This window comes from Rutidosis leptorrhynchoides, chromosome 10 (genome assembly GCF_046630445.1).
Source record: "Rutidosis leptorrhynchoides isolate AG116_Rl617_1_P2 chromosome 10, CSIRO_AGI_Rlap_v1, whole genome shotgun sequence".
NCBI classification, from domain to species: domain Eukaryota; kingdom Viridiplantae; phylum Streptophyta; class Magnoliopsida; order Asterales; family Asteraceae; genus Rutidosis; species Rutidosis leptorrhynchoides.
In genome coordinates, this window is record NC_092342.1 from 344,752,446 (window position 1) to 344,824,534 (window position 72,089).

The 72,089-nt window shown below is 34.3% G+C and overlaps 2 protein-coding genes across 3 annotated transcripts; one reads left to right on the top strand and one right to left on the bottom strand.

Moving 5' to 3' along the window:
• Positions 1-3,561: 3,561 nt before the first annotated feature.
• Positions 3,562-10,954, bottom strand: LOC139872557 (uncharacterized). 2 transcript variants are annotated; one of them, XM_071860455.1, is made up of 4 exons: positions 10,876-10,954; positions 4,406-6,801; positions 4,079-4,215; positions 3,562-3,961 (listed from the first exon to the last, which is right to left on the bottom strand). In XM_071860455.1, the coding sequence occupies exons 2-4, from the start codon at positions 6,798-6,800 to the stop codon at positions 3,746-3,748; spliced, it is 2,748 nt and encodes a 915-aa protein (XP_071716556.1). In that variant the 5' UTR covers position 6,801; positions 10,876-10,954; the 3' UTR covers positions 3,562-3,745. The 2 variants fall into 2 exon arrangements, with proteins under 2 accessions (XP_071716556.1, XP_071716555.1); XM_071860454.1 differs by having other exon boundaries at positions 3,562-3,970.
• A 16,688-nt stretch (positions 10,955-27,642) lies between these two features.
• Positions 27,643-28,981, top strand: LOC139873174 (GDP-fucose transporter 1-like). Its single transcript, XM_071861107.1, has one exon. It carries the CDS (start codon positions 27,762-27,764, stop codon positions 28,776-28,778), a length of 1,017 nt encoding a protein of 338 aa, XP_071717208.1. The 5' UTR covers positions 27,643-27,761; the 3' UTR covers positions 28,779-28,981.
• The last annotated feature ends 43,108 nt before the right edge of the window (positions 28,982-72,089 follow it).

Here is a 72,089-nt window from a genome sequence, read left to right on the forward strand (position 1 = left end):
TAGCCTCATTTCCTACCGACATTTTAATAGGATAACATATCGTGTCCATTGCTAAACAGTTAGCGTATAAAAGTGTTCCTAAAAATCCCAATTTTTTAAATTAACTAAATTTATTTATTTTGGTCATTATGGTATAAAATTAAATCATTAATCTAATAAATAAAAATTACATCAACTGTCCCTCTCAATTCTGGGTAAAATATAAAAAGTGTTAAAATTTAATAACTAGGTTCTAAATACATTTTTTTTTACGAGGAACCCCCTAACGACGAGCCATAATGGCTCCCCTCTAGTTGGTAAACCTCGGGTAAAACGGAAAGCCAGACCTCCACCGCTACCAGGCAAAGCATCCTCTAGTCAATCAGTCACTAAATGAAGCTCGCCCCAAGGTATTTGCCTTGAAGGGAATCGAACCCGTGACCTCTTGCTTCATTGAAAGTTCTGGTGGCCACCCAGGCTATGCCTTAGTAAGCTTAAAATTTATAGAACTCATTTTCGAATCACCGTTTATTTTAAAATCATATAAGTTTGAATTAAACTTCTCTAAATAATAATCGAAACGTCCAACGAGTATTTCTATCATTTAATATTTATTTTTAATATGCTTTATATATATATAGTTATGCTTTAAATAATAATTATTATAATATCTTATTTTTATTTTATTTTACATAATAAATTTTAAATACAACAACATATAATGTTTCAATTTATTTTTCCAATTTCCATTTATATATATATACATATACACACATAACTATTTAAAATTAATTGTTCGTGAATCGTCGAGAACGGTCGAAAGTCAAATGCATATATGAAATAGTTCAAAATTTCAGAGACTCATCATTACAGACTTTGCTTATCGTGTCGAAACCATATAAGATTAAAGTTTAAATTTGATCGAAAATTCCCGGGTCGTCACAGATTAACCTAATTAATTTAATTGATTCAATATAGTGTGCAATATAAGAATAACCAACACTTCAATTTTGAATTTTCAATTAACCCACTAATTTGGATATATTATACTATATACTTAACCAATCATAACCAACCCAAATTAACCGATACCGATTAGTATATTAGTTATCATAAATATATTTACACTTAAATTGTCTCAAAGGTAACATAATTGTTGAAAGACATGCAACATAATTTGGAATTTTAAAAGTTCAAAATTCACATGAATTACGCGATTTTTCTCTTATGTTGACCGTGGAACCATGTTGACCATGAGAGCGGTTGATGAGCGGCCACTAGACAACTTATAGTTTTACATTTTTTAATGTACACTTAAATACATATTAGCTTAAAGATGCAAAACTTAGTTATAGAAAAATATACAAAAGACATGGTTAAAAGTGATTAATTTTAAACTGAATATCACCCTGTTCCCGAGTTTTTTACGGAAATAACGGAAGTGAAGAGAAGAGAATCAAATCGTTCCGATTTGAAAGGAACTCCAACATAGAAAATGAGGCATACTTTTCCTTCCACTTCTTTCATTTTACCTCCTTGGAAAAACTCATGAACACTATTTTTTAAAAATTTCTTTTGAGGTCTTTCCTTTTCTTTTCGAATAAAAACTCAGAAGATACAACATTTCAATGCAACTTGTTCAATTCAAGGTGAAACAACTCTCAAATATAAATTATGTAAATTAAATAAGGGTTACGGGTCATTCACAAGTTATTCATTCTACACAAACCCTAGCCGTGTCTACACCTCTTAAAACGTCCAAACCCACATAAGTCAAATAAGCAACTCTAGGCATCGATCTAACTCAATTCAGTTTAACTCGGTTTAACTAAATCGTTATATTAAATAAGGGTTACGCGTCATTCACAAGTTAGTCATTCTACACAAACCCTAGCCGTGTCTACACCTCTTTTTTTTAAACAGCAATTGGGATCACCCGAGGGGGACTAAACCACCCGTTGCGATCATCTCCCGTTTCGACTATGCCGATGCAGCGATAATAATCCCGCCTCCATCGCTGTCCGGGAGGAAACCTTGAAACCGATCCAAGGGCACAGCCAAGTAACACCCCCTCCCCTTTTCCCCCAAACGATATGGAAAAGGTGTCATGGGTGGATACCTCATGGCAGGGATAAAATTGTGTTTTTAATATGTAGCCAAAGGGGATCGAACTCCTGACCTCCCCTAAAGGAGGCAGACCACCAACCGCTGGACCACATCACAACTTCCGTTTCTACACCTCTTAAAACGTCCAAACCCACATAAGTCAAATAAGCAACTCTAGGCATCGATCTAACTCTATCCAGTTTATCTCAGTTTAACTAAATCGATACTCGAAAGTTAACGTACTTGCTAGAAACACAATTGATTGGATTCTGCGGTATTGACTGTGATAACGTTTGTTTATCATCTTTGCAAATTACAAAGTTTCAATCTGAGAAATTCATTTCTCCAGCAAATTAGAACTTCTGCACATCCAAATTTCATTACTTGTCACTAATTGATGGAAAATTGATTATTGAAAATATTCCATCTTTGTCGCAATGTTTGGGTGGTTAATGTGAATTGAAGCGGGTAACCAGTCTAGACCTTCTGTTTTTGGTGGTGATGATCTTCTTACTGACTCTATTGCTGCGAAGGATACGGGTCCAAAGGCGGGTGGTAACGATAACTCTTCTGTTAAAGCTGGTTTGAATTATGTTAGGTCACCCTCGGTTTCATTCTCTTTAGATAAGGTTCAAGCTGCTCTTGATTCTCAAGGATTTCGTAAACGTAAACGGGCTCGGTGTTTAGGTTCAGGCGACGATGGTGTGGGTTCGGAGGGGGTCGATAAGGATAAAGGGGTGTGTTTGTCGGATCGATTGGCTGATTTGGGGGAGGCTAAGGGTGGTCATGTTGATCAGCATGTGGTTGATGTGTTGGATAATGGTGGGGTCGTTCGGGCCGAGTTGGGTCAAATAAGAGATGGGATGAAGACGGGTCGTGAGGTTGATGTGGGCTTCGGCAGGTTTGATGGGCCTGGGTCTAGACCTGCGTCGGATGTGGGCGTAGGTGAAGGTTGCTCATCGGGTATAGCTTCGAGTTTTTTTGATGAGGTGGTTAAGGATCTTGAAGGTTGTGTTAGGGTGGAGGGCAAATTGATTGGGTCGAGTACGCTTCCAAAACAAAAGGAGAGCAAGAGATCTAGGGCGAAGAAAGGGCACGGGGAGGTGGTTCGAAAGGCTCACGTTGATGGTTTGTGAAGTTTCTGCTTCGTTTCTTAGTTTATTCGGATTGTAAGATTGTTGTCTTTATTTTTGTTTAGTTCGTAAGTTAGTTTCCTTTGATTTGCATTGTTTTGGTAGTTTGTTTGTTGTTGGTTTGTAGATTGTTTAGTTGTTGTTTGGTGTTTTTAGGGCCCTCTGCCATTGGTGTATCCTTGTTTCGAGCCTTCATTTTTTTGATGGTCTCGTGTTTTTATAAAGTTTCAGTTTTTAGCCAAAAAAAAAAAAAAAAAAAAAACCAACAAAAAAGTGCTATGTGGCTTGATGACTTGTCAAAAACTAACATGTCAAACACATCTTTAGCAAATAACTCCACACTTCAGCTTATGGATGCACAAATAGATACATTAATCCATGGACCATTCACCACTAAAACAAAGAACATATTACGATGCGCCAAGATTCAGACTGAACAGTTCAAGCAGACAAATACAAACTTGTTATAACAAACCATTTCCAAACAAACACAATCAACAAATGTCTACACAAAAAGTTTTATCAATTTATTTCACACCAACAATAGACATGAGAAATTTGAGCTTCTCGTTGACTTCATCAAGACCTGAATCACCATTGAACGATACCGGCGGCTCGACCCCAGTGAACACATAAAGAGCCTTCAGTTCCTCAATGCACGTTGGTTGTTTAGGTACATTATATCCTACGATCGCTCTCATTGCTCCAATTTTCTCCCATATCTTCCCATCATCTAAAATGTCCTGTAAACTCTGGCATACGTCGAATCAGTATATAATATGTTGGGATCGAAATCTTATATCGCCTATCGGCTATATGAAAAATGCTTGAAATATAACCAGAGAAATAAGAGTACTGACCTCTTTGGTTGGCAATTTTGTATCGTTCTCAGCTTTGACTTCTCGATTATGTGTATCCGATACCATTCGTTTAAAAGCAGGAAGTGCCAAAACATCCACATCTTCATCAGCACCGTTTTCCTTCACTTCATCACCAGCTACAATTAAGTCAAACAAATCAGTCAATCGTTAATGTTCACGATTAGAACTCACTATAAACGATACAATACACCCATAAGGCTGGCCTGCCTATAATATATGTTCACACTTATAAACGTTAATGATAGATTTTGTCTGTAAAACTGCGATGATTAACTAATTTCTTTAGTAAATTATAGAGTAACAAACCTTCAAGGTCCTCAGAATTTATGATTGCGTTGTCATCGCCTACATCATCCCTCGCATCTGCATTTAAAGTAATCAAATTTTCTTCGTTTGTTCGCTCTGTTCCGTAATTAGACACGGTGTCAGAAATTGTTTTCTCCTGCGTTCCCATGCTCTCTCTCATTACCTTTTCATCAGACTCGAAGTTCCTTTCATCTTTTTTGCTATCTCCGGCGACTTTTTTTGCAACCAAATCTAACTCTTCGACTTCTCTCGAATTGAAATTGTTCCCCTCGTCTCCTTCGGTTAAGATCACAACATGCCGCATCTCACCTACACGCTCGTTATCATTGCTTCCATTCGGTATTAGTTTCTCGCATTCGATTTCTTTGACTATAACCGGCTCTATTGTCTCGACACCCGAAGCTACATTTGAAGCACTCTCTTCGAGTAGTCCGTTACTTTCTTCCACCACCTCTTCCTTTTCATCTTCTTGTGTATTATTTTCATTTTCGTCTTCTTGTTGATACTCTCCAATGTCTTCTGCACACCCTTGTTCGTTTATACCACCACCACCAAAGTTTGTGATCAACCCCACATCCAATCCAAGACGTGTATCGACTTCTTTCTTAATATCTTCCATTTGCTCAGTTTCGGCTTCTTTTGTATCATTTTCTGTTTGCAACACACGATCTTCCATTTCATTATCAACACTATTCTCATTGCTTTTTTCATCTTTAATCTCATCATCAGCCCGCAATTCTTCTTTATTGACATCGTCACATGAACCTTCTTCAACAATATTTTTATTTGAACTCTTAATCCATGAACCTTCTTCAACAATATTTTCATTTGAACTCTTAATCAGCCCTGCATAATCTTTTGTAACATGATCTTCCATTTCATTTTCAACATCATTCTCATTACTTTTTTCATCTTCAATCTCATCATCAGCCTGAAATTCTTCTTTATTGACATCGTCATACAAAACTTCTCCAACAATATTTTCATCTGTATTCTTAACCGATTCTACATCCAATCCAAGCCTCATCTCAACTCCTTCCTTTATATCTTCCATTTGCTCAGTTTCTTCCTCTTCTACAAAATTTTCTCTTCGCAAGAAGTCATCTTCAATTGCTTTTACATCATCAATATTGTAGCTTTTTTCATTCTCATACATGATTAAAGCCTCCAATTCTTGATCATGATCATCTGGTCGCACTTCCTCTTCTATATGTCCTTTTCCAACACCATTGTCATCTGAATTCGTGATCGACCCCACGTCCAATTCAAGCCTCATCTCTACTTCTTCTTTTGTGACAGTTTGACTTCGTTTGACATCATCTTCCATTTCTTTTTCATCGTCATTTTCATTAGTATCATAGCTTTGTTCATCAACAACCTCATCCACATTCACAACTAATGCATCCCTTTCTTGCTTATAATCATACGGATGTACCTCTTCTTCTTTATTATCATCATCTTCATACAAACCTTCCCCAACGATAATTTCATTCGAGTTCGTGATCGACGCCCCGTCCAATTCAAGCCTCATCTCTACTTCGTGATTCATATCTTTAATTAATTCGACTTCTTCCTCTTTTGTGAACTTTTCACTTTGTAAGACATCATTATCCATTTCTTTTTTAACATCATTTTCATTAGTATCGTAGCTTTTTTCATCAACAACTTCATCCGCATTCACGAGTAAAACGTCCTTTTCTTGCTTATAATCATAAGGCTGCACCTCTTCTTTATTATCATCATCATAGAAACCTTCATCTTCATCCGAGTTCGAGATCGAAGCCACGCCCACTTTAAGCCTCGTCTCGTCTTCTTGCTTCATATCTTCCATTTTCTCAACTTCGTCATCTTTTATAACATTTTCTCTAGGTAATACGACATCTTTAATTTCCATTTCATCGACATTTTCATCCACATTCATGATTAAACCTTCCCCTTCATCCTCATAACCAGCTATTTGCACTTTTTCTTCTTCATTTTCATTACAGAGACCATCCCCAATAATATTTTCATCCAAATCTGTGATCGAAGCACCAACATATTTTCCACAATCATAAATACCTTCCTCTTTCACATGTTCATCATCATCACTATAATATTCCAATAATAAAACTGGTGATGGTGGGGTCGGCAGCAACATTCTCATGAGCTTATTAGTACAAGCATACGTCGCAAAAACAAGCCCGGAAGGGACCGAAAACGCAACTCCCATTGCTGAAAAAACGAGAATTGGTGGAAGAACAAGTGGTGCAGCTGAGATTGCTATACCTGTAATCATCATCTTTTTTCCAATTCCATATCCTTTATTTAAAATCCATTTCATCATACTAGTTTCACCTTTATTTGAAGATGAATACTCTTGAATTTCCCATTCAGATTCTGGATATTCTTCCATACTAAAAAATCAAAATATAAGTGAGGGTTATTAGTAATACTGTTAAGACTTATAATCTAAAAGATTATACTTCTCACATAAACAAAACATTTAAAATAAAATTTATTCAAATAGTTCAAAATTAAAACCAACTGCAACGATTAACTTTTGAGAGCCATTTAACCATTTTGGGATAGTTAATTATGTGAATTTACAAAATCGTGCTTCTATCACTGTTGTTAGTGAAAGTTTCGCAGAAAATGAACATCAAATCATGCTAATCCTAGATGATTACTCGAATTGTGTTAGAGATAGGGTATGGTATAATAATATGGATCGATCTTGAATCGTAAAACACTTTCGCAATTAAGTATTTCCACCCTCGGGTTACAGGAAATTCTAATTGGGAAATTGAATCAATATTAGAGTGTTTTTGTAATTTTTCTGTACGTTCTTGAATGAAACTATAGATGGAAATAGTTAAAAACAGGTAATCATGAAAGGGTGTAATACTGTAATTAAAGGTTACAACCCTTCATTTTTCGCGGAAAACCTGTTAAATTAACAGACATGACTTTAGGACGGAATAACTGTTAAGAGACGACTTTTCAATATAACGTATAGTGCCTAAAATATTTTGGCGTGGCCCCGCCCATCGACCCCACAAGGGGCGGATTCCCCTCGACCCTGCTCCCTTGGGAACGGGACCCCAACCAGCCCATTGGACCTGCAAGGGGGCGCTGCCCCTGACCCCGCTATTTTTGCTACAGTGTCTAGTCAACTCGCACTCTCCAAACTCGTTGTTAAGTAAATTCTAATTACCTAAAATAAATAAATTTTTAAAGGATTTTACCCGGCGAATATTATTTAAAAAAATTATAAAAAAGTTCAAAAATGAGAACAATGACCACTAGCACGCCTCATTCACCAAGCTAGACCCCACACACCTAAAATGATTGTTAGTGACACTAAAATCACCAACAAATGGTCCCTGATTTCCGGAATCAGTTTCTACCATATTAAGCAATCACCAGTTTGCGAGTATCAAACATTGAGAATTGCCAAATTTTTAATAAGTATTAACAGTTTTTTTTTGAAAAGCAAAAGTATTATTATTATTAACCAGATTATAACAATACAATACATGTCCCTATACTCTTCTATACAATGATGTTAACAGTCGAAACAATCGGAAAAAGATTGGATTTAAAACATAAAAAGTTAATCGGAAGTGCCGTAGGCTAAATAACCTGATGAGGGATGAACTTGTGAAACACAAGCGGGGCAGGAAGAGACAGCCGTGCCGATCAAGCGGCGACAAAGATGACGAACAACCTGCCCATTTAATCTAACCCACATAGGCCAAATAAGACAAACGATCACTATCTGATTATTAAAATGCCGTATTAACCGACACCCGATCGATTTGGAGGAGGTGCCACGTAGAAAGATGGGTTGAGGAGCCATTGATGCCATGCGATTGATGTTTTTTTTCTCGAACGGTTTGAGATCCAACTAAAACTTTGAGTTTGGATCTCGGAAATTATCATTGCAGGATTCCAGATTTTTCCTGAAAAAACTTTTAAATTTCTATGTTTCCATAAGATGTAGCACGTAATCCATTTAGTAGCTTGCCATAAGGATTGCCCAGTGGAGTTATGCGAGAAGCCCTGGTCGGAGATGATGGCCTCATTGATATTAGAAATTGTATAGCTATTTTGATTCCACCAGCCGAGTAATTGCATCCAAATTGAAGCCACTTTTTGACAATTTATCAACGCATGGTCAACGGTTTCGATATGTTGGTCGCATAGTGGACATAAGATGGTGTGAAGGTCAGTCCCTTTCTTATCTAGTTCATACCTGACCGGGATTTTTAATTGGATGACCCTCCATGAGAATATGAAGACCTTTTGTGGGACGTATTTGTTGCGGGGTAATGAAAGATTTCTTGAATTGATGCCATATTTTAGTGTATTGATTAGGTTTGACATCGTTGATGTAGTGAAAATGCCGGATGCGTCAAGGGAAAATTTCCATGAATCAGGGCGATCTGAGGTGCTTACTGTAGATAATAGATTATTGAGTTCCGTAAGTTCGTTCGTTGCACGACCACTAGGAGCCCGAGACCAATCCCAATTTCCAATCGAATTGGAATGAACGTTTAGAATTCTATCGGCAACAGTTGCTTCTTTATGAGATTCTAACATGTAGAGTCTATGGAATACTGATTTTAAATTCTCTGATCCGATCCATATGTCATGCCAAAAGCTAATCGATGTACCATTGCCAATGCGTTTTGAGATTGAGGAAGTGAAAGATGTTCCTAAGTTGTCTGCGACTTTTCCTGCTTTAATAATCTCTTTCCAAATGGTACGACCTGAAATGTTCCTGCATAAAATGTTAGAATCTAACCCCCCCCCCCGGCCCATATATACTTTTGATTATTTTTACCCATAGTGCATTATCTTCATTTTTAAAGCGCCACCACCATTTACACAAAAGTGCTATGTTTTTAGCAAACAAAGAACCCACGTTTAAACCTCCACTTTCATATGGTAAAATTATTTGATCCCATTTAATCCAGTTAATTTTATTATCATTTGAAGAACCACCCCAAAAGAATTTCCGTCTTTTAGATTCGAGGACCTTAAGGGTAGCGGAAGGTGCATGAAATAGGGAGAAGTAATATAATGGGATACTACTTAGAATGGATTTGATGATCGTAAGGCGGCCCCCGAAAGAAATTGATTTGGCAGCCCAATCCGTTAGTCTTCTGTCAAATTTTTCGATGATTGGTTGCCAAGAGGAGGCGTGGGAAGTGGGGACCCCAATAGGTAGGCCAAGATAAGTAAATGGAGTAGAACCCGCTGAGCAGTTAATGTAACTAGCCATTTGCTCTGTTTCGGCCGTAGATGTGCCGATACCATAGAGCTTGCTTTTGCGGAAATTAACTTTGAGTCCCGATATATTTTCAAAACATTTTAGGATTTTGGAGATAAATTTGGCGCTTCTTTTATTCCATTCGCCGAAGAAGATTGTGTCGTCCGCATATTGGAGATGTGTAATGATGAGGTTATCATGCCCAATTTTTACTCCTTGTAGAAGATCATTAGCTAATGCTCTTTTTACAAGTATGTTAAGACCTTCAGCGACAATAATGAATAGAAACGGTGATATGGGGTCACCTTGTCGAATTCCCCTTCCGGGCGTGAATTCTTTAGTGGGCGAACCATTGATTAGTACGGAGATAGATGAAGAAGAAAGACATGCACGAATGAAGCTAATCCATTTTAAACCGAAGCCCATGGATTGCATGGTTTTAAATAGAAAGTCCCATTCAATGCAATCGAATGCCTTTTCAAAGTCTACTTTAAAGATTAGTCCCTTACGTTTTTTACGCTTTAATTCGTCGATTAATTCATTTGCAATTAAGACACTATCAAGAATATTTCTTCCTTTGAGGAATGCGGTTTGTTCAGTACCAATAACTTTTTGGATGACCTTGGCAAGGCGGTTGGAAAGTATTTTGGTGAGGATTTTATAGTAGCTACCTATTAGGCAGATTGGGCGATATTCGTTTAAACCGATTGGATTAGGTTTTTTCGGGATTAAAGTGAAGAAAGATGCATTGCAGCCATTGGAGATTTCTGAGTTGACCCAGAACCAATCAAGGGCATTCATGAGGTCTTGTTTTATCAATAAAGTTTTAACAGTATCAAACATTCAAAATTGCTTAAAAAGACAACAATTTATACAGCCATCTGTGCGATGTATTCTTGAAGAGACAACAATTTGTGCGATATTATCTTAAAGAAAAAAACATAAGTGCAATATTTTTAAAAAGAAAAACCCGGTTATGCTTATAATACAAGTTTCTAATTCAGAAAGAAATGCAAATTTAGACTGTTGAAAACTTAAAAAGTATTGTACGTACAACCACAGAGTAAGCATATACATAGAGATATTACTAATTATTACTGATACCAAATACCAAATGTTATTAACTTACAATTAACAAAATTAAAAGAAACTATAAGGTAACAAAAAAAAAAAAGGATGTTTCAAAGTAAGATTCCGAAATACATAGAGATACCTGAGTAATGTGGATTCGTAAGATTCGAGCTGGTTGTGATCGAGAGTAAACTGGAGGCGTTAAAACGGTTTTTAGGGTTTTGAGATAAGATTGAGCTACAGATGATCATGTTGTCACAAGGCACGAAGAAACGTGTTGAAAGGAGAAACAGGAGAGTGACAGGTGTCACCAATTCGGAGAGGTTAATGATGTCAACTAACATAGTTGCTACGTCGCAAATCTCATCTCACTTTCTTTTTTCTTTTCTCAAATCTCATCTCAAATGTAAAAGTCAAAATAATACTCGTATTAATATTAACGAGTGTTAAAATGTTTATGCGTTGATGTAAAAAATAATTTCGTTCAATAACTTAAATATCTAGCAGAGATCGTCTACACATTATGGTGAAAAACATTTGCAGCGGTATATGATTGCATTATATATATTGAAACTAGTTTTATGAGCTTATGAGCTCGTGCGTTACACGACAGTTATATAAAATAGTAATCGATATTGATATTTTATCAATTGTATTATACAATCACAATGAAAAAATCATTTATTACTAATAATTTTGTATCGAAAACTTAGTATTGAATATTAATGCGAGCTCGCGCATTGCACGACAATTGTATAAATTAATATTCGATAACGTTAGTATTAATGTATAATACAATTACAATGAAAAAACTGTTTATTACTAATAACATTTGTATAAAAAAATATTAGTATTTAATACTAACACATAGATTATGAGCCCGTTTATGTAGCATATTGTTTATTTTGAAATATAAATATTGTAGCATTTAATCATTAAATGTTAAATTTAATGAATAATTATCAAAAAGTAAAGTTGTATGGCATTAATATTAATGGTTAAGATATGAGTTCTTATTTTTTGTTCATGTAGAGGAGACCCTAAATTTTTTAGGGAAGAATCCTCCGATTGTTGTGTTTATGTTCCGTAGGTAATTTAACAAATCACTAAGTATCTTTTAGCATATATTTAATTATATTATCTTTTATTTTGTAATAGTTAGGGGACACGGGGCATTTTAGTTTTGATTAGTATGTTAATAAAACTTTATCTTTTATTTAAGGTAACAATCATGGAGTATCTATTAATTTAAGATTATTGTCATATTTTATTAATTATTAATTTAATATTTAATTTGATTTAATAATAGAGTGACACGTAGGATAATTGAAATTTGATTAATTGAGTAGATGACACGTAAGCATAATGGCACGTGTTTTATAATAATGTATAGATAGATAGATGTATAGATATTTTTTCAATAATTTATAATAATGATAAACATATCGAAAATTATAACACAATTTTAAAAATTTAATTATTACATTGTGCCTTTCTTTCTTTTTTTATCGATCGATTTACTACTTACTATTAAACAACATTTTATTTTACATTCACAAAATAAGGGTATAAAAAACTTTTCATTATTCGTTTGTGTAAAATATTCATTTGAATCTTTAATTTTGCTTGAGATCTTATAATCACATGTGATTGGATCTTACAATCACATGTGATTGTCCTGTAGTGACCCGAACTTTTCCATGTTTATATATATTAAATGAAATTGTTATTTACATGATTAAGTATTTCCAACATGTTAAGAAATCAAACTTGTTAAGACTTGATTAATAGAAATAGGTTTCATTTAGACATTTGACCACTCAAGTTGTCCGGCGATTCACGAACGTTAAAACTTGTAAAAAGTATATGATGACATATATATGGAGATATATATAGTTAACATGATATTATGATAAGTATGTACCTCATTAAGTATTTTAACAATGAGTTATATACATAAAAATGAGACTATTGAATTAAGATTGAAAACGATATATATAACGATTATCGTTATAACAACGTCTTACTAATTACATATGAATCATTTTAAGATATTGTTACACTATATATAAACATGTTAAATGATAAGTAAACATATCATTAAGTATATTAACAATGAACTACATATGTAAAAACAAGACTACTAACTTAAGGATTTCGAAACGAGACATATATGTAACGATTATCGTTGTAGCGATATTTAAATGTATATATATATATATATATATATATATATATATATATATATATATATATCATATTAAGATATATTAATTCATCATATTATTATGATAATATAATAATTTAACATATCATTTGATATAATAAATAATGGGTTAACAACATTTAACAAGATCGTTAACTTAAAGGTTTCAAAACAACATTTACATGTAACGACTAACGATGACTTAACGACTCAGTTAAAATGTATATACATGTAGTGTTTTAATATTTATTCATACACTTTTGAAAGACTTCAAGACACTTATCAAAGTACTTCTACTTAACAAAAATGCTTACAATTACATCCTCATTCATTTTCACCAACAATTCTACTCGTATGCACTCGTATTTGTACTCGTACAATACACAGCTTCTAAACATATTTACTATTGGTATATACACTCCAATGATCAGCTCTTAGCAGCCCATGTGAGTCACCTAACCATGTGGGAACTGTAGCGACCCGACCAAATCATGTTTGACGGCGCCGACTACTTCGGTCCCGTTGCGTGGTCATAAGTCTTTATTATGACTTTTGACCAAAATATGTCGCATTTATTTTATAAGAAAAAGGATGTTTCGAGTTAACAAATGTAGTTCGAAAGACTAGTTACATTACAATGTTTAACGTACGAATGAAACCTATGCGACACAATTTAAAGTAGTCAAAAGACGCTCCATCTATGCATGTATACTCGACATCCAAGCAAGTATCAAAAAGAGTGCGGAAGCATGTATCAAGTAGCTTTCAAGGACCTGAGAAAACATATAGAAAACTGTCAACGAAAACGTTGGTGAAAACATAGGTGTTTTAGTAAACGTTGCATTTGAACCACAAGATTTAATATAATATGATTATCTAAATCATTTGCATTCCAAAGTTGTTATTTGTTTCGCGGGCACCCAATTATCAAACTTAACTGTTTTGCACCCTTCGCGTAGTGTTAGAACATACACTAGACCCGAAAATATATTTCATCCGCTAACGGTAGCGAACCGTCCGAATGAGGCTCGTCAAGCCCATGTGATCACATAATATAAGTTCACGTTTACACCCTGCAAGTGTAACTAATGATAATTGAATTGAGGCTTTTTGTTCAAACCCGTACGTGGAATGTTCGTTTTCGTACTTGTGTTCAAAGTGTAAAAGTATGATACGCATATGTTTCTCATCCCATAGTTTAAAGCATAAAAGTTGTTTGAAGGATGGGACTATGATCTCACCTTGAGTGCACGTATGAAAAGTACTTCACAAAGTAACGTGTGCGAAGGATAGTGCTAGTCTTGACCTAAACCAATAGGTCGTATCAATAACGGTAAACACGATAGGTCAAAGATGTTTAATTAGTCCTATGGCTCGTTACGACTCGATTATGTAGCATGTGAATCAAATTGTCAAGTTTCATGCAAGATACAAGTACAGAAACAAGTTAGGAAGGTTGCATAATCATTTGGTTAAGTTTGACAAAAAGTCAAACTTTGGTCGGTCAAAGTCAACGAAAGTCAACACGTTCGGGTCGGGTCCCGAACTATTTTTCTGAGGTTTTTATTCATATATAAGTATGTTAGAACAAGTCTCATGTGAATCGGAGGTCCATAGTGTGCCAAACATTTTTCGTATTTTGACCAAAGAGGTCAGAAACTGGACACGGCTTAGGCCGCGCCGCGGCCCCAAATTGTCGCGCCGCGACAATACACGGGAACTGGTACCTGGTCAGTCTCAAATGTCCAAGTCTCAATTCCAAACACTTTCAAGCATAACTCGCAAACCGCTAATACTTAGAACTCGTATCTTATATCGTTAGAAAGGTAATTTGACAAAGAACACGTCTAAATACATTTCACCAACCAAAAATGTTATTTGTAACAATCGGCTTTCCAAAGTAAATGATCAATTAATGTACACATTTAATACACAAATTTGATAAGTGCACATTTATGATTCGGGCATTTAATGCATACATATAACATGCCGTTTTGTAGGTAATCGAGCATACAATACAACTAACTACTTACTAACTACAATTCATGTCATTCAATGCATCAAATATTCATTTCAAGCTTATCAAACCCTAACCCGAATTCACCAAAATCACTAATCAAGTTTATGGAGTTTTCTCAAGCAACCTACACATCAATTTGAAGCTAGTGATACTAGGAACACATTTAATACATGCATTTATAACATTTAACAACATTCAAACAACCAAATCACCAAATCAAACACACCAAAGTTCATACTCAAGCTAGTTACTTCAAATAACGAAATCGAGCATATAAATCATATATTCATGTTAGACTTGAGCCATAGACACTAATTAACAACTTTATAAGTTCAAAAATATCAAGAACACAAAATCTAGTGATTTTAGAAAGTTACCCAAACTTGATGAAGTCGGTATGGAATCGAAGAGGAAGTTGCAAGGATTTCAAATATGTAATTTGTTTTGCAAGACACCCGCTAGCTTGGATTTAGATGATGATTCCTTGTTTGAGAAATTGAGAGAAAATATGGAAGTAGAAGAAGAAAAGGGAAAATGAAAAAAGAAAAGATGGGGGTGGGGGTTGACTAGTCAAAGGCTAGTCACCTCTTTGGCATTTTGGCGAAACTAGTCCCTCTAGTTCGGTTGCGGGTGCGTGAATTACCTAGACGAGATATTTTTAAAACACGTATTAACGGGAGATGTTATAAACATATAACGGGATTTAAATAGTTAAACGGAAAAGTAAACGGAAAAAGGCGGGATGTTACATTACCTACTCTTTAAAAGAAATTTCGTCCCGAAATTTAAGTAAGCGTAGTAGTCGTTGTTTCTTCCTCGAAATCCTGCGTTTCCGGAATTGGGAATAAATGAGGGTATTTCTTTTGCATTTGATCTTGCCTTTCCCAAGTAAACTCGGGTCCTCTTTTGGCGTTCCAACGGACTTTAACAATCGGGATTCGGCTTTGTTTCAATGTCTTGACGGAGGTGTCCACAATTTCAACCGGTTCCTCCACAAAATGAAGCTTGTCATCAATAGTAAGTTCCTCGAGAGGGATGACGATATCGGGTTCGGCAAGACACTTTTTCAAGTTAGATACATGGAAGGTAGGATGAACGGAGTTCAATTGAGGCGGAAGATCTAAACGATAAGCAACGTTTCCAATACGCTCCAAGATTTCGAAAGGACCAATATACCGCGGATTTAGCTTCCCGCGTTTCCCAAAACGGATTACACCTTTCCAAGGTGCAACCTTTAACATTACTCGGTCACCGACTTGAAATTCGAGGTCGTTGCGTCTTTTGTCGGTGTAGCACTTTTGACGACTCCGGGCCGTCCGGAGCCTATCTCGGATTTGTACGATCTTCTCGGTGGTTTCGTGAATGAGTTCGGGTCCGGTGATTTGCACGTCGCCTACCTCGGCCCAACAAAGAGGTGAACGACATTTTCGGCCATATAGCGCTTCAAAAGGTGCGGCTTTAATACTCGCGTGATAACTATTGTTGTAAGAGAACTCGGCGAGAGGTAAGTGCTTGTCCCAAGCTTTTCCAAAATCAACCACGCAAGCTCGTAACATGTCCTCCAAGGTTTGAATTGTACGTTCGCTTTGTCCATCGGTTTGAGGATGATATGCGGTGCTCATGTCTAAACGCGTTCCCAACACTTCTTGCAAGGTACGCCAAAATCTAGAAACAAAACGGCCATCTCGATCGGAGATAATCGATAAAGGTACACCATATCGGGCTACGATTTCTTTAATGTAAAGTTGCGCAAGTTTCTCCATTTTGTCGGTCTCCTTCATGGCAAGAAAGTGTGCGGATTTGGTGAGACGGTCAACAATAACCCAAATGGTATCATAACCGCCCGTCGTTTTTGGTAGTTTGGTGATAAAATCCATCGTTATCCTTTCCCACTTCCATTGCGGGATCTCGGGTTGTTGAAGTAGTCTGGACGGTCTTTGGTGTTCGGCTTTGACTTTGGAACATGTCAAACACTTGGAAACATAAGTAGCTACGTCCCTTTTGATGTTCGGCCACCAATATTGTTGTTTAAGGTCGTGGTACATCTTATTGGCACCGGGGTGGATCGAGTATCGTGACTTATGGGCTTCATCTAAAATGAGACTTCGTAGGTTCCCATAACTAGGCACCCAAATCCTTCCGGCGAAATATCAGAGTCCGGTTTCCTTAGTTTCGAATCGAGAGACGAGAATGTTCAAGAGCTAGTGTGAAACGTTTTCATCCTTGAGAGCCTCATCTTGGGCTACCCGAATTTGGCTATTAAGGTTGGTGTGGATGGTGATGTTTAAGGCTCGGACACGAAGAGGCACCACTCTTTCTTTTCGACTTAAGGCATCGGCTACTACGTTTGCCTTCCCGGGATGGTAACGAAGTTCGCAATCGTAATCGTTTAAGGTTTCAATCCACCTTCATTGTCTCATGATTAGTTGCTTTTGATCGAAGATGTGTTGGAGACTTTTGTGATCGGTAAAGATAGTACTCTTGGTTCCATAAAGATAGTGTCTCCACATTTTAAGTGCAAAGACAACGGCTCCGAGTTCGAGATCATGTGTCGTGTAGTTTCGTTCATGAATTTTGAGTTGTCGAGAAGCATAAGAAATGACTTTCGTTCATTGCATCAACACACACCCAAAACCATGTTTCGAGGCGTCGCAATACACAACAAAATCATCGTTGCCTTTGGGAAGTGACAAGATAGGAGCGGTGGTAAGCTTTGTCTTCAAGATTTGGAACGCGGATTCTTGCTCGGTCGCCCAAATGAATTTCTTTCCCTTGTGAGTTAATGCGGTTAGAGGACGTGCAACCAAAGAGAAGTTTTCGATGAATCTACGATAGTACCCGGCGAGACCCAAAAATTGACGAATGTGAGTCGGAGTAGTAGGAGTTTCCCATTTACTAATGGCTTCGATTTTTGATGGATCGACTTTAATACCTTGGTCACTTACAACATGACCAAGAAATTGAACTTCCTTCAACCAAAATTCACACTTGGAGAATTTGGCATAGAGTCTTTCTTGTCTTAAAAGTTCAAGCACAAGTCGGAGGTGTTCCTCGTGTTCTTCTTCGCTTTTTGAATAGACCAAAATATCATCGATGAACACGATAACGAATTTGTCAAGATACGGTTTGCACACGCGGTTCATAAGATCCATGAACATCGCCGGTGCGTTAGTGAGACCAAATGGCATTACAAGAAATTCATAACTACCATAACGAGTTTGGAAAGCGGTTTTGGAGACATCTTCCCCCTTAACCCTTAATTGATGATAACCCGAGCGGAGATCGATTTTTGAATATACGCAAGACCCTTGTAATTGGTCAAAGAGGTCATCGATGCGAGGAAGAGGATATCGGTTCTTAACCGTCAATTTGTTTAGTTCACGATAATCAATGCACATTCGTAGGGATCCGTGTTTCTTTTTAACAAACAAAATCGGAGCGCCCCAAGGTGAATGGCTAGGTTGGATAAAACCACGATCAAGTAGTTCTTGGATTTGACTTTGCAATTCTTGCATTTCGGATGGAGCGAGTCTATATGGTGCACGTGCTACGGGTGCGGCTCCCGGAATAAGATCGATTTGGAATTCAACCGGTCGATGGGGTGGAAGACCCGGCAATTCGTCGGGAAATACATCAAAAAAGTCACTAACAATAGGCACATCATCGATATGCTTCTCATCGGACTCGACTTTCTTAACGTGGGCAAGGATCGCAAAACAACCCTTACGGAGTAGTTTTCTAACTTTAAGGCACGAAACGAGGTTGAGTCTGGTGCAACTCTTATCGCCATAAACAATCAAAGGTTCACCATTCTCGATAGGAATTCGGATGGCGTTAAGATCACAAAGGATGTGAGATTTCATTTTGACTAACCAATTCATACCGATTATTACATCAAAGCTTCCTAGTTCCATGGGTATCAAGTCAATTTCAAATTCCTTACCCAAAATGTTTAACGTACACCCCAGGTAATATGTGTCGGCACTTAATAGTTTCCCGTTAGCCACTTCAATGGTATAAGTGGTATCTAGTGGAAGTGGTGGAGTGCTAAAAGAATGAGTCAAAGTCTTGGATACAAAACTCTTATCGGCACCCGAATCGAATAAACAAGTAACATAAGTGTTGTTGAGGAGAAACGTACCCGTGACTAATTCATTGTCATCTCGGGCTTCCTCGGTGTTGATGTTGAAAGCTCGGCCGCGTGTGTTGGGGTTGGCTTTCTTCTTCGGACAGGCATTTCTAAAATGACCCGTTTGGCCACATTCATAACAAGTACCCGATTTTGGTGCATTGGGCACCTTTTGAGCGACGGGGGCAGCACTTCTACAATCGTTGGCCATATGACCACCCCTTTGGCACCGGTGGCAAAATAGATTGCTACATTCACCATAGTGGTGTTTGTGGCATTTGTTGCAAAAGGGTTTATTTCCGCCATAACTTTTCTTGGTGTCGGAGGTGAAAGGCTTTTTGGTGAAGTTGTTGTTGTAGTTGTTGCTTGATTGAGGGGCTTCCCATTTTCTTTTGTTGTTACCCGACTTGTCCTCGGCTTTAGGCGCCGGTACTACGATTTCGTCAACCGTTTCGATCAATTGGCGGGCCATGTTCAAAGCTTGTTGTAGGTTAGCGGGTTTGGATGACATCACCCCTTGTTTGATGCTCTTTGGAAGACCATACATATAAAGTTCGACCCTTTGAGATTCGGGGTTCACGAGGTTTGGGCACATCAAGGATAGTTCGGCGAATCGTTGATTATAGGCATTGAGATCGTTTCCGACCGCCTCCAAGGTTCTTAGCTCTTGTTCGAGCTTTCGGGTTTCTTCGCGAGGGAAAAATTCGATGACCATCTTTTCCCTTAAATCGGCCCAAGAGAGGGCGTGAGCTTCATCGGTACCCACCGATTGTACATAAGTATTCCACCATGTAAGAGCGACACCGGCGAAAATGTGAGTGGAGTATTTGACCTTGTCTTGGTCCCGACAACCACTTATGCTAAAGACGGCTTCCGTTTGCTCAAACCATCGGGTGAGCACAACCGGTCCCCCGGTTCCATCAAAAGTGTGAGGTTTGCACCCCATGAAGGCTTTATAGGAGCATCCCTCGTTTGAGTTACCGGCTCCATTGTTGTTGTTGTTGTTGTTTTGGTTGTTGTTATTATTATTGTTATTGTTGTTGGATGAGTGACCGGCCATGGCCGCATCTACGGCGGTGGCTATCATGCGTTGTAGAGCTTGTTCGGGTGTTTCACGGCGTGGTGCACGACGAGGAGGCATTATTCCTTCAAAACAAAAGAATACCGTTGGTTAGTATTCTAAGTAATACTAACCGTGATATGGAATAAAGATAGAGAGAAAATTTTCCTTGACTCGCCTTAAATTCTTTATGTCATAATGTCGGAACGTTCATATGAGTCACCGTAATATAATCCCGGAAATTATATTACCCTGATTCATATGTGCATTCGACATTATTTCATATAGTCAAGGTGGCGTGTCAATCAAATTAAACAACGTGAGATTTAGATGAAATAAGAGTAGATATGAGTAGAAGCGTTCGAGTATAAATGCACAAATAGTCAAGTAATTCCTACTTCAAGTCTATATGCCGGTTGTAGTCTAGACTCACCAATGTACCCTATGACTCGGGGTTGACACCAATGAACTCTAAATCCCTACAACCAACGCTCTGATACCATCTGTAGCGACCCGACCAAATCATGTTTGACGGCGCCGACTACTTCGGTCCCGTTGCGTGGTCATAAGTCTTTATTATGACTTTTGACCAAAATATGTCGCATTTATTTTATAAGAAAAAGGATGTTTCAAGTTAACAAATGTAGTTCGAAAGACTAGTTACATTACAATGTTTAACGTACGAATGAAACCTATGCGACACAATTTAAAGTAGTCAAAAGAGGCTCCATCTATGCATGTATACTCGACATCCAAGCAAGTATCAAAAAGAGTGCGGAAGCATGTATCAAGTAGCTTTCAAGGACCTGAGAAAACATATAGAAAACTGTCAACGAAAACGTTGGTGAAATCATAGGTGTTTTAGTAAACGTTGCATTTGAACCACAAGATTTAATATAATATGATTATCTAAATCATTTGCATTCCAAAGTTGTTATTTGTTTCGCGGGCACCCAATTATCAAACTTAACTGTTTTGCACCCTTCGCGTAGTGTTAGAACATACACTAGACCCGAAAATATATTTCATCCGCTAACGGTAGCGAACCGTCCGAATGAGGCTCGTCAAGCCCATGTGATCACATAATATAAGTTCACGTTTACACCCTGCAAGTGTAACTAATGATAATTGAATTGAGGCTTTTTGTTCAAACCCGTACGTGGAATGTTCGTTTTCGTACTTGTGTTCAAAGTGTAAAAGTATGATACGTATATGTTTCTCATCCCATAGTTTAAAGCATAAAAGTTGTTTGAAGGATGAGACTATGATCTCACCTTGAGTGCACGTATGAAAAGTACTTCACAAAGTAACGTGTGCGAAGGATAGTGCTAGTCTTGACCTAAACCAATAGGTCGTATCAATAACGGTAAACACGATAGGTCAAAGATGTTTAATTAGTCCTATGGCTCGTTACGACTCGATTATGTAGCATGTGAATCAAATTGTCAAGTTTCATGCAAGATACAAGTACAGAAACAAGTTAGGAAGGTTGCATAATCATTTGGTTAAGTTTGACAAAAAGTCAAACTTTGGTCGGTTAAAGTCAACGAAAGTCAACACGTTCGGGTCGGGTCCCGAACTATTTTTCTGAGGTTTTTATTCATATATAAGTATGTTAGAACAAGTCTCATGTGAATCGGAGGTCCATAGTGTGCCAAACATTTTTCGTATTTTGACCAAAGAGGTCAGAAACTGGACACGGCTTAGACCGCGCCGCGGCCCCAAATTGTCGCGCCGCGACAATACACGGGAACTGGTACCTGGTCAGTCTCAAATGTCCAAGTCTCAATTCCAAACACTTTCAAGCATAACTCGCAAACCGCTAATACTTAGAACTCGTATCTTATATCGTTAGAAAGGTAATTTGACAAAGAACACATCTAAATACATTTCACCAACCAAAAATGTTATTTGTAACAATCGACTTTCCAAAGTAAATGATCAATTAATGCATACATTTAATACACAAATTTGATAAGTGCACATTTATGATTCGGGCATTTAATGCATACATATAACATGCCGTTTTGTAGGTAATCGAGCATACAATACAACTAACTACTTACTAACTACAATTCATGTCATTCAATGCATCAAATATTCATTTCAAGCTTATCAAACCCTAACCCGAATTCACCAAAATCACTAATCAAGTTTATGGAGTTTTCTCAAGCAACCTACACATCAATTTGAAGCTAGTGATACTAGGAACACATTTAATACATGCATTTATAATATTTAACAACATTCAAACAACCAAATCACCAAATCAAACACACCAAAGTTCATACTCAAGCTAGTTACTTCAAATAACGAAATCGAGCATATAAATCATATATTCATGTTAGACTTGAGCCATAGACACTAATTAACAACTTTATAAGTTCAACAATATCAAGAACACAAAATCTAGTGATTTTAGAAAGTTACCCAAAATTGATGAAGTCGGTATGGAATCGAAGAGGAAGTTGCAAGGATTTCAAATATGTAATTTGTTTTGCAAGACACCCGCTAGCTTGGATTTAGATGATGATTCCTTGTTTGAGAAATTGAGAGAAAATATGGAAGTAGAAGAAGAAAAGGGAAAATGAAAAAAGAAAAGATGGGGGTGGGGGTTGACTAGTCAAAGGCTAGTCACCTCTTTGGCATTTTGGCGAAACTAGTCCCTCTAGTTCGGTTGCGGGTGCGTGAATTACCTAGACGAGATATTTTTAAAACACGTATTAACGGGAGATGTTATAAACATATAACGGGATTTAAATAGTTAAACGGAAAAGTAAACGGAAAAAGGCGGGATGTTACAGGAACCATCATTTGGCAACTAGCATGAATGATTACACAAAATTACAAACTAATGGAGCCTTTATGAACACCCCCTTTTCACGTGAAGTAGTACTCACATAAACACTTTCATTTTCAATTTTTCTTGAATCAAACTCATCTCTCTCAAGTGTTCTTCCATTGTTCTAAGTGTTCTTCATCATCTTCATCAAAATCTAGCTCAATCTAGTTCATAAATCCATGCATAAACCAAGTTATAAAAGAACTACTCAAGAACACACCAACAACACTTCCAAGTTTGCTAGCTTACTTCCAATCTTGCAAATTCACTTTGAGTGATCATCCAACCTCAAGAAATCTTTCTTATTTACAGTAAGATATCTTTCTAATATAAGGTAATACTCATATTCAAACTTTGATTCAATTTCTATAACCTTAACAATCTTATTTCGAGTGGAAATCTTACTTGAACTTGTTTTCGTGTCATGATTTTGCTTCAAGAATTTTCAAGCCATCCAAGGATCCTTTAAAGCTAGATCTATTTTTCTCTTTTCAGTAGGTTTATCCACAAAACTTGAGGTAGTAATGGTATTCATAACATCATTCGATTCATATATATAAAACTACCTTATTCGAAGGTTTAAACTTGCAATCACTAGAACATAGTTTAGTTAATTCTAAACTTGTTCGCAAACAAAAGTTAATCCTTCTAACTTGAATTTTAAAATCAACTAAACACATGTTCTATATCTATATGATATGCTAACTTAATGATTTAAAACCTGAAAACACAAAAAATACCGTAAAACCGAATATACGCCGTCGTAGTAACACCGCGGGCTGTTTTGGGTTAGTTAATTAAAAACTATGATAAACTTTGATTTAAAAGTGGTTCTTCTGGGAAAATGATTTTTCTTATGAACATGAAACTATATCCAAAAATCATGGTTAAACTCAAAGTGGAAGTATGTTTTCCAAATGGTCATCTAGACGTCGTTCTTTCGACTAAAATGACTACCTTTACAAAAATGACTTGTAACCTATATTTACGACCATAAACTTATACTTTTTCTGTTTAGATTCATAAACTTAAGTTCAATATGAAACCATAGCAACTTGAATCACTCAAAACGGATTTAAAACGAAGAAGTTATGGGTAAAACAAGATTGGATAATTTTGCTTGTTGTAACTACGTGAAAATTGGTAACAAATCTATATTAATCATATCCTAGCTAACTCATATTGTATTATACATGTATTCCAACATATATTATGTAATCTTGGGATACCATAGACACGAATACAATGTTTTAACATATCATATCGACCCATCTATATATATATTTCGGAACAACCATAGACACTCTATATGCAGTAATGTTGGAGTTAGCTATACATGGTTGAGGTTGATTCCAAAATATTATATATATTTTGAGTTGTGATCTAGCCTGAGACTTGTATACACGAGGTCGTGGATTGATTCAAAATAAAATATATTGCTTTATTTCTGTACATCTAACTGTGGACAACTAGTTGTAGATTACTAACGAGGACTGCTGACTTAACACACCCAAATCATTAAAACGTAATAAAAATGTTATAATTATATTTTGATCATACTTTGATATATATGTACATATTTGTTATAGGTTCGTGAATCAACCCGTGGCCAAGTCTTACTTCTCGACGAAGTAAAAATCTGTGAAAGTGAGTTGTAGTCCCAGTTTTTAAATCTAACATTTTTGGGATGAGAATACATGCAGTTTATAAATGTTTTACAAAATAGACACAAGTACGTGAAACTACATTCTATGGTTGAATTATTAAACCGAATATGCCCCTTTTTAGTCTGGTAATCTAAGAATTAGGGAACAAACACCCTAATTGACGCGAATCCTAAAGATAGATCTATTGGGTTCAACAAACCCCATCCAAAATACCGGATGCTTTAGTACTTCGAATTTATCATGTCCGAAGGGAGTCCCGGAATGACAGGGGATATTCTATATGCATCTTGTTAAGGTCGGTTACCAGGTGTTCACCATATGAATGATTTTTATCTCTATGTATGGGATGTATATTGAAATATGAAATCTTGTGGTCTATTATTACGATTTGATAAATATATAGGTTAAACCTATAACTCACCAATATTTTTTGTTGACGTTTAAAGCATGTTTATTCTCAGGTGATTATTAAGAGCTTCCGCTATTGTATGCTAGTATATGGACAAGATTTGGTGTCAGCATGCTTGTATAATATTGTTTAAAACTGCATTCGAGATTTATTTTGTTGTAACATATTAATATTTGTAAACCAATATGTATTGGTAGTGTGTAAGTGTGATATTTGTTAGATTATCATTTCTGGATAATCTAGGTGGTGTCTTTTTAACCTTGTCGATAAAATAAAGGTTATGGTTTGTTTTAAAAACGAATGCAGTCTTTGAAAAACGTCTCATATAGAGGTCAAAACCTCGCAACGAAATCAATTAATATGGAACGTTTATAATCAATATGAACGGGACATTTCATGTCCCGCATTTTTAATCCTAACAATTGATTATATTGATCAAAGGGCTTAAATTTATTTCTGATTTTCAAACAAAATTTTAAGAATGCAAATGAATATTTCTCATTCGTTTGTATATCTATTTACGAAAACGAACTATTAATTTAGTTAATCCTAAAAGGCAAATTAAACTAATAAATCGAGATGTATGAAGTACAATTTATAAAATGAAAAGTAAAAAAAAAAAAAAAGGAAGAGAATATATATTTCATAAATGCTTATAAAAAATATTAATAAAAAACAAGGAGCTATGTTGATAAAATAAAAAGAAGAAAAGCACTCTTGAAGATGCTTTACTTCCAATTAACAACACATTTTTGGAGTAGTATATAAGGTTAATATTAATTTTTATTTTTATAAAAGAATTGAATATTGATATACACAATAATTAATAAAGTATAATTTTAGATTCATCTAAAATTATAATTTGTAATGCTTTAATTATTGATTCAAAATTATAATTCTTCAAGAATTAAAGAATTATAAATCAATGATATGAATTTCAGCCAATGATTATGGATTAAGAACGTCGTGGGATCGAATCTAAAAGGCACCTTTTTTAAATTGTGTTATGAGCAACTAACTTTGGGGTTTCTCAGAAGGATTTTTTTTATTGTGCTTTATGAGTAGTTAATCTGCAATTTTTACTTGACACATGGTCTGGATATGATCGGATGGATGACTTTTGTCTCCGTTACCAACTCCTAGCACGCTCTAAAAAAAATCTGAACATTTTTTTTAATTTTAATTAAAATGACAAATAATCATTTAAACGTTTGAAATCAAAAATTAAAGCTATTGGAGAGGTTTTCTTAAACCCCCATTACGAAGTACTTTAAACTTGTAATTACAATTCACAACATTCACTTACGTCATTGAATTTAAAGGCTTGTACTATGCAAGAGGTCCAACAAAACTGGGCCTACTAAATAGATTTACTAACTTGACGTGGGCTCATCTCTTTCTCTTGTAGATGGATTAAAAAGCAACCAAAAATACCCTCGTTTTATAACATTAATACATTTTTCTTAACTTTTTAACGATATGCTCTTCAAATCACAAAATTACAAAAACACACTCTCACCATTACCACGATGCGTGCTGCGTTGTGCGAGTTCCTTAGTTGTTGATTCATTTGAATGGCATCGTCCAAGATTACCCACAACTCACACTCGCAACACGCACCACGCACCAAGTAACGCGCACTCGAGTAGTCGTGAACAAGCCAAAACGAGATTTTTGTTATTTTTACACAATCTAACAACTAAAATAAGTCTTTTTTTTAAAGGCTATAATATTAAAAAAGAGGCACAATTCCAAACTGGTACAAACCAACCTACAAGTACTAGGCATTACACAATGATTTAAAACACCTTATCACACCTAACAAACATAAACTAAACAAAGACACCAAACAACTAAAATAAGTCTAAACAACAAGTACAATGCATATATATTACATACAAGCCTTAAACTACTAAAAATAAGTCAAATACATATACACACACAAAGTATTCAGCGACACGTCTAAGAGAAATAATAAATCAAGTGATGGGAAAAGGGATTTTACCTGATTCTTAAACATTGTGAAATATGGAATTGTTCAACTGCTTCAAAAACTTATATACTTCAAACATTGTGGAATATGTATGATTGTTCGCTTGCGCTCTTTTAAACGAACAATCACGGTGATATCTTTTCCAATTATAATTATTAATTTCTTTAGCGTAATTATCTTATTCTATTGAGGAAGATAATATAATAATTTATAAGTCAAAAATTATGTTAGATTAATCATTACACAATGTCCAAACAACATTTGTAACTCCTAAAACATCTTTCATTCAATTTTGTGATCAACCAAACTTAAACCACTATTTTAAAATTCACGCTATTAAATTCAAGTACGCAACAAAACCTAAACCCTTAATTTCACGCCACTACAACTTTAACTCCAATTTACGATTAGACAAGTCAATCAAATTGAAAAATAAAATACGGAGTAATAATTTTGTACTGGTAACATTATTCTTAATTAATTTAATTTTTATTATAATATTAAATCGAAAAAATTATTAATTACGGAATATTGAATCCCATAAAACGCGGCATCCATTTCATAGTTTTCAATCAACTGTCAAAAAGTCCTTGAAATCACCCCCAAATCCCTTAAATTCAACTTACCACTGAATCTGTTCGAGATCCAATCTTCAAATTCGCATTTCACTAAACCCTAATTTCACCCCCAATTTCATCAACAATGGTTGTAGCAAAACAGCATTACGCCACAAGCAGTTTAGTAATCGGATACGCTTTATGTTCAAGTTTACTATCAGTAATCAACAAATTCGCCATCACTAAATTCAATTACCCAGGTTTATTAACTGCTTTACAGTACTTAGTTTCAGCTTTAGGTGTTTGGTTATTAGGTAAATTAGGGTTTCTAAATCACGATCCATTTACTTTGGCAACTGCTAAGAAGTTTTTACCTGCTGCAATTGTTTTTTACCTCGCAATATTTACTAATACGAATCTGTTACGTCATGCAAATGTTGATACATTTATTGTATTTAGATCATTGACTCCAATTCTAGTAGCTATTGCTGATACTATGTTTCGAAAACAACCGATTCCTTCGAAACTTACATTTGTTTCGCTTTTAGTTATTATGGGTGGTGCGATCGGGTACGTTGCGACTGATTCGGGGTTTACTTTAACTGCGTATTCATGGGCGTTTGCGTATTTGATCACGATTACAACTGAAATGGTTTATATCAAACATATGGTAACGAATCTCGGGTTGAATACTTGGGGATTTGTTTTTTATAATAATTTGTTGTCATTAATGATGGCACCGTTGTTTTGGGTTATAACGGGTGAGTATACGGATGTGTTTGCTGCTGTCGGGGCTAACCGTGGGAACTTGTTTGAAGCTGTCGCGTTTACTGCAGTTTCATTGTCGTGTGTTTTCGGGTTAGCGATTAGCTTTTTTGGATTTGCTTGTCGGAAAGCGATTTCTGCTACTGCGTTTACTGTGACTGGTGTTGTGAATAAGTTTCTTACGGTTGCTATTAATGTTTTGATCTGGGATAAACATGCTAGCCCATTTGGATTGTTTTGTTTGCTTGTAACGATTGCTGGAGGGATACTGTATCAGCAATCGGTTACTGGTGTTAATGTTCAATCTGTACAACGTGATCCTGCAGCGTCTAAGTTAGTCGATGATAAAGATGATGCTGATGATTACGCAGAAGAAGATCCAGAAAAGGGCACATAGGACAAAATCCTTTGTGTATAAGCGTTTTTGAGGTCCCTTAAAGAGGTTCGGACAACTAAAGCTTAGTTAAATTTTATGTACTTTGAAGTGTAATACCCGTTCTTCAATTTCATTATTGAAATTGAAACTTTATTTCATATAGGTCGTATTCACACACTATAAACGTTTCATGCCTTGTGTATCCGGGCGTATTTTGTTTATGAAAGTAGTATACATTAGTCATTTAAAGTGATCAAATGTCAATCATACACTTTACTATCAATGCATTTTTTATGATGTATTCTAAATCTTAATAGCATGTTTAGAACAAAGTTATCATATAAGCATGTTAGTGGAATTGTTTTCCTAATTCATGTAGATGCATACTTAATCACTCTATTGTTAATACTCCTTGATCATTTATGACTTGATACAGGTAAACAAATAAGGTTTTCCATGTTAAAGCATTTATGACATGATACTGGTACTTAATTAGGCATCTTTTTTTCTTTCTGAATTCGGATGATTGTGAATACATATGATTTTCATCCTCCTTGATGATTCATAGGTAAATTTGCTTTTTTCATGAAGTACTTTTGCTATCGTATAATGCATAACGTATGATTATGATCTTAACGATAACTTTAATTTGACCTCCACTTGACACAAATTTTGCGCGGTAGTACACTAGTACGTATTACATGCCCTGCTACTCCGTAATTTTAAATTTGATAGTCTCTGTTAATACGTATTTGTTGTGCTGTGCCCATTTAGACACAAGGTTACATTTTTTAGATCGTAGACACTTATTAATTTACTTGCTGCTACTACTTTTGGGAAACAACTAGTTCCATTGAAATGTGCATTTTTAAGACTACTGATTGTATTGGTTGCTGTTGTTTGGTATGTTGGTACTTCTACATATTTGTGTATTTGACCAATTAAATTTATACGGGTTAAAAGTTGGTCTAAAGTAAGAAGGAAAACTAGGTAAAAAATAAAAACTCGCCAAAAAGGTTCAATATTATTTGTTATATTGAAGAGTATAATATAAATGCTGATTTTTGATAAATTTGATAGAGAGTTGATGAAATTCAGTTTATTGATTCATTCATCAAATTATTACATGACCATCCCTTAGGTAGGGCCTGTTTACTCTTTTTCTCAATAAGTCACATATGGATATATGGCAGAATGGATATGTATGGCAGAATGTATTAAGTTGTTAATGATATATTGCTGTTTACTTTTGTGCTGAATGAACCATCTGAATTATAGAAAATTACCATTTTAACCTCAAGTTCTAATACATATTGTACATGATACTTTTATTAACGTACAAAAATAATTACTACATAAATATATCATTTGTTACATTTTTATAAACTTATATATAACCAAACTATCAAAACAAAAGAATAAAAATAATCTAATAATATATCGATTACAGGGTGAGCGAACAAATAATCCTACACACTACATAATTTTTTTTTTCATATCGGACCGTCCATAATTCGATTAAAGGCGGTGAATAAATTATACGAGTACTAGAAAACAAATACACCTAAAGATACCTCTTTTTCTCTTTTAATCAGACCCCCAAAAATTTAAAACCTAGAAACGTATTACGCATATTACAAGAGAAATCAACATGCAAAAATTAGCAAAACGTGACCAATTCTTACGTTTAATACTCTGTGTTTCAATCGCTTTAATTTTCTAGCACTTCGTCATCATCGTCACCTGTATTTCCGGTTGACTCAACTACCCTTTATTCTTTCTCATTTATCAATTAGTTTTTAGTAAAAAAGATGGGGTTAAAAAAAAAAAAAAAAAAAAAAAAAGATGGGGTTAAAATAAAGGATCTCAGTTGAGGACCAAAGGAAATAAAGGGATGGGGTAATTTAGTAAAGAAGATGGCCAGATGGGGAGGAGTGTGCTTTTTTGGTTGTTCGATTAATGCCTTAGTTTAGTTTGGGTGAATGAAAAAGGCTCAAGTAAACAAACAAGAATGATGACCGAATAAGCATTTTATCCCATTAATCTCAAAAAGTCCTAAGTAAAAAGGCCCGTAGTTAGGTATGTATAACCTATTGGGCTAATAGATTGGGCTTTAAGAATTAGAAACTCATTACAATGAGTCCTAACTAATTAACATTACATATCTATGTTGGACTCTAAACAAATATGACTTGGTCAACTTGAAATAATATCAAATCTCAAACAGATTTTTATGTTAAAAATTAATTTATTATCATTAGAATTGCATTTATGTAGAGGATTATTTATTAGATAAATAATAATAAATAATAAATAATATAAATATAAATTAAAGTTATACGGATCACTAATTTTCCCTTTCCGTTTAAAATACTTGTTGATTGTTTACATGCTCCGTATATTACACTAAGATAATTTAATTTATGGTATGGATGGATGGATTTCATCTCTAATTACATTTTTTTTTTTCCATCTAAACTCATGACCACTTCAAATACGCATGGATGTAGATTTATTTAAAATTAATAAACTAACTTAAACTCCGAATATTTTAAGAGTACGTATTGTATGTCAAACAGGATTCCATTAACCAATTGGTTTCCTTGAGCATTACGTATATCTCGTGTATATATACACATAAAATCAAGTTTCTTTCACCTGCACAATTATACCCTAAACATCAACCAATATCGAAGGCTTGTGTCTCAATCTCAGCAATGGACAAAGTAGTAAAATCTCAATCGAAGTCAGCCATGGAAAAAGTAATGAAATCTCAATCAATGTCAGCAATCGTAAAAGCAGCAAAAAACGAAAGTCGACATCGACTCTTCTATTGGGGTAAATCGCCTCCGATGCTTACCGTTCGTTCTGCACCATCAAGTCCTTTGAGGACCCGGGTCTCTTATAATTAACCGGTTCAATCAACCAAAGTTACGTATCAACTAGTTCATATTCATATATACTATATGTATTTAGGCATATATTTTTGGTTTTATTTAGTTAGATTATGAAAAATATTAATGGTACAATTTATTACTAGTATTAAACTTATTCTTTTGTATTCTTAACCAACTAGTTCATTTAGTTGATGGTTCTATACTTATATTCATGTATTTAATTTAACATTCGGATCTTTTTGTTTTGGATCAAGATGGGTAAGTAATAAGTTACGAATCTTGATGAACGAATGAAAATCCCTTGATAGAAAGAACACTTGCATGAATAAGAAGCAATTAAATTTTGCAAACATCTTACTGAGAAATCGGTTATCATTATTTTTCATAATGTGAACAAACATTATAACATTAATAACACATTCAAAGGTTTAATATGTACAACCGATACAACAATTTCAACAATGAAGCCTAGACGAACTAAACAATACAAACCAAATCGCTCGCCAACATGGTGAAAGGGCTTTTAAAAAAGAAAAAAAGTACAACTAAAGCTATAACAAACTGAACATAATACCGGCAATACTAAATTAAACAAAGAACAACCAAACTGCCACTATGATTATTGAAATTGAAACTTTATTTCATATAGGTTGTTATTCACACACTATCAACGTTTCATGCCTTGTGTATCCGGGCGTATTTGGTTAATGGAAGTAGTATACATTAGTCATTTAAAGAGATCAAATGTCAATCATACAGCCTATTATTAATTACAGTATCAATTTATTTGTTATGATGTATTCTTCATTAGATTAGCTTGTGTTGAACAAAGTTATCATATTAGCATGTTGGTGGTATTGGTCCCTTTTAGAAACTTGTAACGATGGAATCTTTTAAGTGGTATAGGTAAACGGATAAGTTTTTTCAGGTTCAGGCATTTATGACATGATACACTGCGACCTAATCAGGCATTTTTTATTTTTTTTTTATAAATTCAGATGCTTGTGAATATATATGACTTTCATCCTTGTTGTTGATTCATAGGTAAATTAGCCTTTTGTATAGAGTACTTTAGCTATCATTTGTTGTGTTAAATGCATGATGTATAATTATGATCATCGAAATAACTTTCCTAGGTCCATTTGACACAAATTTTGCGCGATAGTACACTAGCACGTAATGGATGCCCTCCTACTCCGTAATTGTTAATTGTTACTATCAATACGTATTTGTTGTGCTGCCACCACTTTTAAGAAACAACTATTTCCATTTAAATGTACATATAGATGATTACTGAGTATATTGGTTGCTGTTGTTTGGTATGTTTGTAGTTCTACATCTATGTGTATATCTTTTTAAGGAAAAGGCCCAAACTTGCAGCATATTTAAATTGAACTTGAGTGTTCATTATATATTTCACTAGAGATTCCAACCAGCTACACATTGGGTTACATCTATGTGTATTTAATAAATAATATGTATACTGGTTGAAAAGTTGGAAGAAAATATAGGTGAAAAATAAGAACTCAGGATCAAAGTTTGCAAGAATAAGAAGTCACCAAAAATAAGAACTTACCAAAAGTTAGTCTAAAGTTCGCAAGATTGTACAGGTTGGAGTCTAAATCGTCTGCAAGTGTGTTCGGGAGGGTTAATAAAACAAGGGTCCAGTTGTCATTTAGTTGGAGTTGGTCACGTGATCCTCCTGGAAGAGTTAGAGGTGAACACGATAAGCTGCTGGCTGCAATTTCGGCTGACAACATCATAAGTCAGGGGGATGATCGTTGGACATGGTGTGTAAACAACAAAAACGGCTTCAAAACAAAAACGCTAGCGGCTAAATTAGATTGTAACATTCTGGGCGAAAATGGAAATGGCAATGCTACTATGCGAAACAACCTACTTGATCAAGCATAGAATAATCGGGTAGGGTTCGGTCCATGCTTGACATCAAGGAAGGGGGATTTAAGGGTCAATTGGGTTTAACTCTCCGGTCCGGAGTACCGTGAATAACCCCCTGCGAGATGAGGATCTCAGCGGGGGTGGTTAAACATAGACCCACCATCGGCGGGTAGTCCGGTCAGCGATGGCTCGCGCTGAGTTGTAGGGTTTGTGTTCGTAGAACGTTACCTGTATATCAAGAATGTGTATTGAAATGCTATAAGTCCGGTAGCGCGGATATAATTGCGCTATGCGCTACTGTCAATAGTGTATGTGTGTTTGTGAAGTGAATTCCAGATCCCCCAATGCTGTGGACGAAGTCCTTTATTTATAGGGTAATCCTTCTTGTCTTTTATCGCCACATGTAACAACCCGACTTCATAAACTCAAAACGCGTACCAAAAAAAAAAAATTTGTATGTCAGTGCATCTGGACGGCGTCCAGAATCCTGGACGGCGTCCAGCTCAGAAAGGTGGGACGGCGTCCAAACATTCGGGACGGCGTCCAGCTCAAACAACTGGGACGGCGTCCAAGCAATTGGGACGGCGTCCCAATGGTCTTCCAGCTACTGATCACGGGTCCAACTCACACGAGCGGAAAACCCGCTTCCCGACACTTTCAAACGAAAACCTTTTTATCACAAGTCAATATAAGTGAAACTAAGAGATTTTTATCATCAAATCAAGTTTTACATCATCGGGCCCACATCGCCCATTTTACGAGTTTCGTTCAAAAATAAAAGTTTCGACCCAATATAAGTTTAAGTTCCAAACGACACTAGAGCATGGTGTTTGGGGTTAAACTACCCAATCTCGGTCGAACTCCAAAAGCTAATACCCAAAAGCATCCCCTAACAAAACAAGCGGGAGATCACTAATCCAATTGAACGCTCTTACCCTTGTCAACGCCCGAGCCTATAAAAGAAGTAAACAACGAGAGGGTAAGCAAAGCTTAGTGAATGCAATAATTATACGAATACATATATAATTATACCTACTTGCATACACTTACACAACCGCAAACATGCTAGCAAACTACATTAGCTTATTGTCGCAATAACAAGCTATAATTCGTCAATACCCCCAAGCTAGCATAACAACCGCATATAAATATAACTCGAATAATATAACATGCTTACAACACAAATAACCATGGTTAACCAATAGTACAAGGGAACGGCGCTCGCGAAAACGCCATCGGTGTTCGTAACATCCGTTAGGGCACTTAACACCTCGCACCACTAACCCCTAGGGTGGCACCTTAACACCTCGGCACATCACCCCGAGTGGCATCTTAACACCTCGATGCATCACTCATTATTTTACGGAGTGGTGTCTTAACACCTCGACACTACACTCCTAGGTGGCATCTTAACACCTCGATGCTACACCCGAGTGGCATCTTAACACCTCGATGCTACACTCTTCACGTGAAACGTGGTGTCTTAACACCTCGACACTACACCTTTCACGCTACAACAAATAGATACATTATATACATACGCATATAATTATTCCACTCACCTCAAAGTCTTCGTGTAAGATAACCGAACTTGCAACGTCAATGTAACGTACCTATTACATTTTAGCACATAATCAATTCACAACTCAAGTCGGTCAAGTAACTCACTCAACAATCTAGAGTCTTTTGACCCTAAGTGCAATCCCGACCCATTTTGCACCTTTAACCCTAATAATGGTTAACTTCACCAAAAACCCTAACTTTAGCCAATTAAGGTATTAACACACTTTTAACCACAAAGTTAACTCGTTTTCATACATGCAAGACAACCTAGGTCATCAAAGACCCATTTGACCCATTTCTAGGTCAACACACCCATTTGGGTCACCCACAACCCAAATCACACCCACTAACATTAACTATAAGTGTATTAGTATTTACTTAGGTCTTTAAGACCCATTTACACCATTTACCCTTTAAAAACCCTAGGTTAGTCACCATTTGGGTCTTCATGACCCAAACTTACCCAAAACCCCAAATTACTCACAAATGGGTTTTATGTGCAATACTAACCCAAACCCTAACCCTTAAACACATTAAACTAAGGTAATCAAGTTTAGGGCTTACCACAACAATCAAAACGAAGCTAACGAGGAGATGAACAACTTTAATGCTCGAGCTAAAACCCGAAACAAGCTTCTTCTTCTCCGATTTGAGCTTTCTCACACTTGAATCACACTCTCTCACTAGGATTTAAGTGGATGAAGTTTGGTAGTTAGGAATGGAGTAATGAGGCTCAACCAAACTGATCTAGGGCCTTTAATTCGTCCATCAAGTGAAATTACCAATTTACCCATCTAAGATATTTAAAAGCAAAAAGACATGCCTGCCAGCCATTCTGGACGGCGTCCCAAAATGTTGGACGGCGTCCAGGTCTTCGATCTGGGACGGCGTCCCAAATTGTTGGACGGCGTCCATGTAGTGACCCGAACTTTTCCATGTTTATATATATTAATTGAGATTGATATTTACATGATTAAATGTTTCCAACATGTTAAGCAATCAAACTTGTTAAGACTTGATTAATTGAAATAGGTTTCATATAGACAATTGACTACCCAAGTTGACCGGTGATTCACGAACGTTAAAACTTGTAAAAACTATATGATGACATATATATGGTTATATATATAGTTAACATGATATTATGATAAGTAAACATATCATTAAGTATATTAACAATGAACTACATATGTAAAAACAAGACTACTAACTTAATGATTTTGAAACGAGACATATATGTAACGATTATCGTTGTAACGACATTTAATGTATATGATAATGCTAAAAACGAACATATATTTCATAGCATTATTCCTCAAGAAAGACAAGCTTTTAGTTGCAATTGTTCTATTTACAAGTGATATTCGTTTAAATAATAAAAGGTGAAGACAAAAGACAGATTCGACGAATTGAAGACGCAAACGACCAAAAAGCTCAAAAGAACAAAAGACAATCAAAAAGGTTCCAATTATTGATAAGAAACGTCTCGAAATTACAGAAGTACAAGATTCAAAACGCAAAGTACAAAATATAAAATTGTACGCAAGGACGTTCGAAAATCCGGAACCGGGACTAGAGTCAACTCTTAACGCTCGACGCAACGGACTAAAAATTACAAGTTAACTATGTATATAAATATAATATAATATATAATTAATTATATTAATTATATATATATTATATATATATAATAAAAACCGTCGGCAGCAAGAAACTCCAAGGGTGTGAGCTGTAAATACCTCTCCGCGACTCGCGGAGTTTTAAGGGTATTTTGCCGCGAGTCGCGGAGCCCCAAAAATCAAGTCTGGCTATAAAGCCAACCGAATTCTGATCAAATTTAACACATCTTTTTCTCTTCCTCTTCATACGTAAATATATTTATATTTATAATTTATATTTTAATTTTAATTATAATTCTAATAATAAGGGTATGTTAGCGAATGTTGTAAGGGTGTAAGTCAAAATTCTGTCCGTGTAACGCTACGCTATTTTTAATCATTGTAAGTTATGTTCAACCTTTTTATATTAATGTCTCGTAGCTAAGTTATTATTATGCTTGTTTAAAACGAAGTAATCATGATGTTGGGCTAATTACTAAAATTGGGTAATTGGGCTTTGTACCATAATTGGGGTTTGGACAAAAGAACGACACTTGTGGAAACTAGACTATGGGCTATTAATGGGCTTTATATTTGTTTAACTAAATGAAAGTTTGTTAATGTTAATATAAAGATTTACAATTGGGCGTCCCTATAAATTACCATATACACTCGATCGGACACGATGGGCGGGGTATTTATATGTACGAATAATCGTTCATTTAACCGGACACGGGAATGGATTAATAGCCACTAGAATAATCAAAACAGGGGTGAAATTACATTCAAGGGTAATTGGTGTAATTGTTAACAAAGTAGTAAAACCTTGGTTTACACGCAGTCGATAACCTGGTGTATTCATTAAACAAAGTATTAAAACCTTGTTACAATTCGAATCCCCAATTAGTTGGAATATTTATCTTCGGGTATAATAATAATTTGACAAGGATACTTGCAATTTATATTTATGACTGATGGACTGTTATGGACAAAAACCAGACGGACATATTGAATAATCCAGGACAAAGGACAATTAACCCATGGGCATAAAACTAAAATCAACACGTCAAACATCATGATTACGGAAGTTTAAATAAGCATAATTCTTTTATTTCATATTTAATTTCCTTTATTTTATATTTAATTGCACTTCTAATTATCGCACTTTTATTTATTTTATTTTAACGCACTTTTAATTATCGTACTTTTTAATTATCGCAAGTTTATTTTATCGCACTTTTATTATTCGCAATTTCATTATCGTTATTTACTTTACGCTTTAATTTAAGTCTTGTATTTATTTTATATTTTACATTAGGTTTTAACTGCGACTAAAGTCTTAAAATCGACAAACCGGTCATTAAACGGTAAAAACCCCCCTTTATAATAATAATATTACTTATATATATATTTGTATTTTTATAAAAGTAAACTAATATAGCGTTGAGCTTTGTTTAAAGATTTCCCTGTGGAACGAACCGGACTTACTAAAAACTACACTACTGTACGATTAGGTACACTGCCTATAAGTGTTGTAGCAAGGTTTAAGTATATCCATTCTATAAATAAATAAATATCTTGTGTAAAATTGTATCGTATTTAATAGTGTTTTCCTAGTAAAATAATAACTATTTTATATACACCTCGCTCCGCATCAAGTTATTTTTGGCGCCGCTGCCGGGGAACTATCTTAAAAGCCGGAAGCGCAACGCTAATATAAAAAAAAAAAAAATTTTATCTACTTTTATTAAAAGTCATTTTTGTAAAAATACGTTTTAATTATTCAAAAATATAAAAAGAAAAACAAAAATATTAGTATTTTGTTAAATATTTAAGTTTTATAAGTTTCTTTATTTCTATTTTAGTTTATAAAAATATAACTTTTGCTTTAATATCTTTTATTTAATTAAAAAACAGAAAACAGAAAATAAAAAAAAAATAATAAAAAAAAAACAAAATAAAGAAAAACGCGTAAAAAGTGAAACCTGTCAACTGAATTCTGGAACCCCGCGACTCGCGGGGATTTCTTCTTTATTTGCCGCGACTCGCGGAGGGTTTCTGACACACGGACAAAAACCCTAATCAAGCATTGATTACGGGTTTTAATTTATTATTATTATTATTAAAACCTAATTATTATTATTATTATTATCAGTTTTAATTTTACTTTTACTTTTTATTTATATATTTTAGTTAAATTAGTTTTATTAAATTATAAAATTAATAGTTTTATTAAATAAATAATATAAAAATAATATTTTTATAAAAATTGTACTTTTTACAACTTTTTGTATATTTTTATATTTTGTACCTTTTTAATCGTTGTAGCATAAAATTTGTATTTTTTAGCTCATATTTAATTTTAAACTTAGTTTTAGCTATAGTTATTTTTACTCCTAGATTTTTAGGCTTTGCCGTAGAATTCCTTAAGTGCTTTTTCTTTAGACTAAGATTTAGGTGCTTTAGAATTTTGCGACGCCTTTTTAAGTTTTAGTTTCTTTTTAAGTTATTTCCATTTGGAATTTAGTTTTTCCTGTAAGCTTTAATATTTTTAGACACCTTTTACTATGTATCAATTATCATTCCAATTAGTAATTTCAATTTGCGATTATAATTTTAAGTTAGTTGTAGTAATAAGGTTAAATTAGTTAAGTATTTTTAAGTTTTGATAAGTTTCTTTTATTTTTCCGTCACCTTTTATTTTTCAATCATTTTTTCTTTTTCGACATTTTTCGACGCGAACTCTTTTTCTCTCTTATTTCTCGCCATTCTAGTTTTTAGGACTTAGAATTTTTTCTACTTCTTCTCTAAATTTCTTAAAATTACGAAAATTTATTTTTAGTAGTTAAATTGATAGACATCAAAATTTTCTGGTTCGTAGTAATAGTTGGATTTGTACGTGGACCGGGTTATTGGAGCCAAACAGTCCTCAATTATATTGAGACCAAACGAATCCTGCCCCTCTGCTGCATCTTTTGGCTATTCGAAACGTGGGCAAAATCAGAAAAGTCTATTGATTGGATAACTTATTATAATTTTTCTTTCCTTTTTAAAACTAATAGGATATTCAGTGAATGCACCGAGCAAGACGTTCATCACCTTTTGTACGTTCACCACCTGTAACTCGATCAAGACATCGTTTAACAAATATAACCGCCGTTGATTTTTCTTTAGAATCGTCATCCAGTCGACCAAGTACTTCAGTTCAAATTTCCGATAATCCAGTTTTTGAAACCAACCTCACAATTGAGAATCCAGAGAATATTCAGGAACGGTTCGTAGATCCTGAACCATTAAACTTTCCTCCGGAACCACCAATCATTCAAACAGAGATTGTTGAGGAACGAACTATTAAATCAGAATCATCTAGTGATACCGAGTCAACAAATTCAATTATGGAGAATCTGGAACCTTTAAGTATGGAAGACCGAATGAGAGCTAAACGCACTGGCCAAGGTCACGCAATTACTCATCCAGACATTAATGCGCCAGATTATGAAATCAAAGGACAAATTCTACACATGGTGACTAATCAATGCCAATTTAGTGGTGCGCCGAAGGAAGATCCAAATGAACATCTACGTACCTTTAATAGGATCTGCACACTATTTAAAATACGAGAAGTGGAGGATGAACAGATATATCTCATGTTATTTCCCTGGACTTTAAAGGGAGAAGCCAAAGATTGGTTGGAATCGTTACCTGAAGGGGCGATCGATACATGGGACGTTTTAATTGATAAATTTCTTAAACAATTCTTTCCTGCATCTAAAGCAGTAAGACTTCAAGCAGAAATTGTTACGTTCACACAGAAACCAAATGAAACTCTATATGAGGCGTGGACAAGATATGGAAAGTTACTAAGAGGATGTCCGCAACATGGTTTAGACATGATGTCAAAGCAGAGGGGTATAAAATACTATTAAATTTTAGCAGAAAATACTATTAAATACGATACAATTTTACACAAGATATTTATTTATTTATAGAATGGATATACTTAAACCTTGCTACAACACTTATAGGCAGTGTACCTAATCGTACAGTAGTGTAGTTTTTAGTAAGTCCGGTTCGTTCCACAGGGAAATCTTTAAGCAAAGCTCAACGCTATATTAGTTTACTTTTATAAAAATACAAATATATATATAAGTGATATTATTATTATAAAGGGGGGTTTTTACCGTTTAATGACCGGTTTGTCGATTTTAAAACTTTAGTCGCAGTTAAAACCTAATGTAAAATATAAAATAAATACAAGACTTTAAATTAAAGCGTAAAGTAAATAACGATAATGAAATTGCGAATAATAAAAATGCGATAAAAATTAAATTGCGATAATTAAAAAGTACGATAATTAAAAGTGCGATAAAATGAAATAACAATAAATAAAAGTGCGATAATTAGAAGTGCAATTAAATATAAAATAAAGGAAATTAAATATGAAATAAAATAATTATGCTTATTTAAACTTCCGTAATCATGATGTTTGACGTGTTGATTTTAGTTTTATGCCCATGGGTTAATTGTCCTTTGTCCTGGATTATTCAATATGTCCGTCTGGTTTTTGTCCATAACAGTCCATCAGTCATAAATATAAATTGCAAGTGTCCTTGTCAAATTATTATTATACCCGAAGATAAATATTCCAACTAATTGGGGATTCGAATTGTAACAAGGTTTTAATACTTTGTTTAATGAATACACCAGGTTATCGACTGCGTGTAAACCAAGGTTTTACTACTTTGTTAACAATTACACCAATTACCCTTGAATGTAATTTCACCCCTGTTTTAATTATTCTAGTGGCTATTAATCCATTCCCGTGTCCGGTTAAATGAACGATTATTCGTACATATAAATACCCCGCCCATCGTGTCCGATCGAGTGTATATGGTAATTTATAGGGACGCCCAATTGTAAATCTTTATATTAACATTAACAAACTTTCATTTAGTTAAACAAATATAAAGCCCATTAATAACCCATAGTCTAGTTTCCACAAGTGTCGTTCTTTTGTCCAAACCCCAATTATGGTACAAAGCCCAATTACCCAATTTTAGTAATTAGCCCAACATCATGATTACTTCGTTTTAAACAAGCATAATAATAACTTAGCTACGAGACATTAATATAAAAAGGTTGAACATAACTTACAATGATTAAAAATAGCGTAGCGTTACACGGACAGAATTTCGACTTACACCCTTACAACATTCGCTAACATACCCTTATTATTAGAATTATAATTAAAATTAAAATATAAATTATAAATATAAATATATTACGTATATATTGAGAGAGAGATTGAGAAAAAATAGATGATAAATTCGATCAGAATTCGGTTGGCTTTATAGCCAGAAGTGAAATTTGGGGCTCCGCGACTCGCGGCAAAAAGCCCTTCAAACTCCGCGAGTCGCGGAGAGGTATTTTCAATTCACACCCTTGGAGTTTCTGGCTGCCGACAGTTTTTAATATATATATATAATATATATATAATTAATATAATTAATTATATATTATATTATATTTATATACATAGTTAACTTGTAATTTTTAGTCCGTTGCGTCGAGCGTTAAGAGTTGACTCTAGTCCCGGTTCCGGATTTTCGAACGTCCTCGCGTACAATTTAATATCTTGTACTTTGCGTTTTGAATCTTGTACTCTTGTGATTTCGAGACGTTTCTTATCAATAATTGGAACCTTTTTGATTGTCTTTTGTTCTTTTGAGCTTTTTGGTCGTTTGCGTCTTCAAATCGTCGAATCTGTCTTTTGTCTTCACCTTTTATTATTTAAACGAATATCACTTGTAAATAGAACAATTGCAACTAAAAGCTTGTCTTTCTTGAGGAATAATGCTATGAAATATATGTTCGTTTTTAGCATTATCAAATATTCCCACACTTGAGCGTTGCTTGTCCTCAAGCAATATCGTCTTGAAATACTAGAATCACTTTTTTATTCTTCACACTTTGTACATCAGTGATTTCTATACGGCGGTATAAACAATGGTAGTAACGATATGGTTTACAGTCCCACATGACTATAAAAATTTAGATCCATTAAGGAAATTGGATCTTTATGAAAACATTTGATCTTTTGAAAATTAAATCTAGTTTTTACCCTAGATAAATTTTCCGGAATAACCCTTTACCGGTGTTTGCAAAATATTTTTGTGGGTTTGGTGGGTTTCAGATTTGAAAATTTTAGCTCAAAACTTGTGGTTTTGTGTCACCCACTTGCTAACCTTGTATTTGGAAAGCAACACGTCCAGTTTACTTGTTCCGTATATTACCTTTCGGCAAACTACCGTCCGGTTGTAAAGGAAAGCGTTGAACAAGCAACTGTTTAAGGCAATGTCCCGTGACATGCTTTTGATTATGGTCTATAACGTGTCGGACGCAATTACTATCCTTGGTAGGAGCAATAGTAAAGCTCACCCTTATAATTTGTCGGTCTGGCACAAGGTCCTGTCTTTGACCATGCTATGCAACCACCGTTCTTACGGTTGACACCCAATTTGATTCAGGTGACCTAATGAATTCCAGGTGAATTCCTAGGATTTTACGTTCAATGGTAATGAACGCATTGAAAATAGGGTTTTCAGAAAACAAATCGGTTTGTATTTTTGATCAAAATATTTTCTCGTTTAAGCTCGAGTTTAGATATCATTGAATTCCATGAGTTTGAATTCTCAATCTTTAAGGTCAATTTCTAGGATTGAGTAATATCAGTCTTAAAAGCTGATTTTTAATCTTTAAGGAGATTATCCTTTCTGGGGATCTGATTCATTAGTCTTATCCAGCTAATTTGCACGGTGCCTCCCCATTGTACGAGATAAATCCTTCTCATGGTTAGGATAAATCTGACCACTTGGCGACCCTGTTTAATGCTGAGGTCCGTGGATTTCCTGCTGATTTTAGTGATGACTTTTCTAGATTTTTCGTCAACCTACAGCTGGTCTGAACGACAACTTCATGACCTAAATCAAGAAGCGCGTGTCTTTTTCGGAAGACTTTACTTCCTTTTAATGATGGAATTGATTCATCGTGTAGATCCATCTCTTCTTTTCTTTCATCGGGTAAAACAGTTTAGTTTAGTCCAAAGCAAAAGTATTTTCAGTTATTGGTTACAGATATATGTGGCATATGTTTAAAATAACTTGGTAAATTTTCCCACACTTGGCTTTTTATTTTTCTTTTTATCGTCCTCTATTCCATTTTAAATGAATTTTAACATTTTAGTTTGTTTCTCAATTTATGTCCTTTCCGAGGTAACAATAATTTCGGTGTTAAAACCTAGTTTTATCGTTCATAAATATGTATAAACATGATTTGAATTCATTTAATTGAAAAATTTGAAAAATTTTACTAGAATTGGGTAGTCAGTATATAAGACTAGGGCTGTTCTTTTTTATCAGAGAGCACTAGATTCTAATACAACTACTGCTTTACTAGTATTTTTAATGGTAACCAAGTGTATAAAGTAAAAATTTTTTAAAATCCGAAAGAATTTAACCCCTTCCCACACTTAAGATCTTGCAATGCCCTCATTTGCAAGAAATCAGTAACAATTTAAATTATTGAGGGTGATTTGTGTGAAAATGATTAAATTTTTACCAAAGTTTCCAAATATATTGGCGTTTGTTTGCTGAATGATAAATGGTGCACGTCATTTGTTCATTCCGTCTTGTTGTTATTTCACATATATTTTGCATCATTGTCGTCAAAATTACTTGCTTTTGCTGAACTTAATGCCAGTCTTTGAAAATGCGTTGTTTTACCCTGTTGTGTACATAAGATAAACTGCAAACATATATACATATTTTTGAAGTTTGGTATATTACCCCACATTCAAAAATTATTAAAATCTAAGAATAAAAGTTAGATAAATATAAAAATGATTACAATATTAACAAAAAATATTAAACATATCAATAATTACAAATTACAAAATAAAAACAAAATAGGTAAACTAAGGATGATATTGGTACCAATAGGGATTCCACGCATAACCATAAGTGCTATAGAATGCTTCGGCAGGGTCATACGTAGGATATGGTGGCTGCATCTCTATCGACCAAGGAGGGAAGACGGGCTTCGGTGTAGGAATATAGTTTCTACCTATATGTTGGCAATGCGCTATGATCTGGTTCTGATGAACTTGCCAATCTTCAAATGCTCTCTGTCTAGCATTTTCGTATTCCTGAGAAGCTATAAACCTATGCATCTCATTCCCCCCTCCTACATTACCTTGTTCCTGGTTTCTCTCTACCTGTGGATGTCTACCATTGTATCGTACTGCGGCGTTATTTCGCCGCTTCAACACTTTCGCACCATGGTATACATTTAAACCTATAGTGTCGCGGGGTTCCGGCTCTTCTACTAATAATCCCCCCTGACTTATATCCACACCGAGATATTCACCAATCAAAGTAATAAAAATACCACCTCCTATTATGCTATGTGGACGCATCCCTCGAACCATAGCTGATAAATAATAACCCACACAATATGGTATACTTACAGCGCTGTGTGGGTCTCGAATACACATATGGTAAAACAAATCTTGTTCATTTACCTTTTCTTTGTTTTTACCCCTTTGTGTAATCGAGTTAGCTAAAAACCTATGTATTACTCTTAATTCGGCTCTATCTATATCCAAATAAGAGTAGTTTCCTCCTTTGAAACGGTGATGGCTTGTCATTTGACTCCACACACCGTGTGTATCAAAATTTTCATCTATTTTCCTACCGTTTAGTATCAATCCTCTACAATCGGCAGACGCTAACTCCTCAGGCGTATATATACGTAAAGCCTGAGCCATGTCCAGTAAAGACATGTGGCGCATCGAACCGCCTAACAAAAATCTAATAAAAGAACGATCGGTTAAACTGGCTACCCGATCATTCAACTCTATACTACATAACAACTCTTCACACCATACTTTATATACAGGTCTGCGTATGGTGAATAAACATATCCAGTCATTAAAAGAAGAATTACCATACCTCTGTACCAGTAATTCCCTAATTGGCCCGGCCAATTCTACAGCTTCCAAGGGTCCCCATTCTATGACCCTCGGTACCTCAACAACCTTGGAATGAAGAGTATGCAAACTCCGTTGATATTTTGGATAATCTATCCAAAGTCTGTCAAATCGCAGGTTCGGGTGCAACTGTTCCAAGTGCATATCTGAAAAGGTCATGACTGGATGAGGTACATCCTGCTTTTAGTAATTATCTACCTCCTGTTGTTCCAAGTTCTCAGCAGGAGCATGACGGGCTTGGGATGAAGATTCACCCCTTTCATTCTGCAAAACACATCAAACACAAATTTTGTGCATCCAAATATGCATTAGTGTCAGCAAAATCATCAATCAAAATAATAATTACAATGACATTATCAATTTATATCAAACTTAAGCTTATTTTCACATTTTTATCAAATCTACACTTTTTCAAATCTACATTTTTATCGGATCGATGTCCTAGTCCGTCCCTCGACAAAATTTTAAAATTTGTCTTTTTTTTTTTTTTTTAGCGATTGTTTTAAAAGCTAAGATTTTTGGGTTTTTTAATGTTTTTGGCATACTTTAATTTAATAAGATTAAAAATAATGATAATAAAAGTTCTCGTCCCTTCCTCGGGTAAAGCAATTTCGGTTCAAAGACCTAGTCTTCAACTTACGACGAATTTTAAAAATCATATTTTTAACTTAATGAGATAAAGTAAATTTTTGTTTTTAAATTCACACAATTATAAAATTCAAAATTAATAATTAAAAATTCACACCAAACTCAAAATTTAAAATGCATAAAATTAAAAATTAATATTTTAAAAATTAAAAATTCACACCAAACTTAATTTAAAAATTCATAAATTCATACCAAACTTATATTAATTTTTCAAATATTTATAATTTTAAATATATTGTTTTTACAAAATTTACAATATTAATTTAAGATTTAAATATTAAGATTAAAAACATGGTAAAAATAAATTTAAAAATCTTTTTGTTTTTTTTTTATCCCACTTTAATCAATCAAATATTATCAAAAATATGCGCCCCTCTTTTCGGTAAAGTAATTTCGGTTCCAAGACCTAATTTAACTCATGACGAATTTTTGAAATATTTTGGGTTGATTGATTAAAGATATTTATACCTTAAGAATAAACGTTAAATTTCGCAGTGATGTAATAAATTTTTGAATGATATCAATAATTTCGGTCGCCAAACCTAATTTTATTTAATACCAATTTAATACTTTTTAGCGAACAAGTTAGCGTTTATTATCAAAAGGTTAAAAATAAAAATAAAAATAAAAACTGTACAGACATACCTGTGAAATAGATTTCTTAGTTATATGATCTATTATATTCATAAGATAGTCGGTTTAATTGGTCTTCCATGGCTGCATAGGCGTAACCTCGAGCATTCATTGTCTTTTCTTCTAAACATATGAACGGTCCGTCTCTGCATAAAGTAACAAATTCGGTATTTGAATAGGTTTGATTATTTGAACATTTACCTCCATGTGACCATTTTCCGCATTTGTGACATCTTTCTAGGTGTCGTGCTCTTCTTTTCGCTGCGGATTTTGATTTTCCTTTACCAAATTGTAACTTATTATCTTCGCATCTGGATCCTTTTCTAACTCCGTCCATTCTTTCTCTGATTACTGATACTATTTCACTCGGGAGTATGTCATTATTACGTTTAGTGATCAAAGCGTGTAGCATTAGACCATGGTTTAATTCACAGGCAGTCTTCATTTTGTAAAAACCTAAAAAAAATAAAAATTCAGAATGGGGGGAGAAGACTAGTTCTTTAGGGTCTGCTAGGGAAAGACCATACGTTTTCCATTTTCGAGAACTACACGAAAACAGACAATCTAACTCTAACAGAAATACATATTATCCTTTAAAGACTTGATTCTCCCCACACTTAGTTAGCTGTGGTGTCGAAATTGTGATTAACTTCGTTGTCGACTTCCATCGGACCATGTATGTAATGTTTAACTCTGTGACCATTAACTTTAAATTCAATCCCATTTGAATTTATTAATTCTATCGTTCCGTATGGGAAAACTCTTTTGACTATGAATGGTCCAGACCATCTTGATTTCAATTTTCCAGGAAATAGCTTGAATCGTGAATTGAAAAGAAGAACTCTGTCTCCTTCTTTGAATTCTTTTGAATTTCTGATTCTTTTATCATGCCATTTCTTCGTTCTTTCTTTATAGATTAACGAATTTTCGTATGCTTCATGTCTTAATTCTTCTAATTCGTTTAGTTGACTTAATCGTAGACGTCCAGCTTCATGTAAATCAAGATTACATGTCTTCAAAGCCCAAAATGCTTTGTGTTCAATTTCTACTGGAAGATGACATGCTTTTCCATAAACAAGTTTAAAAGGTGTGGTTCCAATTGGAGTTTTGTAGGCTGTTCTAAAAGCCCAGAGTGCATCCTCCAATTTAATGGACCATTCCTTTGGATTTGATCCTACGGTTTTCTCTAGAATACGTTTTAAAGCTCGGTTGGTATTTTCAACTTGTCCACTTGTTTGTGGATGATATGCGGTGGAGATTTTATGAGTTACTCCATATCTTTTAAGAACTTTCTCAAGTTGATTATTACAAAAATGAGTACCCCGATCACTTATTAAAGCTTTCGGTGTTCCAAACCTTGCAAAAAGACGTTTTAAAAAATTGACTACAACTCGTGCATCGTTAGTTGGGAGAGCTTGTGCTTCCGCCCATTTAGATACATAATCAATGGCTACGAGTATATATAGATTATTATGAGATTTTGGAAATGGACCCATAAAGTCAATACCCCAAATGTCAAATACTTCACATACTTGGATGACATTTTGTGGCATTTCATCACGTTGACTTATTTTTCCGGCCCTTTGACATGCATCACAGGATTTGCAAAGAAGGTGTGCGTCTTTGTAAATTGTAGGCCAATAGAATCCAGCTTCATAAACTTTTCTTGCTGTTAGTTGAGGCCCATAATGCCCTCCTGTTGGTCCTGTGTGACAATGGTTTAAAATTTTACTAGCTTCATCTCCAAATACACATCGGCGTATTATTCCATCGGGACAACTTTTAAACAGATGTGGATCTTCCCAAAAATAGTGTTTTATATCACTGAAGAATTTCTTTCGTCTTTGGTATGATAATCCTTTTTCAAGGAATCCACAAACTAAGTAGTTTGCATAGTCTGCAAACCATGGGATTTCTTTATAATCTATCTTCAATAGATATTCATCAGGAAAGTTGTCTTGTATGGCTGATTCATTCAGAACTTCTAATTCGGGATTTTCAAGACGAGAAAGATGATCAGCGGCGAGATTTTCTGCTCCTTTTTTATCTCGGATTTCAATATCAAACTCTTGTAAGAGTAAGATCCAACGGATTAATCTTGGTTTAGCATCTTGTTTTGAAAATAGGTATCTAAGAGCAGAATGGTCGGTATAGACCACCGTTTTTGCTAGAACGAGATATGATCGAAATTTGTCAAAAGCAAAGACAATAGCAAGGAGTTCTTTTTCAGTAGTTGTATAGTTCGTTTGTGCTCCTTGTAATGTCTTACTAGCATAATATATAGGTTGAAATCGTTTTTCAATCCTTTGTCCTAAAACGGCTCCCATTGCAAAATCACTTGCATCGCACATTAGTTCAAATGGTAGATTCCAATTTGGTGTTATCATGATCGGTGCATTAGTGAGTTTTTCTTTAAGAATATTAAAAGATTTGATACACTCATCTGAAAAGATGAATGGCGCATCCTTTTCTAGGAGTTTATTCATAGGAGTGGCAATTTTAGAAAAATCTTTTATGAAACGTCGGTAAAAACCGGCATGCCCTAGAAAACTCCTAACTCCTCTAACATTGGTGGGATGTGGAAGTTTAGCAATTACATCTACTTTAGCTCTATCCACTTCAATTCCTTCTTTTGAAATTTTATGTCCAAGAACGATGCCTTCTTTAACCATGAAATGACATTTCTCCCAATTAAGTACTAGATTTGATTTTTCGCATCTAATTAGCATTCGTTCCAGATTAACTAGACATGATTTAAATGTATCACCGAAGACTGAAAAGTCATCCATGAATACTTCCATGCATTCTTCTATCATGTCATGAAAAATCGCCATCATACACCTTTGAAAGGTTGCAGGGGCGTTACAAAGTCCAAATGGCATGCGTTTGTAAGCAAAAGTACCATAAGGGCACGTGAATGTGGTTTTCTCTTGATCCTCGGGTGCTATTGGAATTTGAAAATATCCGGAAAATCCATCTAGAAAACAATAGTAACTATTTCCGGCTAATCTTTCCAACATTTGATCTATGAAAGGTAAGGGAAAGTGATCTTTTCTGGTGGCGTCATTTAATTTTCTATAATCAATACATACACGCCATCCTGTTACAGTCCTAGTAGGAATAAGCTCATTTTTCTCATTTGTAATGACAGTCATGCCACCCTTCTTAGGTACGCATTGAACTGGGCTTACCCATGGACTATCAGAAATTGGATATATCAAACCTGCATCTAGCAGTTTAATAATCTCTTTCTTAACTACATCTTGCATATTAGGATTTAGTCTTCGTTGGCGTTGCACATACGTTTTATGACCTTCTTCCATAAGGATTTTATGTGTGCAATACGAAGGACTTATTCCTTTAATATCATGAATCTTCCATGCAATGGCTGGTTTATGAGCTTTCAACACAGAAATGAGTTGTGATTTCTCATTTTCAGTAAGAGAAGACGATATTATTACAGGTAATTCAGATTCACCATGTAAATAAGCGTATTCCAAATGGTTTGGAAGTGGCTTTAACTCTAATTTCGGAGGTTCTTCTATCGATGATTTATATCGATATCTGTCTTCTTCTTTTAGCATTTGAATTTCTTCTGTTGTTGGTTCATATCCATTAGCTATAAGTGTAGCTAACATTTCAGATTCATCAATTGGTTCATTTCCTTCTCCTAAAGAACATTCTCCTGTTCCTTGTAATTCTGGAAATTCTTCTAATAATTCTGCATGTGCATCTATAGTTTTAATATAATAACATGTATCATCTGCAGATTGTGGTTGTTGCATTGCTCTATCAACTGAAAATGTAACACTCTCATCCTCTATACTTAGGGTCAATTTCTTACCGAACACGTCTATCATTGCTTTAGCCGTGTTTAAGAATGGTCTTCCTAATATGAGAGGAACTTGAGAATCTTCTTCCATGTCCAAAACAACAAAATCTACTGGAAATACTAAAGTACCAACTTTAACTAGCATGTTCTCCATTATCCCTCTAGGATATTTTATTGATCTATCGGCTAGTTGTATGCTTATTCTGGTTGGTTTCAATTCTCCAAGGTCTAGTTTAGCGTATAGTGAATACGGCATTAGATTTATACTAGCACCTAAGTCTGCTAATGCTTCTATTGAACTAAGACTACCCAGAAAACATGGAATTGTGAAACTTCCTGGATCAGATAGTTTTTCTGGTATCTTATTCAACAGCACTGCTGAACAATTAGCATTCATAGTAACAGCCGAGAGTTCTTCCATTTTCTTTCTATTCGTGATTAGATCTTTCAAGAATTTAGCATATCTTGGCATTCCTGAAATTACATCAATGAAAGGAAGATTTACATTTATCTGTTTAAACATATCCAAGAATTTGGATTGCTCGGCTTCAAGTTTTTCTTTCTTCATTTTACTCGGATAAGGAAGTGGTGGTTGGTATGGTTTAACATAAGGTTTATCCTTAACTGTGTTATCTTCATTAACCTTTTCAACTACCGGTTCTTTTTCCTTATCTTGATCAGGTTGTGGTTCTTGTGGAGTAGGAATAGTTTCATCAGAAGTTACAGGTATTTCAGGTGTTTTAAGTGTTGTACCACTTCTTGTGGTAATAGCTTTAGCTGTTTCATTCCGGGGGTTAGCATTTGTATCGCTTGGTAAACTTCCCGGTTTTCTTTCACCTATTAACCTTGCTAGGTTACTTACTTCTTGTTCCAGATTTTGAATAGAAGCTTGTTGATTTCTAAATGCTTGAGCATTTTGTTCATTGGTTTGTTTTTGAGATGTGAAAAACTGCGTTTGAGTTTCAACTAGCTTCGTCATCATATCTTCTAAATTCGGCTTTTTATCATCGGTTTGTTGTGGTGGTTTGTTTTGAAAATTCGGTCTTTGCTGATTATAAGTATTATTGGATACTTGTTGATTGCTAGGACCTTGTTGGTTGTTGTATGGAATATTTCGGTTATAATTCTGGTTTTGATTGTAAATCGGTCTTGGCGGTTGATAATTATTCTGATAATTATTTCCAGGCCTTTGGTTTATGTATGAAATATTCTCTCTTTGTTCCATTGTTAATTCAATACTGAGACAATCTTTTGTCAAATGTGGTCCTCCACACTGCTCACAACTAATTCGTATTGAGTGAATATCCTTAGTCATCTTTTCCATTCGTCTCTCCACAGCATCTATCTTTGCGGAAATGGAATCTAAGTCATGGCTAGAATCGGCTCTAGCTGCTTTAGATGATCTAATGATATCTTTTTCTTGGTGCCACTCATGTGAGTGGGAAGCAGTATTATCAATAATTTTGTAAGCATCAGTTTCGGTTTTCTTCATAATAGAACCACCAGCTGCTATATCTATGTCTTTTCTTGTAGTGATGTCGCATCCTTGGTAAAATATTTGTACTATTTGACAGGTGTCTAAACCATGTTGCGGACATCCTCTTAACAACTTTCCATATCTTGTCCACGCCTCATATAGAGTTTCATTTGGCTTTTGTGTGAACGTAACAATTTCTGCTTGAAGTCTTACTGCTTTAGATGCAGGAAAGAATTGTTTAAGAAATTTGTCAATTAAAACATCCCATGTATCGATCGCCCCTTCAGGTAACGATTCCAACCAATCTTTGGCTTCTCCCTTTAAAGTCCAGGGAAATAACATGAGATATATCTGTTCATCCTCCACTTCTCGGATTTTAAATAGTGTGCAGATCCTATTAAAGGTACGTAGATGTTCATTTGGATCTTCCTTCGGCGCACCACTAAATTGGCATTGATTAGTCACCATGTGTAAAATTTGTCCTTTGATTTCATAATCTGGCGCATTAATGTCTGGATGAGTAATTGCGTGACCTTGGCCAGTGCGTTTAGCTCTCATTCGGTCTTCCATACTTAAAGGTTCCAGATTCTCCATAATTGAATTTGTTGACTCGGTATCACTGAATGATTCTGATTTAATAGTTCGTTCCTCAACAATCTCTGTTTGAATGATTGGTGGTTCCGGAGGAAAGTTTAATGGTTCAGGATCTACGAACCGTTCCTGAATATTTTCTGGATTCTCAATTGTGAGGTTGGGTTCAAAAAATGGATTATCGGAAATTTGAACTAAAGTACTTGGTCGACTGGATGACGATTCTAAAGAAAAATCAACGGCGGTTATATTTGTTAAACGATGTCTTGATCGAGTTACAGGTGGTGAACGTACAAAAGGTGATGAACGTCTTGCTCGGTGCATTCACAGAATATCCTATTAGTTTTTAAAAGGAAAGAAAAATTATAATAAGTTATCCAATCAATAGACTTTTCTGATTTTGCCCACGTTTCGAATAGCCAAAAGATGCAGCAGAGGGGCAGGATTCGTTTGGTCTCAATATAATTGAGGACTGTTTGGCTCCAATAACCCGGTCCACGTACAAATCCAACTATTACTACGAACCAGAAAATTTTGATGTCTATCAATTTAACTACTTAAAATAAATTTTCGTAATTTTAAGAAATTTAGATAAGAAGTAGAAAAAATTCTAAGTCCTAAAACTAGAATAGCGAGAAATAAGAAAGACAAAGAGTTCGTCGAAAAAGGTCGAAAAAGGAAAAAATGGTTGAAAAATAAAAGGTGACGGAAAAATAAAAGAAACTTATAAAAACTTAAAAATACTTAACTAATTTAATCTTATTACTATAACTAACTTAAAATTATAATCGCAAATTGAAATTACTAATTGAAATGATAATTGATACATAGTAAAAGGTCTAAAAATATTAAAGCTTACAGGAAAAACTAAATCCCAAATGGAAATAACTTAAAAAGAAACTAAAACTTAAAAAGGCGTCGCAAAATTCTAAAGCACAAGGAATTCTACGGCAAAGCCTAAAAATCTAGGAGTAAAAATAACTATAGCAAAAACTAAGTTTAAAATTAATTATGAGCTAAAAATACAAAAGTTACGCTACAACGATTAAAAAGGTACAAAATATAAAAATATACAAAAAGTTGTAAAAAGTACAATTTTTATAAAAAATATTATTTTTATATTATTTATTTTATTAAACTACTAATTTTACAATTTTAATAAAACTAATTAAACAAAATACATATATAAAGTAAAAAGTAAAAATAAAACTAAAATTAATAATAATAATAATAATAATTAAGTTAAATAATAATAATAATAAATTAAAACTCCGTAATTAATGCAACTTTAGGGTTTTGTCCGTGTGTCAGAAGACCTCCGCGAGTCGCGGCAAATAAAGAGGAAAACCCCGCGAGTCGCGGGGTTCAGGAATTCAGTTGACAGCTTTTGTTTTTACGCGTTTTTCTTTATTTTTTTTTTTTTTTTTATTTTGTTTTCTGTTTTTTAAATAATTAAAAGATATTAAAATTAAAACTTATATTTTTATAAACTAAAATAAAAATAAAGAAACTTATAAAACTTAAATATTTAACAAAATCCTAAAAATACTAATATTTTTGTTTTTCTTTTTATATTTTTGAATATTTAAAACGTAATTTTAAAAAAAACGACTTTTAATAAAAGTAGATAAAAATCTTTTTTTTTTTTTTATATATTAGCGTTGCGCTTCCGGCTTTTAAGAGTAGTTCCCCGGCAGCGGCGCCAAAAATACTTGATGTCGAACGAGGTGTATATAAAATAGTTTATAATTTTAGCAGGAAATACTATTAAATACGATACAATTTTACACAAGATATTTATTTATTTATAGAATGGATATACTTAAACCTTGCTACAACACTTATAGGCAGTGTACCTAATCGTACAGTAGTGTAGTTTTTAGTAAGTCCGGTTCGTTCCACAGGGAAATCTTTAAGCAAAGCTCAACGCTATATTAGTTTACTTTTATAAAAATACAAATATATATATAAGTGATATTATTATTATAAAGGGGGGTTTTTACCGTTTAATGACCGGTTTGTCGATTTTAAAACTTTAGTCGCAGTTAAAACCTAATGTAAAATATAAAATAAATACAAGACTTTAAATTAAAGCGTAAAGTAAATAACGATAATGAAATTGCGAATAATAAAAATGCGATAAAAATTAAATTGCGATAATTAAAAAGTACGATAATTAAAAGTGCGATAAAATGAAATAACAATAAATAAAAGTGCGATAATTAGAAGTGCAATTAAATATAAAATAAAGGAAATTAAATATGAAATAAAATAATTATGCTTATTTAAACTTCCGTAATCATGATGTTTGACGTGTTGATTTTAGTTTTATGCCCATGGGTTAATTGTCCTTTGTCCTGGATTATTCAATATGTCCGTCTGGTTTTTGTCCATAACAGTCCATCAGTCATAAATATAAATTGCAAGTGTCCTTGTCAAATTATTATTATACCCGAAGATAAATATTCCAACTAATTGGGGATTCGAATTGTAACAAGGTTTTAATACTTTGTTTAATGAATACACCAGGTTATCGACTGCGTGTAAACCAAGGTTTTACTACTTTGTTAACAATTACACCAATTACCCTTGAATGTAATTTCACCCCTGTTTTAATTATTCTAGTGGCTATTAATCCATTCCCGTGTCCGGTTAAATGAACGATTATTCGTACATATAAATACCCCGCCCATCGTGTCCGATCGAGTGTATATGGTAATTTATAGGGACGCCCAATTGTAAATCTTTATATTAACATTAACAAACTTTCATTTAGTTAAACAAATATAAAGCCCATTAATAACCCATAGTCTAGTTTCCACAAGTGTCGTTCTTTTGTCCAAACCCCAATTATGGTACAAAGCCCAATTACCCAATTTTAGTAATTAGCCCAACATCATGATTACTTCGTTTTAAACAAGCATAATAATAACTTAGCTACGAGACATTAATATAAAAAGGTTGAACATAACTTACAATGATTAAAAATAGCGTAGCGTTACACGGACAGAATTTCGACTTACACCCTTACAACATTCGCTAACATACCCTTATTATTAGAATTATAATTAAAATTAAAATATAAATTATAAATATAAATATATTACGTATATATTGAGAGAGAGATTGAGAAAAAATAGATGATAAATTCGATCAGAATTCGGTTGGCTTTATAGCCAGAAGTGAAATTTGGGGCTCCGCGACTCGCGGCAAAAAGCCCTTCAAACTCCGCGAGTCGCGGAGAGGTATTTTCAATTCACACCCTTGGAGTTTCTGGCTGCCGACAGTTTTTAATATATATATATAATATATATATAATTAATATAATTAATTATATATTATATTATATTTATATACATAGTTAACTTGTAATTTTTAGTCCGTTGCGTCGAGCGTTAAGAGTTGACTCTAGTCCCGGTTCCGGATTTTCGAACGTCCTCGCGTACAATTTAATATCTTGTACTTTGCGTTTTGAATCTTGTACTCTTGTGATTTCGAGACGTTTCTTATCAATAATTGGAACCTTTTTGATTGTCTTTTGTTCTTTTGAGCTTTTTGGTCGTTTGCGTCTTCAAATCGTCGAATCTGTCTTTTGTCTTCACCTTTTATTATTTAAACGAATATCACTTGTAAATAGAACAATTGCAACTAAAAGCTTGTCTTTCTTGAGGAATAATGCTATGAAATATATGTTCGTTTTTAGCATTATCAAGACACCTGTCAAATAGTACAAATATTCTACCGAGGATGCGACATCACTACAAGAAAAGACATAGATATAGCAGCTGGTGGTTCTATTATGAAGAAAACCGAAACTGATGCTTACAAAATTATTGATAATACTGCTTCCCACTCACATGAGTGGCACCAAGAAAAAGATATCATTAGATCATCTAAAGCAGCTAGAGCCGATTCTAGCCATGACTTAGATTCCATTTCCGCAAAGATAGATGCTTTCGAGAGACGAATGGAAAAGATGACTAAGGATATTCACTCTATACGAATTAGTTGTGAGCAGTGTGGAGGACCACATTTGACAAAAGATTGTCTCAGTATTGAATTAACAATGGAACAAAGAGAGAATATTTCATACATAAACCAAAGGCCTGGAAATAATTATCAGAATAATTATCAACCGCCAAGACCGATTTACAATCAAAACCAGAATTATAACCGAAATATTCCATACAACAACCAACAAGGTCCTAGCAATCAACAAGTATCCAATAATACTTACAATCAGCAAAGACCGAATTTTCAAAACAAACCACCACAACAAACCGATGATAAAAAGCCGAATTTAGAAGATATGATGACGAAGCTAGTTGAAACTCAAACGCAGTTTTTCACATCTCAAAAACAAACAAATGAACAAAATGCTCAAGCATTTAGAAATCAACAAGCTTCTATTCAAAATCTGGAACAAGAAGTAAGTAACCTAGCAAGGTTAATAGGTGAAAGAAAACCGGGAAGTCTACCTAGCGATACAAATGCTAACCCCCGGAATGAAACAGCTAAAGCTATTACCACAAGAAGTGGTACAACACTTAAACCACCAGAAATACCTGTAACTTCTGATGAAACTATTCCTACTCCACAAGAACCACAACCTGATCAAGATAAGGAAAAAGAACCGGTAGTTGAAAAGGTTAATGAAGATAACACAGTTAAGGATAAACCTTATGTTAAACCATACCAACCACCACTTCCTTATCCGAGTAAAATGAAGAAAGAAAAACTTGAAGCCGAGCAATCCAAATTCTTGGATATGTTTAAACAGATAAATGTAAATCTTCCTTTCATTGATGTAATTTCAGGAATGCCTAGATATGCTAAATTCTTGAAAGATCTAATCACGAATAGAAAGAAAATGGAAGAACTCTCGGCTGTTACTATGAATGCTAATTGTTCAGCAGTGCTGTTGAATAAGATACCAGAAAAACTATCTGATCCAGGAAGTTTCACAATTCCATGTTTTCTGGGTAGTCTTAGTTCAATAGAAGCATTGGCAGACTTAGGTGCTAGTATAAATCTAATGCCGTATTCACTATACGCTAAACTAGACCTTGGAGAATTGAAACCAACCAGAATAAGCATACAACTAGCCGATAGATCAATAAAATATCCTAGAGGGATAATGGAGAACATGCTAGTTAAAGTTGGTACTTTAGTATTCCCAGTAGATTTTGTTGTTTTAGACATGGAAGAAGATTCTCAAGTTCCTCTCATATTAGGAAGACCATTCTTAAACACGGCTAAAGCAATGATAGACGTGTTCGGTAAGAAACTGACCCTAAGTATAGAGGATGAGAGTGTTACCTTTTCAGTTGATAGAGCAATGCAACAACCACAATCTGCAGATGATACATGTTATTATATTCAAACTATAGATGCACATGCAGAATTATTAGAAGAATTTCCAGAATTACAAGGAACAGGAGAATGTTCTTTAGGAGAAGGTAATGAACCAATTGATGAAGCTGAAATGTTAGCTACACTTATAGCTAATGGATATGAACCAACAACAGAAGAAATTCAAATGCTAAAAGAAGAAGACAGATATCGATATAAATCATCGATAGAAGAACCTCCGAAATTAGAGTTAAAGCCACTTCCAAACCATTTGGAATACGCTTATTTACATGGTGAATCTGAATTACCTGTAATAATATCGTCTTCTCTTACTGAAAATGAGAAATCACAACTCATTTCTGTGTTGAAAGCTCATAAACCAGCCATTGCATGGAAGATTCATGATATTAAAGGAATAAGTCCTTCGTATTGCACACATAAAATCCTTATGGAAGAAGGTCATAAAACGTATGTGCAACGCCAACGAAGACTAAATCCTAATATGCAAGATGTAGTTAAGAAAGAGATTATTAAACTGCTAGATGCAGGTTTGATATATCCAATTTCTGATAGTCCATGGGTAAGCCCAGTTCAATGCGTGCCTAAGAAGGGTGGCATGACTGTCATCACAAATGAGAAAAATGAGCTTATTCCTACTAGGACTGTAACAGGATGGCGTGTATGTATTGATTATAGAAAATTAAATGACGCCACCAGAAAAGATCACTTTCCCTTACCTTTCATAGATCAAATGTTGGAAAGATTAGCCGGAAATAGTTACTATTGTTTTCTAGATGGATTTTCCGGATATTTTCAAATTCCAATAGCACCCGAAGATCAAGAGAAAACCACATTTACGTGCCCTTATGGTACTTTTGCTTACAAACGCATGCCATTTGGACTTTGTAACGCCCCTGCAACCTTTCAAAGGTGTATGATGGCGATTTTTCACGACATGATAGAAGAATGCATGGAAGTATTCATGGATGACTTTTCAGTCTTCGGTGATACATTTAAATCATGTCTAGTTAATCTGGAACGAATGCTAATTAGATGCGAAAAATCAAATCTAGTACTTAATTGGGAGAAATGCCATTTCATGGTTAAAGAAGGCATCGTTCTTGGACATAAAATTTCAAAAGAAGGAATTGAAGTGGATAGAGCTAAAGTAGATGTAATTGCTAAACTTCCACATCCCACCAATGTTAGAGGAGTTAGGAGTTTTCTAGGGCATGCCGGTTTTTACCGACGTTTCATAAAAGATTTTTCTAAAATTGCCACTCCTATGAATAAACTCCTAGAAAAGGATGCGCCATTCATCTTTTCAGATGAATGTATCAAATCTTTTAATATTCTTAAAGAAAAACTCACTAATGCACCGATCATGATAACACCAAATTGGAATCTACCATTTGAACTAATGTGCGATGCAAGTGATTTTGCAATGGGAGCCGTTTTAGGACAAAGGATTGAAAAACGATTTCAACCTATATATTATGCTAGTAAGACATTACAAGGAGCACAAACGAACTATACAACTACTGAAAAAGAACTCCTTGCTATTGTCTTTGCTTTTGACAAATTTCGATCATATCTCGTTCTAGCAAAAACGGTGGTCTATACCGACCATTCTGCTCTTAGATACCTATTTTCAAAACAAGATGCTAAACCAAGATTAATCCGTTGGATCTTACTCTTACAAGAGTTTGATATTGAAATCCGAGATAAAAGAGGAGCAGAAAATCTCGCCGCTGATCATCTTTCTCGTCTTGAAAATCCCGAATTAGAAGTTCTGAATGAATCGGCCATACAAGACAACTTTCCTGATGAATATCTATTGAAGATAGATTATAAAGAAATCCCATGGTTTGCAGACTATGCAAACTACTTAGTTTGTGGATTCCTTGAAAAAGGATTATCGTACCAAAGACGAAAGAAATTCTTCAGTGATATAAAATACTATTTCTGGGAAGATCCACATCTGTTTAAAAGTTGTCCCGATGGAATAATACGCCGATGTGTATTTGGAGATGAAGCTAGTAAAATTTTAAACCATTGTCACACAGGACCAACAGGAGGGCATTATGGGCCTCAACTAACAGCAAGAAAAGTTTATGAAGCTGGATTCTATTGGCCTACAATTTACAAAGACTCACACCTTCTTTGCAAATCCTGTGATGCATGTCAAAGGGCCGGAAAAATAAGTCAACGTGATGAAATGCCACAAAATGTCATCCAAGTATGTGAAGTATTTGACATTTGGGGTATTGACTTTATGGGTCCATTTCCAAAATCTCATAATAATCTATATATACTCGTAGCCATTGATTATGTATCTAAATGGGCGGAAGCACAAGCTCTCCCAACTAACGATGCACGAGTTGTAGTCAACTTTTTAAAACGTCTTTTTGCAAGGTTTGGAACACCGAAAGCTTTAATAAGTGATCGGGGTACTCATTTCTGTAATAATCAACTTGAAAAAGTTCTTAAAAGATATGGAGTAACTCATAAAATCTCCACCGCATATCATCCACAAACAAGTGGACAAGTTGAAAATACCAACCGAGCTTTAAAACGTATTCTAGAGAAAACCGTAGGATCAAATCCGAAGGAATGGTCCATTAAATTGGAGGATGCACTCTGGGCTTTTAGAACAGCCTACAAAACTCCAATTGGAACCACACCTTTTAGACTTGTTTATGGAAAAGCATGTCATCTTCCAGTAGAAATTGAACACAAAGCATTTTGGGCTTTGAAGACATGTAATCTTGATTTACATGAAGCCGGACGTCTACGATTAAGTCAACTAAACGAATTAGAAGAATTAAGACATGAAGCATACGAAAATTCGTTAATCTATAAAGAAAGAACGAAGAAATGGCATGATAAAAGAATCAGAAGTTCAAAAGAATTTAAAGAAGGAGACAGAGTTCTTCTTTTCAATTCACGATTCAAGCTATTTCCTGGAAAATTGAAATCAAGATGGTCTGGACCATTCATAGTCAAAAGAGTTTTCCCATACGGAACGATAGAATTAATAAATTCAAATGGGATTGAATTTAAAGTTAATGGTCACAGAGTTAAACATTAAATACATGGTCCGATGGAAGTCGACAACGAAGTTAATCACAATTTCGACATCACAGCTAACTAAGTGTGGGGAGAATCAAGTCTTTAAAGGATAATATATATTTCTGTTAGAGTTAGATTGTCTGTTTTCGTGTAGTTCTCGAAAATGGAACACGTATGGTCTTTCCCTAGCAGACCCTAAAGAACTAGTCTTCTCCCCCCATTCTGAATTTTTATTTTTTTAGGTTTTTACGAAATGAAGACTGCCTGTGAACTAAACCATGGTCTAATGCTACACGCTTTGATCACTAAACGTAATAATGACATACTCCCGAGTGAAATAGTATCAGTAATCAGAGAAAGAATGGACGGAGTTAGAAAAGGATCCAGATGCGAAGATAATAAGTTACAATTTGGTAAAGGAAAATCAAAATCCGCAGCAAAAAGAAGAGCACGACACCTAGAACGATGTCACAAATGCGGAAAATGGTCACATGGAGGTAAATGTTCAAATAATCAAACCTATTCAAATACCGAATTTGTACTTTATGCAGAGACGGACCGTTCATATGTTTAGAAGAAAAGACAATGAATGCTCGAGGTTACGCCTATGCAGCCATGGAAAACCAATTAAACGACTATCTTATGAATATAATAGATCATATAACTAAGAAATCTATTTCACAGGTATGTCTGTACAGTTTTTATTTTTATTTTTATTTTTAACCTTTTGATAATAAACGCTAATTTGTTCGCTAAAAAGTATTAAATTGGTATTAAATAAAATTAGGTTTGGCGACCGAAATTATTGATATCATTCAAAAATTTATTACATCACTGCGAAATTTAACGTTTATTCTTAAGGTATAAATATCTTTAATCAATCAAACCAAAATATTTCAAAAATTCGTCATGAGTTAAATTAGGTCTTGGAACCGAAATTACTTTACCGAAAAGAGGGGCGCATATTTTTGATAATATTTGATTGATTAAAGTGGGATAAAAAGACAAAAAGATTTTTAATTTTATTTTTACCATATTTTTAAAATTAATATTTAAATCTTAAATTAATATTGTAAATTTTGTAAAAACAATATATTTAAAATTGTAAATATTTGAAAAATTAATATAAGTTTGGTATGAATTTATGAATTTTTAAATTAAGTTTGGTGTGAATTTTGAATTTTTAATATTAATTTTGAATTTTATATTTAAGTTGTGTGAATTTAAAAACAAAAATTTACTTTATCTCATTAAGTTAAAAATATGATTTTTAAAATTCGTCGTAAGTTGAAGACTAGGTCTTTGAACCGAAATTGCTTTACCCGAGGAAGGGACGAGAACTTTTATTATCATTATTTTTAATCTTATTGATTTAAAGTATGCCAAAAACATTAAAAAACCAAAAAAAAATCTTAGCTTTTAAAACAATCGCTACAAAAAGACAAATTTTAAAATTTTGTCGAAGGACGGACTAGGACATCGATCCGAAACGACCTCGTCCTAAATAACAAGGGAAACAAAATTTTAAAAATTAATTTCTTAATTGTTTATAAGTTAAAGATTATATATAAAAAAAAAAAAAAAAAAAAAGGGTAAACTCCGCGACTCGCGGAGTTTGCAGGCAAAACCTCCGCGACTCGCGGAGAGACCGGATTACAGAAAAAAAAATAAGAGCTGCACACGAACTGATCAGCTCCCACACACAAACACACTGCATAAACACCCGAAAAATACTGCGAAAACCCACGAAAATCACCCCCAAAAATCTCAATTTTTAACCGTTAATCACCAAATTTTTTGCTAAAATCATGTTGAGAAGGATGATATCTAAGAACTACTCAAGAAAAACGGTAAATTTCTACACCTAAACACCATTTAATTCGAATTTTAGTGTTCTTGAGCTATTTTTCCCCAATTTGATTTTGATGCTTTTTAGTGTAATTAGACTTAAATTGTTTATGTATTATGCTTGTATAACCTAGATTGATGCTGTTTAACATGATTAGAAGCCTTAAACTTCAAATTTTGAATAATCTAGGGTTTGTGTTCTTGAGCAATTTGGGGCTTTTTGATATAAACAGGTTATGGCCGATTTTTGTCATGAATTGTTGCTAAATTGAGTAGTATAACATGTCTAGGTAGTTAAATGATCCAAACTTTGAGCCTAAACATGATTTTGAGAATTAAAGTGGACTTTTTCAAGTCCAAAATTCATGAACTTGATTTTTGAAAGATAATGCCATTTGAGACTTGTTTATTTGCTAGTAATGATTATTTTGACATGTTATTTGAGTTGAATGCTTATGAACTTGGCGAAAATTTTCGTATATGCTTATTTGAAAAAGTGTAGATTTGATAAAAATGTGAAAATAAGCTTAAGTTTGATATAAATTGATAATGTCATTGTAATTATTTTGATTGATGATTTTGCTGACACTAATGCATATTTGGATGCACAAAATTTGTGTTTGATGTGTTTTGCAGAATGAAAGGGGTGAATCTTCATCCCAAGCCCGCCATGCTCCTGCTGAGAACTTGGAACAACAGGAGGTAGATAACTACTACAAGCAGGATGTACCTCATCCAGTCATGACCTTTTCAGATATGCACTTGGAACAGTTGCACCCGAACCTGCGATTTGACAGACTTTGGATAGATTATCCAAAATATCAACGGGGTTTGCATACTCTTCATTCCAAGGTTGTTGAGGTACCGAGGGTCATAGAATGGGGACCCTTAGAAGCTGTAGAATTGGCCGGGCCAATTAGGGAATTACTGGTACAGAGGTATGGTAATTCTTCTTTTAATGACTGGATATGTTTATTCACCATACGCAGACCTGTATATAAAGTATGGTGTGAAGAGTTGTTATGTAGTATAGAGTTGAATGATCGGGTAGCTAGTTTAACCGATCGTTCTTTTATTAGATTTTTGTTAGGCGGTTCGATGCGCCACATGTCTTTACTGGACATGGCTCAGGCTTTACGTATATATACGCCTGAGGAGTTAGCGTCTGCCGATTGTAGAGGATTGATACTAAACGGTAGAAAGATAGATGAGAATTTTGATACACACGGTGTGTGGAGTCAAATGACAAGCCATCACCGTTTCAAAGGGGGAAACTACTCTTATTTGGATATAGATAGAGCCGAATTAAGAGTAATACATAGGTTTTTAGCTAATTCGATTACACAAAGGGGTAAAAACAAAGAAAAGGTAAATGAACAAGATTTGTTTTACCATATGTGTATTCGAGACCCACACAGCGCTGTAAGTATACCATATTGTGTGGGTTATTATTTATCAGCTATGGTTCGGGGGATGCGTCCACATAGCATAATAGGAGGTGGTATTTTTATTACTTTGATTGGTGAATATCTCGGTGTGGATATAAGTCGGGGGGGATTATTAGTAGAAGAGCCGGAACCCCGCGACACTATAGGTTTAAATGTATACCATGGTGCAAAAGTTTTGAAGCGGCGAAATAACGCCGCAGTACGATACAATGGTAGACATCCACAGGTAGAGAGAAACCAGGAACAAGGTAATGTAGGAGGGGGGAATGAGATGCAAGAAATGCATAGGTTTATAGCTTCTCAGGAATACGAAAATGCTAGACAGAGAGCATTTGAAGATTGGCAAGTTCATCAGAACCAGATCATAGCGCATTGCCAACATATAGGTAGAAACTATATTCCTACACCGAAACCCGTCTTCCCTCCTTGGTCGATAGAGATGCAGCCACCATATCCTACGTATGATCCTGCCGAAGCATTCTATAGCACGTATGGGTATGCCTGGAACCCCTATTGGTACCAATATCATCCTTAGTTTACTTATTATTATTTTTTTATTATTTTGTAATTTGTAATTATTGATACATTTAATATTTTTGTTAATATTGTAATCATTTTTATAATTATCTAACTTTTATTCTTAGATTTTAATAATTTTTGAATGTGGGGTAATAAACCAAACTTCAAAAATATGTATATATGTTTGCAGTTTATCTTATGTACACAACAGGGTAAAACAACGCATTTTCAAAGACTGGCATTAAGTTCAGCAAAAGCAACTAATTTTGACGACAAGATGCAAAATACATGTGAAATAACAACAAGACGGAATGAACAAATGATGTGCACCATTTATCATTCAGCAAACAAACGCCAATATATTTGGAAACTTTGGTAAAAATTTAATCATTTTCACACAAATCACCCTCAATAATTTAAATTGTTACTGATTTCTTGCAAATGAGGGCATTGCAAGATCTTAAGTGTGGGAAGGGATTAAATTCTTTCGGATTTTAAAATTTTTTATTTTATACACTTGGTTACCATTAAAAATACTAGTAAAGCAGTAGTTGTATTAGAATCTAGTGCTCTCTGATAAAAAAGAACAGCCCTAGTCTTATATACTGACTACCCAATTCTAGTAAAAATTTTCAAAATTTTCAATTAAATGAATTCAAAATCATGTTTATACATATTTATGAACGATAAAACTAGGTTTTAACACCGAAATTATTGTTACCTCGTAAAGGACATAAATTGAGAAACAAATTAAAATGTTAAAATTCATTTAAAATGGAATAGAGGACGATAAAAAGAAAAATAAAAAGCCAAGTGTGGGAAAATTTACCAAATTATTTTAAACATATGTCACATATATTTGTAACAAATAACTGAAAATACTTTTGCTTTGGACTAAACTAAACTGTTTTACCCAATGAAAGAAAAGAAGAGATGGATCTACACGATGAATCAATTCCATCATTAAAAGGAAGTAAAGTCTTCCGAAAAAGACACGCGCTTCTTGATTTAGGTCATGAAGTTGTCGTCCAGACCAGCTGTAGGTTGACGAAAAATCTAGAAAAGTCATCACTAAAATCAGCAGGAAATCCACGGACCTCAGCATTAAACAGGGTCGCCAAGTGGTCAGATTTATCCTAACCATGAGAAGGATTTATCTCGTACAATGGGGGGGCACCATGCAAATTAGCTGGATAAGACTAATGAATCAGATCCCCAGAAAGGATAATCTCCTTAAAGATTAAAAATCAGCTTTTAAGACTGATATTACTCAATCCTAGAGATTGACCTTAAAGATTGAGAATTACAAACTCATGGAATTCAATGATATCTAAGCTCGAGCTTAAACGAGAAAATATTTTGATCAAAATTACAAACCGATTTGTTTTCTGAAAACCCTATTTTCAATGCGTTCATTACCATTGAACGTAAAATCCTAGGAATTCACCTGAAATTCATTAGGTCACCTGAACTAAATCGGGTGTCAACCGTAAGAACGGTGGTTGCATAGTGGTCAAAGACAGGACCTTGTGCCAGACCGACAAATTATAAGGGTGAGCTTTACTATTGCTCCTACCAAGGATAGTAATTGCGTCCGATACGTTATAGACCATAATCAAAAGCATGTCACGGGACATTGCCTTAAACAGTTGCTTGTTCAACGCTTTCCTTTACAACCGGACGGTAGTTTACCGAAAGGTAATATACGGAACAAGTAAACTGGACGTGTTGCTTTCCAAATACAAGGTTAGCAAGTGGGTGACACAAAACCGCAAGTTTTGAGCTAAAATTTTCAAATCTGAAACCCACCAAACCCACAAATATTTTGCAAACACCGGTAAAGGGTTATTCCGGAAAACTTATCTAGGGTAAAAACTAGATTTAATTTTCAAAAGATCAAATGTTTTCATAAAGATCCAATTTCCTTAATGGATCTAAATTTTTATAGTCATGTGGGACTGTAAACCATATCGTTACTACCATTGTTTATACCGCCGTATAGAAATCACTGATGTACAAAGTGTGAAGAATAAAGAAGTGATTCTAGTATTTCAAGACGATATTGCTTGAGGACAAGCAACGCTCAAGTGTGGGAATATTTGATAATGCTAAAAACGAACATATATTTCATAGCATTATTCCTCAAGAAAGACAAGCTTTTAGTTGCAATTGTTCTATTTACAAGTGATATTCGTTTAAATAATAAAAGGTGAAGACAAAAGACAGATTCGACGAATTGAAGACGCAAACGACCAAAAAGCTCAAAAGAACAAAAGACAATCAAAAAGGTTCCAATTATTGATAAGAAACGTCTCGAAATTACAGAAGTACAAGATTCAAAACGCAAAGTACAAAATATAAAATTGTACGCAAGGACGTTCGAAAATCCGGAACCGGGACTAGAGTCAACTCTTAACGCTCGACGCAACGGACTAAAAATTACAAGTTAACTATGTATATAAATATAATATAATATATAATTAATTATATTAATTATATATATATTATATATATATAATAAAAACCGTCGGCAGCAAGAAACTCCAAGGGTGTGAGCTGTAAATACCTCTCCGCGACTCGCGGAGTTTTAAGGGTATTTTGCCGCGAGTCGCGGAGCCCCAAAAATCAAGTCTGGCTATAAAGCCAACCGAATTCTGATCAAATTTAACACATCTTTTTCTCTTCCTCTTCATACGTAAATATATTTATATTTATAATTTATATTTTAATTTTAATTATAATTCTAATAATAAGGGTATGTTAGCGAATGTTGTAAGGGTGTAAGTCAAAATTCTGTCCGTGTAACGCTACGCTATTTTTAATCATTGTAAGTTATGTTCAACCTTTTTATATTAATGTCTCGTAGCTAAGTTATTATTATGCTTGTTTAAAACGAAGTAATCATGATGTTGGGCTAATTACTAAAATTGGGTAATTGGGCTTTGTACCATAATTGGGGTTTGGACAAAAGAACGACACTTGTGGAAACTAGACTATGGGCTATTAATGGGCTTTATATTTGTTTAACTAAATGAAAGTTTGTTAATGTTAATATAAAGATTTACAATTGGGCGTCCCTATAAATTACCATATACACTCGATCGGACACGATGGGCGGGGTATTTATATGTACGAATAATCGTTCATTTAACCGGACACGGGAATGGATTAATAGCCACTAGAATAATCAAAACAGGGGTGAAATTACATTCAAGGGTAATTGGTGTAATTGTTAACAAAGTAGTAAAACCTTGGTTTACACGCAGTCGATAACCTGGTGTATTCATTAAACAAAGTATTAAAACCTTGTTACAATTCGAATCCCCAATTAGTTGGAATATTTATCTTCGGGTATAATAATAATTTGACAAGGATACTTGCAATTTATATTTATGACTGATGGACTGTTATGGACAAAAACCAGACGGACATATTGAATAATCCAGGACAAAGGACAATTAACCCATGGGCATAAAACTAAAATCAACACGTCAAACATCATGATTACGGAAGTTTAAATAAGCATAATTCTTTTATTTCATATTTAATTTCCTTTATTTTATATTTAATTGCACTTCTAATTATCGCACTTTTATTTATTTTATTTTATCGCACTTTTAATTATCGTACTTTTTAATTATCGCAAGTTTATTTTATCGCACTTTTATTATTCGCAATTTCATTATCGTTATTTACTTTACGCTTTAATTTAAGTCTTGTATTTATTTTATATTTTACATTAGGTTTTAACTGCGACTAAAGTCTTAAAATCGACAAACCGGTCATTAAACGGTAAAAACCCCCCTTTATAATAATAATATTACTTATATATATATTTGTATTTTTATAAAAGTAAACTAATATAGCGTTGAGCTTTGTTTAAAGATTTCCCTGTGGAACGAACCGGACTTACTAAAAACTACACTACTGTACGATTAGGTACACTGCCTATAAGTGTTGTAGCAAGGTTTAAGTATATCCATTCTATAAATAAATAAATATCTTGTGTAAAATTGTATCGTATTTAATAGTGTTTTCCTAGTAAAATAATAACTATTTTATATACACCTCGCTCCGCATCAGTATATATATCATATTAAGAGATATTCGTACATCATAATATCATGATAATATAATAATTTAAAATCTCTTTTGATATTATAAACATTGGGTTAACAACATTTAACAAGATCGTTAACCTAAAGGTTTCAAAACAACATTTACATGTAACGACTAACGATGACTTAACGACTCAGTTAAAATGTATATACATGTAGTGTTTTAATATGTATTCATACACTTTTGAAAGACTTCAAGACACTTATCAAAATACTTCTACTTAACAAAAATGCTTACAATTACATCCTCGTTCAGTTTCATCAACAATTCTACTCGTATGCACCCGTATTCGTACTCGTACAATACACAACTTTTAGATGTATGTACTATTGGTATATACACTCCAATGATCAGCTCTTAGCAGCCCATGTGAGTCACCTAACACATGTGGGAACCATCATTTGGCAACTAGCATGAAATATCTCATAAAATTACAAAAATATGAGTAATCATTCATGACTTATTTACATGAAAACAAAATTACATATCCTTTATATCTAATCCATACACCAACGACCAAAAACACCTACAAACACTTTCATTCTTCAATTTTCTTCATCTAATTGATCTCTCTCAAGTTCTATCTTCAAGTTCTAAGTGTTCTTCATAAATTCCAAAAGTTCTAGTTTCATAAAATCAAGAATACTTTCAAGTTTGCTAGCTCACTTCCAATCTTGTAAGGCGATCATCCAACCTCAAAAAATCTTTGTTTCTTACAGTAGGTTATCATTCTAATACAAGGTAATAATCATATTCAAACTTTGGTTCAATTTCTATAACTATAACAATCTTATTTCAAGTGATAATCTTACTTGAACTTGTTTTCGTGTCATGATTCTGCTTCAAGAACTTCGAGCCATCCAAGGATCCATTGAAGCTAGATCCATTTTTTTCTTTTCCAGTAGGTTTATCCAAGGAACTTAAGGTAGTAATGATGTTCATAACATCATTCGATTCATACATATAAAGCTATCTTATTCGAAGGTTTAAACTTGTAATCACTAGAACATAGTTTAGTTAATTCTAAACTTGTTCGCAAACAAAAGTTAATCCTTCTAACTTGACTTTTAAAATCAACTAAACACATGTTCTATATCTATATGATATGCAAACTTAATGATTTAAAACCTGGAAACACGAAAAACACCGTAAAACCGGATTTACGCCGTCGTAGTAACACCGCGGGCTGTTTTGGGTTAGTTAATTAAAAACTATGATAAACTTTGATTTAAAAGTTGTTATTCTGAGAAAATGATTTTTATTATGAACATGAAACTATATCCAAAAATTATGGTTAAACTCAAAGTGGAAGTATGTTTTCTAAAATGGTCATCTAGACGTCGTTCTTTCGACTGAAATGACTACCTTTACAAAAACGACTTGTAACTTATTTTTCTAACTATAAACCTATACTTTTTCTGTTTAGATTCATAAAATAGAGTTCAATATGAAACCATAGCAATTTGATTCACTCAAAACGGATTTAAAATGAAGAAGTTATGGGTAAAACAAGATTGGATAATTTTTCTCATTTTAGCTACGTGAAAATTGGTAACAAATCTATTCCAACCATAACTTAATCAACTTGTATTGTATATTATGTAATCTTGAGATACCATAGACACGTATACAATGTTTCAACCTATCATGTCGACACATCTATATATATTTCGGAACAACCATAGACACTCTATATGTGAATGTTGGAGTTAGCTATACAGGGTTGAGGTTGATTCCAAAATATATATAGTTTGAGTTGTGATCAATACTGAGATATGTATACACTGGGTCGTGGATTGATTCAAGATAATATTTATCGATTTATTTCTGTACATCTAACTGTGGACAACTAGTTGTAGGTTACTAACGAGGACAGCTGACTTAATAAACTTAAAACATCAAAATATATTATAAGTGTTGTAAATATATTTTGAACATACTTTGATATATATGTATATATTGTTATAGGTTCGTGAATCAACCAGTGGCCAAGTCTTACTTCCCGACGAAGTAAAAATCTGTGAAAGTGAGTTATAGTCCCACTTTTAAAATCTAATATTTTTGGGATGAGAATACATGCAGGTTTTATAAATGATTTACAAAATAGACACAAGTACGTGAAACTACATTCTATGGTTGAATTATCGAAATCGAATATGCCCCTTTTTATTAAGTCTGGTAATCTAAGAATTAGGGAACAGACACCCTAATTGACGCGAATCCTAAAGATAGATCTATTGGGCTTAACAAACCCCATCCAAAGTACCGGATGCTTTAGTACTTCGAAATTTATATCATATCCGAAGGGTGTCCCGGAATGATGGGGATATTCTTATATATGCATCTTGTTAATGTCGGTTACCAGGTGTTCACCATATGAATGATTTTTATCTCTATGTATGGGATGTGTATTGAAATATGAAATCTTGTGGTCTATTATTATGATTTGATATATATAGGTTAAACCTATAACTCACCAACATTTTTGTTGACGTTTTAAGCATGTTTATTCTCAGGTGATTATTAAGAGCTTCCGCTGTCGCATACTTAAATAAGGACGAGATTTAGAGTCCATGCTTGTATGATATTTTGTAAAAACTGCATTCAAGAAACTTAATTTGTTGTAACATATTTGTATTGTAAACCATTATGTAATGGTCGTGTGTAAACAGGATATTTTAGATTATGATTATTTGATAATCTACGTAAAGCTTTTTAAACCTTTATTGATGAAATAAAGGTTATGGTTTGTTTTAAAATGAATGCAGTCTTTGAAAAACGTCTCATATA

Excerpts from the sequence above, each read along its gene's own strand:
- LOC139872557 (XM_071860454.1), bottom strand. The coding sequence starts at position 6,800 with ATGGAAGAATATCCAGAATCTGAATGGGAAATTCAAGAGTATTCATCT. Across the intron at positions 4,216-4,405 it reads AAATTCTGAGGACCTTGAAG|CTGGTGATGAAGTGAAGGAA; the intron begins GTTTGTTACTCT and ends ACTTAATTGTAG. Across the intron at positions 3,971-4,078 it reads CAAAATTGCCAACCAAAGAG|AGTTTACAGGACATTTTAGA; the intron begins GTCAGTACTCTT and ends GACGTATGCCAG.
- LOC139873174 (XM_071861107.1), top strand. The coding sequence starts at position 27,762 with ATGGTTGTAGCAAAACAGCATTACGCCACAAGCAGTTTAGTAATCGGA.